The sequence below is a fragment of the Vigna unguiculata genome, chromosome 2, assembly GCF_004118075.2.
Source record: "Vigna unguiculata cultivar IT97K-499-35 chromosome 2, ASM411807v1, whole genome shotgun sequence".
NCBI classification, from domain to species: domain Eukaryota; kingdom Viridiplantae; phylum Streptophyta; class Magnoliopsida; order Fabales; family Fabaceae; genus Vigna; species Vigna unguiculata.
Window position 1 is genome coordinate 14710185 of NC_040280.1, and position 72089 is coordinate 14782273.

Consider the following 72089-nt stretch of genomic DNA (forward strand, 5'->3'; position numbering starts at 1 on the left):
TTTTAAGATTAGCTTTGTGTGTATATATAACATACTTCTTGTAACATTTTATACACAATCAATACTACACAATCTCCTTCCTAAGCCCTAAGTCTCTTTCCAAATTTTATGTTTGAGAAGAGATTCTTGCAATAGTTTCTCTTTCCAAAACCCTAAGTCATAAACCCTAAACCATAAGTCTTTTTCGCAATTTTTCAAGTTTCACCATATCACAATTTTGTTTTTTGCTTTAAGGAGTTTTTGGAGGTTTTGCACCATGTTTGTTATGCCATTTTAAGGTATTTGCAATAATCTAATATTGAGTTTGTATTATGTTTTGTTCATTGCTTTCACTGTGTGGTTGGCATTTTTGTTTTGTATTTGATTTGCTATGACGACTTGTAAGGATGTTTTTGTTCAATCTATTAGTGTGCAATTGGATGGTAAAAATTATTCCTATTAGAGTTATGTTATGAAAAAGTTTCTTCGTGGAAAGTCCATGTGGGGTTATATTTCAGGTGTTAAGGCAAAACCGATTAACACCAAAGCTAATGATTATGCTACTGCTTTAGATGTATAGGAAATTGATAATTCTAAAATTATCACTTGGGTCAACAATTCTGTCACACACTCGATTGACACTCAATTGGAAAAATATGATACTACAAAGGAGGTATGCTATCACTTATCTCGATTGTATACACAGTCTAATTTTTTCAAACAATATCAACTTAAGACAGATATTTGTACACTAAAGCAAAATGACATGAACATTCAAGACTTTTATTCTATCATAACCACAGATAGAGGTGTCAATTTGGTTAATGGCCCATGGGCCAACCCTAACCCATTTTTCACTAAATCTCCTTTTAGGGGCTCCCAAATGAGGAGGCCCATAAAAAGGCACAACTCCAAAAGCCACATTTAGAGTGGGTTACGGTTAGGGCTCCTGAAATAATACTTTGAGTCTGAGTCAAAGATCAAGCCAAAGACTGAGGTGGACCGGATCGAACCGAAGGTTGAGACTAGCCATCCTAGGTCAAAAGCTAAGATGGGTCAGCCTGGGAATCAAAGGTCAAGACTGACCAACCCAAGTTAGAAGTCAAGGCATCCCGACCTAGGCCGAAAGTTGAGACAGGACGGTCTTGTCCAAACGTTGAGACGGGACGACATAGACTGAAGGTAAATACAAGCCAACCCAAGTTGGAGGTTGAGACGGCTAGGACTGTGCCTAAGGTTAAGACGACCCGAGCCGACCCATGCTGAAGTTCGAGAGGGGTTGACCTAGATCGAAGGTCGAGATGAGCTTGCCCAAGCTGAAGGTCAATTTTGGGCAATTTGGTTGAAAGTCGAGACAAGCAGGCCCCAACCGAAAGTTAAACAATATATTTAAAAAGTAATATATTTTCATGTTTAAAAAGAGAAACCATGGGTCGGTCTTGACCCACAGGACTTTTGTGGGTATTTTGGTCTTGTGGACTTTTTTAATGTGAGCCTTTTTTGGCCTTATGGGATTTTTTGGTCTAGCCCACGTGGGTCAGGGCCAAGTTCTGTGGGTTTGACCAAATTAACAACTCTAAGCACAAGTGAGCAACAAAAAACATATTTATGTTTAAGGACATTTTGATATTTTACATGCCCACTACAAAGGTGCAAGTGGAATATATTGGATGCAGAACAAAATGAAGCACCCTTAATCCAATTGTAAGTGAAACATATTTCAATTCATGTTAGGTTAGATTTGGATGAAAGCCATTTGTTTCTACTCCCCCATTTTTTCTTCCTACCCCCTAACTGTCTTAATCCCGCTTTTACCTCTCAAATTTTCATAATCCCAGGTTTACCCCTCTATGTGTACAAAATCCTAATTGGTTTTATCTCTCATCTTCACCTCTCTTCACCATGTTGTTGCCTGCACCTTATCTCCACTTTTCTTTTTAACAAAAAAAAAATCGTGGACCTCCATCAAATTCTCACACGATGGTGTTTGGGGGTTGTCCCCCTTCTCTACACCACTAGACCTCCAAGCTCCACTTCCACCACAAAGAGAAGAGTAGGTCACACCTTCATCGCGTATCTCCATCAATTTCTCTCCCTCTACAACTTGTTTTGGTTCATGCAAAAGACTAGGTATGTCATTTTATGTTTGTGATTGTTGGATTTCAAGAGAACAGGGTGCCAACAAGGAGAAAAATGGAGAGAGGAAAAAGGAAGAAAAGTTAAGTACATACGAGACTACCTAATTGAAAAGTCATTACCACATCCGGGTATCTTTTTCGAATAGCTCAATCTAGTACATTTTTCCCAGACTAGCCAATCTAGAATAGGTCCCTAGATCTAGTAATGACTTTCGAATTGGGCAGTCTGGTATGTATTGGAGTTTTTTATTTTGTGTTTACTATGTTTCTATTGGTTGGGTTTGGTGTAGTTCTTTAAAGATGTAGTTGTCTATTGTTGTTGTGATGATTTTTGATGTGATGATTTTGATATGATGATTTCCATAAAGAGAAATGGGTAGTGCAAGAGGTGTAGGTTCTACCCATATTGAAAACAATATAGATGGTACAAGACAAAGACCCGCAACATTGGTTCGTAGGAGGAACTGTGGTGAAGCTCTTGATTTGAACCCTATATGTGCAGCTAAAATGGTTGGCGACAATAAGGATCATGAAGAAGGGTTTCATGGTTGGTGACAGCTCGTGAGAAAAGGATGCATAATTTTAGATAGACGAACAAGTGTTGAAAATCACCAATGATGACAGATTAGGTAGAGCCAGTCAAGGTCGTAGTAGAGGAAGAGGAAGACAACTTGTAAATAAAGCGCTCACCAAGTGCTTTAAGTGCCATAAGCTAGGCAACTTTCAGTACTTGTGACCTAAATTGGAGAAGGCTCATTTTTCAACTCTTAAGGAAGCAAAAGAGCTTTTATTGGTGGCTTATGAAGAGTCACCACGAACTGTATAAAGGAAGAAGCTTGGTACTTGGACTCTGGTTGTAGTAATCATATGACTGGAAACAAACTATGGTTTGTAGACATAGAAGAAGAATTTTGAAAATTGTAAAGCTTGGAAATGACACTTCAATGGTTATTGTCGCAAAAGGAAGCATTCGGGTGCAAATCAATGGCATTTTCCTCATGATATCAGACATATACTTTGTCCCTAAGCTAAAGACCAATCTGTTAAGCCTAGGACAAGTCCAAGAGAAAGGTTTAGTTGTTCTAATTTAAAATAGCACGTGTAGCATCACAACACCTCACATGCCTCCAAGCTGGAGACGGTTCGGAAAAAGAAACTCAATTATGGCATAAGCACTATGGACGACACAACTACAAAGGGCTTAACACACTAGCAAGCAAACACATGGTCTTTGGGTTACCCTATCTGAAGTATCCCAAAACAATTTGCACTACGTGTCTCATTAGAAAACAACAAAAAGATTCAATACCAAAGCAAAGCTTATGGAATTTTTAGTTAATTCATGCCAACATCTATAATCCCATCACACCATCTTCACATAGCAACAAAAGGTACGTTTTAAGCTTTATTAATGATTATTCATGCAAAGCTTGGATTTAATTTTTGCACCAAAAAAATCTAAGGCCTTCACTATTTTCAAAAGCTTCAAAGCCTATGTTGAAAAGGAAGTTTGTACCTACATTACTTATTCAAGAGCATATAGAGGTTGTGAATTCACCTCCAGCGAGTTTGTAGAATTTTGTACCAATCAAGGAATCTCTAGGAAATTGACGGCTGCCTACACTCCTCAACAGAACGGAGTTAGCAAACGCACAAATTGAACCATCATAATGTACTACGGGTTTTGTTACATGAGAAGCAAATTCTAAAACCTTTCTGGCCTGAGGCGGTTCGAAGATGTGTACACATCCAAAATAAAAGTCCAACCTCTACAATAGATCAATGACCCCAGAAGAAAATATGGAGTAGGGTAAAGCTATGAGTTGACCACTTTTGAATACTTGAATGTGTAGCTCACACCGATGTCCCAAAGCCAAAAGTGATGAATCTAAGTCCTACAAACTATTTCATCATATCATAAAGAAAGTCATTGTGAGTAGAGATGTAGTATTCAAACAAGGTAAAAGTATGAAGTGGAAAAAAGCAATGAACATGGAGATGCAGACAATCAAAAAGAACGATACTTGGGAACTTGTTGATCCTCCAAAACGAGTTACACCCATCAGAGTTAAATGGATTTTCAATACCAAATTCAATGAAAGTGGCAATATAAAAAAAATTATAAGGCCAAATTAGGCGCCAAAGGATATGCACAAAGATATGGAGTAGACTATATAGAGATGTTTGCACTAGTTACTAGACTGACATTATGAAGGCACGGTTGGCCTCGTCAGCTTAAGGGGCATGGGAAGTATTTCAACTTGATGTAAAATGCGCCTTCTACTTTGTGAACTCCAATAAGAAGTATTCGTTCAACAACCTGCAAGATTCTTTAACAAAGGAAAAGAAGGTCAAGTATATAAGTTAAAGAATGCATTGTATGGGCTTAAACAAGAACCAAGAGCATGGTATAACAAAATTTAGGCCTACTTTGCTAAGGAATAATTCAAAAGATGCTTTAGTGAACACACCTACAAGGGATAATTGTAATATTCTAATAGTTAGCCTATATGTTGACGATTTAATTTTTACTGTAAATAGTAGAATCATATGTGAGGAATTCAAAAGTTCAATGAAGTTGGAGTTTGACATGACAATTTGGGTAAAATCAGGTACTTTCTTAGAGTAGAAGTCATACAAAATGATGTTAGAATTTGCATTTGTCAAAGAAGATATGCTCGTGAAGGTTTAGCCAGATTCAACATGATAGACAATAATCCTATGAGAAATCCTATCATCCCAAGAACCATGCTATCAAAGGATGACAATAGTGATGCAACAAATGTTACAAAATTTAAACAAGCAATTGGAAGTCTCATATACTTAATAATAACTCGACCAAATTTGATGTTCAAGGTAAGTTTGATTAGTAGTTTCATGACTAATCCAAAGGACTCACATTGGGTTGCAACAAAAAGACTCTTAAGATGTCTAAGATGAACCATTGAGCACAACCTAATATATAAAAGGGGAAGTAAAATTGATCTCATCGCTTATAGTGATAACAATTATGCAGGAGATTTAGATGATAGAAGAAGCACCTCTAGTTCAGTATTTATACTGGGACCTGGAGTTATCTCATGGGCTTCAAAAAAATGCCACGTTGTAAGTCTATCCACTACTAAGGCCAAATACATTACAACAACCTTTTGCGCCTATCAATTTATATGGCTTAGAAGAATCTTAAAGCACCTTGGATCGGAAGGGAACAAAGAAATTGAGATCTTATGAACAACAACTCTACTATCCAATTATCCAAAAACTTTCTTTCCACGGGAGAAGCAAGCATATTGCAATAAGATTTCACTTCTTGAAAGACTTGGTGAATGACCAAGTAATGCATCTAAGCTACTTCAGTTATGACGAACAAATACTTGAAATAATGATAAAATTGTTGAAGCTTGACCAATTTGAAAGATATTGATTAATGCCTGGAGTAGTAAAAGCCACTTAAGTAAGCTAAAATTCATCTGAGGCATGTAGCTTAAGGGAGGGAATGTTAGTCAAATTCATTGTTGTGTGTGTTAGTTAATAAAGTATATATTTCCAAGTAGGATAGTTTCATTATTTGTTCCTATTTTATTGCCATAAGAATGTGGGTTATATGTTTGTTATGTAAGGCTCATATAATCCTTCCATTGTTTCATGAACAAATCAATTGACTCCTAGAATCCATTTGAGTCATAGTATACTTTGAGTTCTAACAATCTGCACCTTCATTGAAGAAGAAGAGCGAACTAAATCGCATCTCTATCCACACATATCGCGAATCCAAATTGCAAGCCATGAACAACCACACTAACGTCACTAGAGAACAACTCAGAAGTAGATAGGACATCTAAGATGCAACACCACAAACGCGTCAGAGCACCATTGTGTGCGTCACTCAAAAAGAAAATAAAAGTTAGACCAGTAAGACAGTGCCTCCATTACAAATCTATATAGTTCCAACAACAATGACTGGGAATGACGAATCTTTGCACACCCCACAAGAAAGGCTTGGGCTACTGTGATTCAATTGAAAGAAGAAGCCTTGCAAGGTCTGAAATGGAAATTTGGACGAAATTAAGTTGTTGATAATTTATTTTTTTATTAATTTAATTATATTTGAAAATATCAATCGAGAATATCTTCTAAATATTTTAAAGCTGATCAAATATGTTAGATTATTTTAAAAATATTTGGGAGATATTACATCAATTGACAAAAGATTTCAGCAATAGAAAAACTTAGTCCAAGTTATATATAAAGAGGCCTAGGGGTAGCACAATAGGGAAGCCTTAGCAACCCTGATTTTGTGTATTTGTCATCCACCACTTCTATCACTATCTTTCCACTTTCTTTTTCAAATTTTCTTTCATTCATTATGTATACTACCCCATCCATGGACTACTAAGCTCCTAGAGTTGATTCCATTGTAATTTCATAATGGATTTTGTGGATAAAATACAATAATTGATTTGTTCTTTTGATTATTGTTGTGGTTTATTTTTTGCTATTTCTTTTATCTCTAAATCAAGAAAAAGCAATGATGGTGTTCATTCTATATCCATAACAATCATATGAGTCCAAAGGCTTTTAATTTTAATTAAAAAGTTACTTTAATTTAAGTTGAGAAACTTTCATATAATTGAATGATTTTTTGTCAATAATTCAGAAGCTACTTTGATTTTTTGGGAAAACCTTAACTAGAATTGATAAAGAAGTTATTTTGATTTATTAGCTTTTACTTGACAAAAAAGGGAACAAAATATATATGATTAGGCATAGTAATATTTAATTCAGAAGTTACTTTAGTTAAATTTGCTATGAATAATCTAAAATGTTGTTGCTTTCAATTGAGAAGTTATTTTGGTTGAAAGTAAATGTATCAATGAATCAATTGAGAAGCTACATTGATTGATTTATAAATCTAAAAGAATAATCAATTGAACAATAATATTTATATAGCCAATGATGAATATATTTTGAAAAAGTAGTGCAAATAACATGTTTTACTATCATTATTTTTACAATCTTTTATTTAATTGCTATTTAATTTAATTTTTACCAAAACCCCGTAATAGTATTGGGCACATTTATGCTAACATATCACAAGCATTTACATTTTAATTATATTATGTGCATTTTTCTTGGTTGATTGTTAGGCATAATATCTTAAGGAAATTTTTTCATATCATTCAGAGCAACTAATTTTAATTGCATTAGGTTAGATTTGTTATTTTTATCTTATTATTTGCATTATGTTTTATTAACATTTCATATAGGATTTTGTAAGAATCAATTGCTGAAAATCAATTCCGTATTTGTTGGGATACGACTGAGGGTTAATGTAACCCTATATAGTTTGTTAACTACTAACTTTACAATATTAAAATTGCTTTGGTCAAGTAGTGTTAATTTGATAATGTCAACGACAACTTATCACATTGCATGTGGGGTAACACTTTGTTCAAGCCTTTGAGCCAATGTTTGAGCAATAACGGTGACACCCAAATACTTTTTAGTTTGTTATGAATTTTTAGTTAGTGTACAATAGTTGTTTTTTTTTCTTATTGTGCTAAAAATAAAACATCTAAATACTTTTTTGTATTGAACTAGCCATTTACCCTTGATTTATAACTGGTGTTTATGGTGTTACCATGTATATTGAAGATATATTATTGTGGGAAAGTTTAAATGAGCTTCACAATAGATTCCAAGGCTTTTGGGAGGTTTTGGGATATTTTAAAGCAATTCTTAATAGAGAACAGAAGAAGGTAGGTAATGTTACTAAACATCAGGCTTTGAAGATCGAGCTACTACTGTTGAGTTGTTTTGGCCAATCTCCACAAGACATCAAAGAAGTGATCAACCTGTAGAAAACTCTTTGATGCATTAGTTAATAAGAGATTTTGGATCATATAATGTATGGAGTGTTTAGTATTGAATGATGTGCGTTCACTCCTTATATCATAGAGTGCATATATTGGATTAATTACCTCATTAATTTTGTGAGCAATTGATATAAGATAATGATAATAACGTAGAGATAATATAATAATAGGAAAATAGTAATAATGATAACTGATAATTATTGAACTTGGGTTGGATTGTCCAAACTCCATATTTAGAAGTCGAATCTTTAATGTGAGATGAATGTGGGATCGCATTAGTTTTGGCCTAGTATGTACATCTAATGATATTGATTTTTCATTACCCATATTTTTCAGGAAGAAAAAAATAGTTGTGTTGATAGATTGACAAATTTGGGAGTTGATAATAAGAATGATTTAATGTGGTTTCATAATTTGTTTGTGAAAACTTATTTAGAAATAAGTATATTTTGCAAGAATTTATATTTTTCTTAATGCACATGAATTTCGGTCTATACCTCACTAACCCACCTGTAGATAAAGGGTTACACAAGTTTTTTGTAATTAGGTTGGATTAAACTTGTTTTTAGCCAACATATTGGGTTGACAAATGCAAACTTAATATTTTTGTGATTTTGGTTTATATTTGAAATTGAACATTATTTTGAATTGTATATAAATTATATTGAAGTTTATTTAAATTTTAATCACAATTATAATTTAGTGTTTTGGGATTGAAGAAAAAAATATTGTTTTTAATTAAGTGAGCTAATTAGTCAACCCATTTAACCTACCCACCCATGGTGAACAAATCCAAGTTCAATTTTGTTGCTCGCTAATAAGTGAGTCAGGTTGAATTGACTCACTAAATGATCAACCCATAATGAATCAGGTCAGACCGAATCGAATTACCTGTTTTGACAACTCTATTGACAACAAATAATTGTTAAGTTTTGAAGTATCAACCTGATAAAAACCTCATGACTCATAATTCATAATTCATAATTTATAGTGACACTTTCATATAAATAACCTTTATGTATAAGAAAAAAGGTATTACTCAATAAACACAATTTGAATTCCTCCTTTCCTCAATAATAATTTTGTACAGTACAATAATTCCCACTATATTCTATTCCAACTAAAGATGTAGCTTCGCTTCACCTTGTTTTTAGTTATACACCACATTTTACTTTTTCCAATTATTTATTATGTATTGTACAACAACTATACTTCACTCACTGCGATTGACAAAGACAAATTTCTGTTGGGGTTCTTGCTTAATTTGTTCTTTAGTTTTATGGCTATGTTGAGCCAAACAAACGCTTCCTCCCTTTGGGGGCGGTTTGCATAAAGTATCCACAGAACAAGACAAAGCAAGACACCAATTGAAATCAGGCCCAATCCTACATTGATAAGCTTAAGATAATAGTTCAATGGAGGACAGTAACGTGAAGTAATTTCTTTGAATGTGTCCCTCACAAAATTGCAATTCTGAAGGCTAAGTAAAATTGGAGTATAATGTTCCAGTGCATAACTTTCGTTAACTACTGCCACTAACTCCGAGTATATCTCTGGTGTCACCCTGCCAATACTTGAGCAAACACCAGATTCAGATATCTTACACTCATACCTCTTCCAAACCTATTAAAAAGTTCAAACAGAGAATTAGATAAATTACCTAAACATCATTAGAAGAAATAAATACAAAAAAAATTACATAATTCAATTCAATTACATGAATAAGGGAGAATTATACAGGGTTTATATATACAAACTCTTGTCACCAGAAGAGTTTGGCATAGGTAATTAATATGCAGAACGGACAATCTTCAATTTTCACTCTGAACCACCTACGAATATCTAGTCTCACGAATGAGATATACATGTTTCGGATGTGAGGGGATGTGTATTATGCTTAAACTCCCCTTTTAATACAATCAAACTACCTACAAATATCTAGTCCAATGTCTAATACACAATATATATATATATATATATATATATATATATATATATATATATATATATTCTTACTTATCCTCCTATTCATTAAATAAAAATGTATTGAGTGGATTACATGTTGTATAAAATTTTGTCATATAAAAGTTCCTTTTCAAACTTTGATGGACCAATTTTCTAAATAGTTTTAGGTGCATGGATCAACCTTCATTAAACAAGTGATTGGCCTAAAAGCAAGTTGATTTCCCTCTCAAATTTCAAAGTGAAGTGAGAAAAAGTATACCAATGAAGCTTTGGCGGAGGGAACTTCTTGAGCCGTACACTGGCGTTTTCGAAACAAAGAGTCAAAGGGGTAGCACAAAGGTGGCATTGCAGGTCCAGATTGGTTGTAATAGTTCATACTACCTTGTGATGGACTTGCATCTGCAGTGTCATAGATGAACCGATTCACAATACTAACAATATTGGTAACCACTTGTTTACTCTGGAAAAGGGTCTTGTTTGTGGTTCTCTGATCTACACATGGAAGGATGTTGCTAAGAGCAGATTCTGCATGTGGATTCTCCACCCATTCTTCCATGGCCATGCAGGTGTCACAGATTGCACTATAATGCAAATAAATTAATCATGCCTGGTCCACTGATTGTTAGTGAGTAATAAATGACAAAGTAAGTGTTGTGAATAATCCAAATACGAGTCTAAGTTTCACATTGGGTAAAAATAACAAAGTTAAACACCATATAAAAAAAAACTCATAAACTTAATGTCTTGAGATTAAAAATGGTGTCAATTCATTGTCTGGGTTAAAATGAAACAGACCTATCATAAAGAAATTCTAGATAATTGAATTTTAGGAGGTTAAGAAAGGAAATACAATGCTATTTGGGTAAACTTCTTTACAAATGTTTTTAGAATACACATATCCACCCATTCTTCCATGGCCATGCAGGTGTCACAGATTGCACTATAATACAAATAAATTAATCATGCCTGGTCCACTGATTGTTAGTGAGTAATAAGTGACAAAGTAAGTGTTGTGAATAATCCAAATACGAGTCTAAGTTTCACATTGGGTAAAAATAACAAAGTTAAACACCATATAAAAAAAACTCATAAACTTAATGTCTTGAGATTAAAAATGGTGTCAATTCATTGTCTGGGTTAAAATGAAATAGACCTATCATAAAGAAATTCTAGATAATTGAATTTTAGGAGGTTAAGAAAGGAAATACAATGCTATTTGGGTAAACTTCTTTACAAATGTTTTTAGAATACACATATAAGAATGGAAATTGAAACAAATTTCTCCATAATCAACTCATTTTTAGCTAGTTCATTCTGAATGAGCAAGGTACATTGGCCTTACTTGTTAAGGATTGAGAACACTCCACAAAGAATGAATGTGGTTGCAACCAATAACCATCCACTGATAACAAATCTGCAATGAAATATTAAAAATATAAAAACGATCGTTGAGACAGAAACATGAATATGAAAAGGTAGTAATCATAACTTACACCAGGATAGCATGTTGATATCCAAGGATAGAAAGGACTGAAGAAAACATATAAGCAAATTATGAGCAAGAATATAGTTACAAAATTAGCTCAAAGTTCGAAGAAGTTATCATCAACAATACATACATAACCCAATTAGAGCCAGTAGTAGCATCATTGCTGCCATTATAATCAAAGCAAGACGCCTGCAAAATGGATCAGTTTACCATATGTATGCCTATATCAAACTGCATATACTGATAACTGAAGAGTGTGAAGTCTATGAAAACATACACAGCATTAAATACTTTTCGTATTTTAACAGAATTTTCATTTGTGTGGTTGGAAAGTGTATCTGCTGCTGTATTTAGATCCACATTCAAATTGTCAATATCATCCATGATATCAGATGGAAGAAACATCTCTGCCACTTTGATAGATTTGGCAAGAGACAGATACTCTGTAACATTTCTCAGAGTGTGCACTGTGTAGTTTGACTGATTCACAACGTAATGGAGAGTACCAATTGCCTCACCATTGAATTTTTCCTGCCCAAAAGAGAGAACAATACATCCACTCCTGTTGGATCAACAGAGGACACATAACGTTAACCAGGTAAATTTTACCAGCAAAGCTTGAATGGAATAACAAGTTGAACCAATTTTTAATTGACCAATTGAATACTTCTAACATTCTTTCAGTATTTTTAGTAACCAACATGTAATAAATATGTAAATTTAGGTCCTAATAGTAACTTTATCATTCATCACTGTTGACACAAAAAGTGTCAGAGTAACTATCACGACTAAATAATGAACATATTTATTAAAAACACAAGATATTTTGGAGGTGTTAATCTTAATAGAGTCAATTTTTACGATATCAACAACTTATTTAACCCATAAGTTCTGATTCCAAGGATTTGAATTTGATGATTTTTGTCAGTGGACTTCTTTCAAGTGTCAAACAGAATGTTTAGGCCAAATAAGGATTTGGTACACAATAGACAATAAAACAAGATACTTGTGGTCCCTAGATTTTAACAAAGAGACATTAAATCATATCAAAGTTCAGAGAATTACGCTACAACACAGGTGAATAACAACAGCAACACAAGCCAGATTCTTTGCAAATGATTTGAACCTTCATCCTTGATTGTAATTCCCCATCCACAGCATAGATGAATCACTAGAGCCAAGCCAAATGAAATAAACCATAGTACAGCGAGTGTGAAACCAGCCACACCAGTGAATGCAACTGACTGAACATACAAGAGTTTGAAACTGATTAATTCAGTCGAAGAGGACACCAGAATTTTGAGTCTATTGGGAACATGAGGAATGTAAAGAGTCTGCTGAAAGAACTACATAACTGAAAAATACAAGCTCAACTTAAGATATATCATTTCAAAAGTAGAAAAAGAAAGCGATGCTAAGAAACTTCAAGTGGTTCCATTCCAACCCTTTTATTTTGCTCAATTATTACATCTGGATTTTGGATTACCCTTCTGTGTAAAAGCATAAAAAAAGTGAAAAAGAGATCTAATAAAACAAGTTCAACCAGAACATCGTCAAGTCCAATTCAAACCAACTGATCAAATATCCTGAGTGGGGTCAGTGGGATACTTCGGGAAGAACAACATACTAGAGTGTCAAATATAACATGAATGAGATGAGAGATACATAATAAACTAGCATCAGTCATTTGAAAACACGATGAAAATGAATCATTGTAGTTCTTACGGCCCAATAATGTCGATTTGCAATGTCCCAGCCACCTTGGTAACATCGAAATCTGCGTAGAATGTCAGGCCTGTTGGTTCTGTTTGCTGCTAGGACAAGAGTACCCTTAGTCTCGGGACATGGTTCTGGAGCTACTTGTTCAACTTCATTCTTCCACGGACCCAAATTCTCTTCCCCTTAGAACAAAAAAGGCAAGGTAAGAACAAAACAAAATATGTTAGTATGGACAAAACCTGGGTGCAGTTCACACGTGTTGTTGGAGTTGCTTTCCAATAAAACAGGCATAATAAAATACTCTTTCCTTAAATAGAAACATTATTTGCTATGGAATGAAGAATATGCCTTGTTTCATCACCGTACAAGATGTCAAAATTCGCGTAAGCATTTAGCAATACCATTGTCAATCTGATCAGCTTATGTGATCCAATTTTCTTGATATTAAATATGAAACAAAAAACTAGTTGTTACGTACTATTTTATTTCACATTCCCATCTTTCAGAGAAACCAAACAATTGTGAGAAAATAAGATTTACAACTAGCCCACCAAAGTTACCAAGGTAAAACACGTTCCCTGTAATCAAAGTTCCAGAGACACCAACCTAGGATAAACTTTATGGGATGTTTGATGGACCCACTTGGAGATAAAGCTGAAATAAAGTGAACAGAGAATGCTAGGGGGAAGATGAAGAAGAGCAAATGAAACACAGTCAAGGGAGCACACTTCATTGCTACAAGAAAGTTCACTGTTCAGAGCTTAAAAGATGGCATCCCACCATTTTGGATCCTCAGCAACTCTTAGAGGTTAAACATGGTGATGGTGTTTATTTAGGATTGTGTTGCATTCTAACTAAAGTTTGGAACTTTGGATGATTTATGGAACTGGGGATGAGGGGGCAAGTGGGGTTGCGATGAAGACTTAAAAGCGATGGAAAACGAAAAAGGTGGGTGTGATTTAATTAAAAGTAGTTTAATTGATTTTTTTCCTGCTGTGATTAAAACCCACTGAGTTAAGTAAAGCAATGCCGCAACTTTTGAAAATTGATGTGATATTTGCAATTGGATTGCATTTTGTTTATTATTTTTTATGTGATCTTGTTATACTTTTAGTGGTAATAATTTCGTTATTTATCGTTAAAATAAGAATTTTGATCATCATAATGAGTATATTTGTATATGTATTTATACATAATTTTTTTTATTTTAATTTCAATTAATTATTTTTATAAAAAATAATAATTATTTTAAAAAGATATAATATTATTAAATATTTAATATCTAAAAGATATATTCTCATTTTTTGAGTGTGAAATATATTTATTAAAAAATTATAATGATATAAATTTCAATACCAAATAATAATTAAATAGAATGTGAAATAATCATATAAAATATTTTATAATTAACGGAAAAAGGATTTCACAATCAAAATATTTATAAATTTTTCAAACATTAATGAGATCAATTTAAAAAATAGAGTTGAATATATTTTCAATCTTTTTAATTTTTAGTAAAAACTGAAATTAATCTTTATTTGAAATTTTGACCTAATTTAGTCTACCAAATTTAGAAATATGTGAATTTAGTCATTTTAATCAAATTTTTTTAAGCTTATTTATTGTTTCAAACATGTTTGATGATAATATTTGAGTTGTTTACATCATTTGACACATCTTCACTTCAATGTTAGCTGAAAAACACGTTTGAAATGTCAAATCAACTTAATAAAATTTGGTTAAAATGACTAAATTCACATCTTTCAAATACCGGACTTAAATTGATTTAAAGTTTCGAAGAGGAACTAATTCTAATTTTCACAAAAATTCTAAGGGACCAAAAATATATTTAACTATAAAAAATATTTTTAAGAAAAGAAAACAAATATTAAATATTATCTTTACTAATCTCTTTTATTTTACATGGATAAATATTATATTGAACGAAATTGCTGAGGAAAAATATTAAACTAAAAATAATTCAAATTTAAAGATAAATCTTTATTTTTTTGCACTTCAATCTATCTTGGATGATGTAAACAAGATTGATGACAATAATAGTAAATTGTTATATTATAGTAGTAAAATTACACTTGTAAAAGAATTATAAAATAAAAATAATTATATAAAAACCATCAAAATATTTTACATAATAAAAAGAAACAACAAATAAAAATATTAAAAGAAAATAAAAATGATAAAATGATTTGATACACCATTGAATAAAATTTCACAAACAAAATATTGTAATTGTATAATTAAGAGTATGATAAAATGAAAAATACCTTTAAAATCTGATAAAGATATCCAAATATCAGGGTAGTTGAACCGTTAAGAGATAATGAAAGTTATTTTAGTAAAGAGAAAATATTTCAAATAAAAAAAAATTAAGAATCAAAGAGAATAAATGAAGATAAGTTTTATATTACCTAGTATATGAACGACTTACACATATTTGAGGACCTTTTTATTCATAAATTTATTGTTGGGTCTTTCGGGGAAAGATACAATACCAATGAGACATGTGCTTAACTTTCTCAATTTTGGGACTTAGACTCACACTTACCTGAGCTCAACCACACAAGACATTGACACGACTCTCAACCCAAAATCTTAAGATAATGGTTATGGGTCTTCATCCTTATATGATGCTCAACTCTCTCAATTTTACTCAATGTGGGACTTAGACTCACTTGGATTCCCAATGTTTATAAATTATGCTTTACTTAGGAAATTCCAATGGATCAATTGGTATTTGTTGTGTTATTTTTTTATTTCTTTTTGGTTTTTATACTTTTTTTTCTTATTATGGTGGATTGGTCTTTATGAAGTATTAGTTAGTTTTGTAGGTGATTATTACTCATACAAACATCTGGTTTATGTTTTTTAGTAGAACCTCTTCTCAAACCATGTTTTTCATCTAAAACGCTTGATATATTATTTAGGAAGAATGAGTCAAGTATCATTCGGACGAACGACATGTTTTAAAGATAAATTTCGAGAGAAGAGATATGAGAAAATATTTGGTACCAAAAGAAGAAATATGGAATTGACAAAAAAAAAACTTTGTTTTTCAATTGTTAAAACTAAGAAAGGAATAGTCTTTTAAATATATTATAAATGTCTTCAATGATTTCTTTGTGAGAGTACAACTTAAACAAGTTATCAAGAATGTAGAACATTATAGTATAAACATGAGAACAACTAATCTTGGTGGACTTTTCTATACTCGAATGAACACGTCCTCAAACTTTGTAAAAGTTAAAGATGCTATCATCTTGACTAGTAGTTAAAGATGCAATCATTTTGACTAGTTGTGACAATCCCGCTTATTCTCATTGTATCATTATATTCAATTTAATATAACAAGATGTAGGAAAGACCAAATATTATTTGTAGGTTCGTTTCTCATAATGTTTATGTAATAAAAATGAAATTTTAAGGAAGTTTTTTATTACAATTCCACAGATAGGATATGTTTTAATGATTTAGAGAGAAGATATATTATTTGTCATTTTCAATCTCACAAAAGATTGCTCACATATTGCTTATTATTTAGAGATCTCACCTGAATTCACAATTCTTTTGAATAATGAGGGTAGTCTTTTAACTCATGAAAAATGATACCAACTTTGATTAGATCGTCTCATACACAATCAATGAGGTGCAAGATGAAAAATATTCTTTTAATTGTTCATGGATAATGTCGAGTGGAAGACTTGCCGCATAAAATATCAAGTTTTTAGGAGCCTTGAATTTCCATATCTTGTTCCAAATAGGGTTAACATTATAAGTGTTGATGTGATCTTGGAGAAGGCGCACAAATGATGCCAAGGACCATTCAAACCAAACAACAAGTGCGAGAGAACATACAAAAAGCTATTCAAAAAGCTCTCTGTTATATATTCATCCAAATGTTAAGTTTAAACGCTCATATGAGATCCTATTTATAATGTCTTAGCTATTAACATCCAAGTCTTATTTACAAATGTAAGACTTGAATTATCACCCAAGGTTAGTACACTTTCTTATTTCTATTTCGACTAAGAATATTTTAACATTTGAATGAAGCATTTAACAATTCTAAGAAATTAACATTTGAAATTCTTGCAATTGAATTCCCTGTATTTTCGAAATAATATGTTTGGATAAAGTAATTAAAATACCTTACATTTCAATTTTTTATTTGGATAAAATAATTAAATTTTTTTTATGAGATAAAATTTCATTTTAGAAATATTTATTTTAATATATAAATTTTAAAATTAAATTTAACAAATATGATTGTCAACTTAAAATATTAAAATTTGGTCAAATATCAATCGAGCTCACTCAACTAAATTGAGCCAACTTTTTGGCTAGCGTAAACTCAACCCAATTTAGCCAAATTTAGGTCGAACCCAACTCGGTCAAATTCGGTCAAATTTTGACTAGTGTTGACTAGACCAAATTTTTCCAAATTTCGGTTGAGGTCAACTCAGCCAAAACTCGACGAATTTAAGAATGTGTCGTCTCCGCCCAACCTATTTGGGTCATCTGGCCGGTCAAGCCCGTTTAGGTCAGCGGACCCATCTAGGTCATCAGGCCCGTCTGCATCATCAAGCCGGTCGGGCCTATCAAAGTTGTCGGCTTTGCTTGACTCGTCTAAGTTGTCGAGCTCTTTTAGTTCATCAGGTTGGCCCGACCCGTTAAGGTCGTCAAGTCGGTCAGGCCCATCTGAATCGTTAGATCGATGAGGCCTGTTTGAATTGTCGGGTCGATCAGGCCCGTTTGGGTCGTCGGGTCGGTCGGGCTAGTTAAGGTCATCGACTTGACCCAACTTGTGTGGTGTCGGGCCCGCCTAACTCGTTTGGGTTGTCAGAGCTGTCTGGCTTGTATGGGACTTTAAACTCACCCGACCTGTTTGGGTGGTTGGGTTTGTTTGGGTCGCCAGACCCATTTTGGTAGTCGGGCCCGCTCGGCCAGCCTTGATCATCGGCCCGCCCCACTTGTCTGTGTAGTTGGGCTTGCCCAATCTGTCTGGATCGTCAGGCTGGCTCGTCCCATGTATGTCGTCGGGCCAACCCGTCCCATCTAGGTCATCTGGGCCAAATTGACACCTCTAATCTTGAACAATGGATAATTTCACAAATTGTGGAATTTCAATTTCTTTCCTTTTTAAGTGAATTTCAAATTTTACTATTTTAATAATTTGAAATACCTTCTTAAAATTTCTCAATTTCAATTTCCTTTTAATTTCCTCATCAAAATAAGTCATTATACTTAAATGAAATTAAAATTTTCCAAATAAATGAATTACTCAATTGAATTGTCTCGTTCAAACATATTATAAGAGTTAATAATTTTTTTAAGCTATTTTTATTACATGAGAGATTTTGTTTTAAACTTATTACACATTGACTATTTTTATCTTTCTTTCTTGATAATTTTTATTCGATCTATTTTTCACGATTAAATAATATCAAGTTGATTGAAAATTACACTTCAACTTGCATTTCTCTAGTATATATCAAAGCCCGTTTTAACTATTTCAAGGAGAAAATATAGAGAATTGCTATTCTTAAGACAAAAATACTAGAATGAGTGTTAGTCAACCTTTGTGTCCCATCTTGTAAATTTAGTTGTACAATGTGTACGTTGTTAAGGATGCTCTCAAAAGGAAAAGAGAAGCAAGAGGATTTAAGAGTAAGGGAGGAAGAATTAAATAATCATATAAATCAGCACGAATTAAGAATTCCAGAATTAGAGTCCAAGTTAAATAAATGGAAACTGTCGAAATTAGAAATATCTTCAATGTATAAAACAAAAAAATATTGATATATTTAAAGGAGAATATGTAATCAAAATTGTTGAAAAAGAAGTAGATATAAAACAATGTCAAGAATCAATACCTTTAATTTTAAGACAATTAATTTTAGAACACATAAAAGAGAGATATAAATACATTTACATAGAGTCGATTCAAATAGCAATAAAACCCTATTTAGACATGAAATTGATGCCCCTTTGTTTTTTCCATACAAACAATTAAGTGATCAAATCTTAGTAATATTTGAAACTAATTTGCATGAAGCTTCGATATATAAATAATTATTCAACTTATTAAATAGTGTTAAAATGTTTTCATGATTCCAATATAATATTTTTCTAGATGTAAAAATAATCCTCAAGTAATACCAATTATCGTAATATATACCATATAAAAACCCAATTGGCACCATAAACATTATTAACGTCTCCAAAAGAAGAAATTTTGTTACTAGTAAACCTAAAAAAGTAAACGCTTCTATTCTAAACACTTTGAAACATAATGAAATAATGAGAAAATTAAAATGAAGATTGGAAGATATTGTAAGTCTGGGAAATTCAAATCAACCTAAAATAGATACAATAATTGAATTTCCCTCTCGAGCAATAGAAGTCACATTTACACCATTAAGAAGTAATACATTTAAAATTTCAAAATTTAGTCTTGCTAGACCCTCACTGGATACATATGGTTATCCTTCATAATGAGGGTTATTCTTTAGAGGAATTACATAGAACTATATCATGCTTACACCATTTATATTGCAAAAGCCATTGCACAATTCGAGTGATATTTCTCCTCATTTTCGGATGCAGTTGTTTAACATTGAGTTATTTTAGATTTTTCTTTTACAGACCACGAATTTTGGCCCATTTATGCCCCCATCTATCATCTATAAATAGAGCACTATACTCATCCCTCAAACACACATTTTCATACTCTCATTCATTCTCTCTCGTTCTCTCCTCCTTTCTCTTTTATATTTCTTCTCTCATTCTGAGTTTATTTATTTACTCTTTTTTAAGAATTATTTTTCTAGTTCTGAGATCCTCGGAAATTCCAAGAAATTCTTGTTGTATCTTGCGGGCTTGCGCAATACACCGCAGATAAGTCTTTAAGGATAGTGAATCTACACGTGTCGAGAAGTCTTTTTGGTTCGTGATTTTGTCAGCTACTACAACAATTTTGACATATTTAAGCTTAGAGTTTAAAACACCATTTAATAAGTTCAAAAAAATTAATGACATTAGGTTAGAAAGATTATATTTATTTATTTTTAAATTTGAGGATCAAAATATATCAAAGTTGGAAAGAAACAAATTCTAATTTCAGGAACTAAACACATGCTTTAACCCTAACTTTTATTTTTATTAGTATTTTATTTAAATATTTGTATTATTTTCTCTATTACTATTATTTTTAAATGCTTTATAATTCATATTATTATTAAATTTATTATTATTATATTTGTTATTATCATTATTAGTTATTATAGATAAAGAGTTGTAAATTTCATAAAAAATCAATGACCATTTTATAATTTATAATTGTATTTTTCATCCCCTCAAATCATCTCACCTTAGAAAAGATAAAATCTCACCTCCCTCCCACGTATACTCACTTTTATTTATTCACAAATTCCTCCATGAAGGAAACAAACATGTCATTTTCATTCACTCTCTGACAAATAGTAAATCTCGTGAGAAAAACAAAGAATGATAATTTATTATAATATTGGAATAATATTTATTTTTTTCCTTGTAATAATAATAATAAATAATAAATATAATAAATGAAAATAAAAAAAGTGTTTGATTTTTTTTTTCTACGTATCGATGAAAATTCATATGTAGACTAACCGATGAAAATCAAAAGTGATTTTCATTATTTTACACCAAAATCTCGGCACTGAATTGCATGGTGAGTGATAGATTACGACAAAAACTCACTACTTTCCTTAATGCCACGAAAATGATATATAAATGTACTATATGAGTCTATATCAAACAAATAATTAATCACCAACTTTAACCCTACGTTAGTGTGCAAGTTGGTTTCTAACTTGGCTTACCCGTTGTTGTGAGTTAGTTGGAAAGATGGCAATGGGAAATCAGTAACATTAGATAATATAACTCTAACTCTCCGTATCATTCTTATCTACTTTCAGAAAGTACTTATTAATTCAAATTTATATTAAAATTATTAAACTACTTATCAGGTAACCAACGCAAAAATATTTGTTTCCTTCTATCATGTGACCAAGGTTTTAAATTATTCTTCACAACACCCCATGCAATATCAATATCTTAATTAAGTTTGATATACATCATTTCAATTAGTTTATGTCAGAATTTCAAGTGTAAGTTTGGGTAAATAATAAGTTCGAAAAATTAATATATAAGAAAAAATGACTTAGATACTTATTTTTTTAAGATTTTGAACTAGAAATGTTTATAGCTTTTAATTACAGCTGAAAAGTTTATGTAATCCTATTCTAGTATTAGGTAAACAAACACTTTTGATAGTTATACGTACTATTTTCTACAATATTAGTTTATAGCTTTGTATGGTTATTATTATTTTATACTCGAAATATTTATTAAGCTTTTTTTTTTGTAATTATAAGATTTGATTTTTATTTCTTATTTGTTTCACCTACTACAAACATAATTTTTTATTTTTTCTATACATAAGGTAAATTTCTACTTTTTATTTTCTAAATAAGATATTGGAAGTTACAATGTCTCTTGTTTCTGGATGTAGTGTGTTTAAATATGTGTGTAGAAACTTTTGTTTGAATTCTTATGTCGTCTTAAAATTCAAAAGTTTTCTTTTAGTATTGCTTAAGACTAATGCAAAATTTACAAAGATATTACTTGTAAATATGAAAAATGTAATCTAATAATTGTTATGTCATAATTAAATACAATTAAATTAAGAAATGAAAAATAAAATATGTCTCAAAGTTTTTATTAAATAATTTTCAAATTATATTAAAGGAATAAATATGATACATTCATGTTCCATTTTATTAGTCTGGCATGGGTACGTATCTGTGGATAAAACCCGTCATGAGTAGGAAATGGATATTGTAAATAAATACTCGTGGGGAACGAGTACGAGTATTCTTTTTATACTCGCATGTTAATGAGATGTGTATAGGTATCATAATATCCATATCCGCGGATACTCATACTTGATATACTATAATTTAAATTAAAAAACATGATTAAAATATTAACACATTAATTTAGAATGAGTTCATTTTTATCAATTGGTTTTAAAGTTTTAAAAACATTTTCATTTCTTTGTAAACTGTCATTCAACACTATTTAAATGGATTATTTGAACTTTGTTTGAAATTTATGAATGATATGTCTTGTATTTTATTTGAATTTATGCTAAAAATATGTTGTCAAATATTTTATTTCATTTTTTTGTAAATATCCGCGAATGTTGGGAGGTATCCGTGCATATTAAAAAATATGCGGGTACCTGCATAACGAATACTTGTACGGATATGAAGACGGGTATAAAACGGATATTTGTCGAGCGAGTAGAGTACGGGAGAGCTACTACTCATACCATTTTCGTCCTGTTAACATCCCTAAACATGTGTTAATGTGAATGTTAAATCATTATTCTATTAACAATATTAACATCAATCTTCCATAAGAAATAAAATTAAATCATTTTAACTAATTTAAAAATTAAATTAAGAAAAAAATAAAAAAATTCAGACAATATTAAAACAAAAGAAATCTATTGAACTAAATAAAATTAACGTTATTTTTTTTTATCAACAAAGAATAAATAGAATTGAAAAGAATAATTTTGGGTGTTCTAACCCTTTTACAAAAAACAAAACATGTACCTATAGATGCAAAAGTTTGGCATCAAAGCCCCTAAAAAACAAAAAAATCAACATATTCAAGTGAACACAATCATACACATCCTAGATGCAAAACATTACAAAACTCTAGATGCAACTTTGTGATCCAAAGTTCACAAGAAATTTAGTTGTATATGCAAACCCATTTGCCAAACAACTCTTATGTTTCCAAACAACAAATAAGAATTTTACAATATGTTCAGCATAAAGACATATTGTTTCCATAACCTTGGTCCCATCCTCTAAAGAAACATGCCCTTGCTTTACCTGACACACTTAAAATACAAAACAATTACTATATCAAGTAGATTTTAAACACACAAAAGGAGAAAGATATCGGTCACTATACGAGAACTTTACATAAGAAAATTAATAAATAATATTATCAAGTGTATTAAAACATCATTTATAATATACTAAATATATATTGAAATATTATCATTATGATTATTTATTTTATATATTTCAATATTTTAAAAAAAATGAAAACTAGTGAAATCATCAAATAAATATGAGTCATTATTTTTAAATAAATAGAAATAAGTTTGGAAAATAATAAATAAGAAAAAAATTTGCATGTTTTTTTCTTAAAATTTTGAATTAAAAAAAAATATTATGACTTATTGATATCTTATTAGTATCGAATCTCTTCGACATTAACTAAAAGTTTAACCGTTTGTAATTGATATCTCTTCGACGTTAACTAAAAGTTTAACCGTTTGTAATTGTTTTCATATCGCAATTGAAAAGTTTATGTAATCCTATAAAACATTAGGTAAACAAACACTTGTGATAGTTATTTGTACTATTTTCTACAATATTAGTTTGTAGTTTTGTATGATTATTATTATTTTATTTTTGAAATACTAATTAAGCTTCTTTTCTTCTTTAATTATATAAGGTTTGATTTTTATTTCTTATTTCTTTTACCTACTACAAACATAACTTCTTTTTTCTATACATAAGGTAAATTTTAAATTTTAAATTTTTTAATTAGATTCTAGGTAAGAAATGTCTACAAATACTAATACAAGATTTGTCCTAAAAATATTTGTAGTAAGTAAAATCATGAACATATTTATTAACTTATGATGTGAGGAATACATTACCATTTTAACACAATACTCTCATAAGTGATAATACACATGAACACAACAAATGAAATAAACTCTACTAACAAAAAAAATAATTCACCACGTCATTAAGTCTATCTTGACATCGAAACAACAGAAGTGAAAAATGCACAATGATATTTTTAATTAAATTATCAATATTTATGTTTGACATGTAATTAAAACTTATGTTTTTGGTCATTTTTGTGTGTGGTGCATTGAAAAACATCTTTCTTTATGAATATTTTGTTTGCATTGAGGTTACTTTAACATCCTCCCCGCAATGTGTGGTTGTGCGTGACTGTTTTTAAGGAAACTTAGTGATGTCCGCCTTGGTTGTGTTGAATGTGAGTGAGTTTTATGATTTTTAGTTGATATTAGATGTTTGATTAATTTTAAATTTATTAGATATTTTATGTTTACATAATTTCAAATTTATTAGATGTTTGATTAAATTAATGTATTGTTAGTTTATATTAAGGTGCATTGTTAAATTTATACTAAGATTTAGTATAATTTTAGATGTAGACATTAAGTGAACCTTAGTTCCCATTTGAGATTTAGTGCAAATGATTAAACTTTAATCGTTTACATTAAATTTTGATTTTTTTGATGGAACAGTTTAAAAAATTATTTTTCATAATTTGTTAATACATGTATATTGTAAGTTTAGGCATAAATTTGATAAAATTTTGGTTCCAACCATTTTATGTCGTTCTCCGATGCATACTTGACTATGGTCATAAGTGATCACTTTAATTTTGTGCACTTCGAAGGTTAATGTGAAATGTTGTCGACATTTTATCAAATTTATGATGATAAACTTCTTCGTGTACGTGTTAGCGAATATGAAAAGGATGGAGTTTGTGAGAATTAAAATTTGAGAATGATGGAGTTTGTTACCAACGTAGTATGGATAAAAGTTGGATTAATGCACATCATGTTAGTGAAGAGTATGGAAGTGAAGTTTCTGAGTTCTTGCAATATGTTCAAGAATATGCTATCTTTTGAATGAGACATTATTGTCCTTGTGTTTGTTGTTTGAATCAAATACATCAGGATTTGGGAAAAATATGTGATCACTTGTTCATTTTCAGTATAGTTAGGAGTTATAGAATTTGGACTTGGCATGGAGAAGTATTAGATAACATTTTGACATCATGAACAACAAAATATGTGAAAGAAATGATGAATGATCATTTAGAGGACATGGTACGTGATGTTGGTGAAGAAAATTTTAGAAGCTCATTTATATGATACTTTGAAGTCCGATTCAGAAGAACAAATGTACCCATGATGCACTAACTTTTCGCGATTGTCAGTAACTTCGAAATTGTTCAGTTTAAAAATAAGAAATGGATGGACTGATAAAAGCTCACAAAATTATTGATTTGTTGAAGGAGATGATTCTAGAAAATAACATGTTACCTAATAATAACTATGAGGTGAAGAAACTTCTATGTCCAATGAGTTTGGAGTACAAGAAGATACATGCATACCCTAATGATTGTGTATTGTATGGAGATGAGTTTGTTGCATTAAAGGTGTATCCAACATGTGGGTTATCATTGTTTAAAAAGAAAGTTGATGGAAATAATGTTGGTGAAGAAATGAATGGTCCCCCCGCTAAGGTGTTGTGGTACCTTCCTATAATACCTAAGTTCAAACAATTGCTTACCATTAAAGAAGATGCAAAGAACTTGACATGACATGCAAATGGAAGAAAGTGTAACAATCTTCTTCGACACCCAATTGATTCTACACAATGGAAGAAGATTGATATGACATTTCCAGAATTTGGTCCAGAGTCAAGAAACTTAAGACTTGGACTCGCATTTATTGATGATCAACAATCTTCCTCCTTTATTATGCATTAAGAGAAAATATATGATGTTGTCTACGACGATTTTTAGACCTAGACAATTAGGAAATGACATTGATGTGTACCTAAAACATTTGATTGATGATTTAAAATTTTTGTGGGAAGAAGGTGTCAATGTGTTTAGTTCATATTCTGAAGAAAATTTTCATTTACGCTGGTAACTTGAGTGGTTATAGTGTTAAAGGTCATTTTGCATGTCTCATATCTTAAGAAAATAGGAGTTATACTCAATTGAAGAATGGGCAAAAAATCGTTTATACTAGACATTGAAAAATCCTTCCTCGTAGTCATCCTTATGGTAGAATAAAGAAAGCATTTAATGGAAGATAGGAGGATGAAGTTGCATATAAAACATTAACATTGTGTTGGGAAAACATCAAAAGAAGATCATTGAGAAGAACATTTGGAAGAAATAATCAATATTCTATAATCATCTATATTGGTGCAAACTTGATGTAATGCAGTGCATAGATGTGATGCATGTTGAAAAAATGTTTGTGATAGTGTAATTGGGACTTTGCTTAAGATAACATGAAAGATAAATTACAGAGTTAAAATCACTACAAGATTGGGTTGACATGGAAATTCATTCTGAGTTACATCCACAATCAATTGGGAGACGCACATACTTACCACCAACTTGTCATACTCTGTAAAAAAGAAAAACAAAGTTTTGCCGGTGTTTAAGTAGTGTGAAAGTGACACAGTTAGTTTTCAAATATTAAGAGTTTTGTGTCTACGCGAGATTTAAAGTTAGTTGGTTAAAAGTCCCATGATTGTCATGTGCTTAAGGAACAACTTTTTCCAATAGTTATATCTTACCTCCTTTAGTTAGGGGTCATATAGCACGTTTAAATTCAACGTCATATGCAAAATTGGAGAAAGTAAATTTTATATTATGCCAGTGTTTATTCAAGAAAATTTTCAACTATCAAGTCAAGGAAAGAATTTTAGCACAAAATGGAAATCAAACACGAGCACACACTGATATCTCCCCTTATTCTAACCTCTGGACTCAAGTTTTCTTGAAAAACTTATGGTATTCGACCCCAAGAACCTGTTCTTGAAGCTCCCATAGTCGAAAGCGTTGTTTTTGAAGTAAATTGCAGATCCTACTCATGTACTAGAGGAGGACGATGTCAGATACGCGAGGATCTAACCATTGGAGTTGGACTAGTGATAATCCTGGATTCTCAAGTCAAAAAACTCAGAGGGAAGGAGATCCGAATGGTGAAAGTCCTTTGGGATGAGGCAACTCAAGAGATGACGTGGGAGATAGAGGATCTCATGAGGAAGTCATATCCTCACCTATTTCCTGGTAAGTCCAATTTTCGAGGACGAAAATTTATATGGTGGGGGAAATGTAAGACCCATGAAATTGAATTAATTAAATAAATAAATAATTAATAAATGCGGGTAGTGGGAGCCTTCATGACATTAATGTTGATTATTGTGGTGTGGAAAAGTACTAGCTCAAATGGTTGAGAGTACTTGATTATGTGGGGGGACTTGGATTCAAGTCCTATGTATGCCATTATGTGTTATTTAATTGATTATTGTTTTAATAATATGTTTGATCATGATGAGTGATAATCTAATCCTATAATTTTAGGAATTATTAGAAACATGAATTGGTTGAATGATTGTGCATTGATTTGATATTGGCATGGTTATGGGTTCGAACCTTATTAGAGACAAATGAAGCTTTCTTTTTGCCAAAATTTCTTTTGGCATGAATGTGAAAGGATCAAGAAACCCTAGCTGCAAGAGGAGCAAATGGAAAGGCTGGAAAACCATTTCATAATGGTTTATGAAGGGCAATTAAAGTCATTTCAATGCAAATATCGTTTTTCTGCCATAAACCACAATTAAGCCTTAATAAAGTGCCAATTATGAGTGAGAAAGACTAGTTTTGAGTCTACCATTGTTGAGCACTGTGAGGAGTGAGATTTTAGAGAAAAATAGTGAGTATTGAGTGAAGTAGAGGAACTGAATTAGGAGAAAGCTAGAGGGAGGCCATTGGTGATCAAGAAGGAACTCTCATCTTCCCAAATTTTAAGCAAGGAATCTAGGTTAGGGGAGCTGGAACCATTCTTTTAATTCGTATTGTTTAATTGTATGAAATGTATGATTTATTGAGTGCATATACTCTGTCCAAATTGTGTAAATTTCGTGTTTCTGGAATTTTTCCAGAAACCGTCTAACGGGTGATGAACTGTCGCCAAGCGACTCATCCCCATTGTGTTATTTCTGGGTTCTTGAAGAGGAACTGCCTGGTGGCATGACCTTGGCCGCCAAGCGACGCATGCCTGCCACCCAATTTTCTGGGTTTTTGTTTGAATGGCCTGGCGGTGATGAACACCTGCTAGGCGACGCGAGCAAATGTGGCTCGATTTTGGGGCTTTCTGGATTCTGGGTTATTTTTTTATCGGTGGAAAGGGTGTCTTAATCATAAATATATTAAAAGGAGAGGATAAAATGTGAAATTACAGTGTAGCGCGAGAGAATTAATTGAAAATGGTTATATATGAATATTAGAATTGGTATATTGGGGGTTTGATGATTTGAGTATAATTATTGTGAATTTGCACTAGAATGGTTGCTAGATATAGTTAGAGTTGAATAATTGTACCAATAATATCGTGTTCACGTGCGAAACAGAGGAGACTGGCAAAGAAATGCGAATAGGGGGTGTTAGGAGACTTTAGCAGGTGTAATAGAACTTGGGATTTTTCCTAAGACTGATGCACCACCTGGCAGAATATAGTGTATCGCCAGGCGACAACACGACACCTAGAGGAATTTATGGAAATCTTAGGTGTGATGGGCTCAGGTTGGATGCTATGGTAACTTTTGGCATGAAGTGGTATTGAAAAATTAGTGAAAATGACCGATTTTGAATATTTGGAGGGTTGGATAGGAAACATGATTAATGAAATGAGATGAGAACTAAAGAATGAATTGGAAATCGGTATTGTAATGTTATTGTGGCTGAAGTATAAAATATTGCAATGGTTGGTATAGGTTCATCATAAGCATCGCTAGTCGGTTTTGAGGGTCGACTTAAAGTAATTTGACCAATTGGTGCATAGATGAACATATGTCATGTTAAATGATAAGGTAGGGGAATATGGTTGTGCTGGTTTCATGGAGGGACTATTTAGGACCCTGTGAGGAAATGGTAGGTCTTAGTTATGGTTAATATGAGTTGCATGGGGTGAAATGTGGGTGATTCAGATTGATCTTAAGTAAGTCACCTTATTGGGATACATGGATTAGGAAACCTATATGGGAGTAGGAACATTGGTAATAAGATAACCACTAAGATAACTGATACTCTGGAGGTGTGAAATTGCGTGACTGAGGGTTATCAATTGGGTGAAGTGCCGCAAAACCAGTATAGTTCATTGTATTGGTGTGGCGCCTAGCGGTGGGGTGCAACCCACTAGGCGATAACCATTGTTCAAGAGAGTCTTTATGACGTGAGGCGCCTGGAAATGAGGGACGTTTTGCTAGGCGATAGTTGTAGAGGCAGTGGGTGCAGAGGCGCTTGGTGATTGGCAGTACGTGTCCCCTACTAGGCGGTCTAGAAGCGTGTTGCGCCTAGCGACTCAGGAGCAGCGATATTGCTAAGACAGAAAGTGTGTTTGCTTGCTTTGGATGTGCATGGTCTACAAGGCTTTGGTGATATCTCGAAGGTTGGCTTGCTGGTGTTCCTTTAGTTGTGACTCAGAACGTATCCCTTGAGTTGTGGCTCGGGATAGGGGTTAAGCATGTGGTATTCCTTGAGTTGTGGCTCGGAATGCCATCTGTTGAGTATTGGCTCGAGATGGCGGATGAACATGAGGAACTCTTGAGTTGTGGCTCGGGATGGTGAGTATTGCCAGTGTGAGTGTGCGAGTTGTGGCTCGTACAGATAGGTCCAAATATATTGCCCTCCTTAGTATGTAGTTGATGAGTTTGGTAGTCTTGGGACATTACAAACTATGTTCGTATTGGTAACTCCACCTGGCGTTACGAAGTATGGTCCGCAGCTGGTTTCCCGCACGGGCTCTACAAGTTGTGGCTTGTAGGTGTGGCAGCAAGACATCTTAAGATATTTGTCCAAACACGTAGATCATGGATGACATGGTGGTGGCCATGTGCTATGGAATCAAAGGATGAAATTCCTTTGGTGTGTTTGTGTATGCGTGTGTGTGTGTGTATATATATATATATATATATATATATATATGTGTGTGTGTGTGTGTGTGTGTGTGTGTGTGTTTTGTATACATGTTTGTTTAATTGTTAGCTCACCCTATCTGTTTGTATTTGGTGATGATCGTGTATGCGGTACACGAGAGCAGATGATGTTGCAGGTGGATCTGGTGAGGCATAGGGTCGGAGCGGGGGCTAGTCTGAGAGAAGATTTTTACCAAAGTTTTATTATGTTTTTGAATAAATTCTAAACCTTATCAGACCTGGATATTTTATGTGAATTTTTGTAAGCATGGATTTACGATTATTTACGGTGAAATAAAGTTTGAAATTTTCCCGCATTTTTGGAAAATGAAATTATAATAAATGATGTTTATCCATATTTCTTTATTTTATTATTTAAATTCGTAATATCCGGTCGAGATGCTACAATTATCTTATTATTATCTTTTTAGATATTTTGGGTTTTATTTAATAAAATTGGAAAAGATAAGTATTTGGCTTACATATTTAACATTTTGCAGATAAATGGAAATATCAAAGAAATTAAGAAGAATATGAACAAAATTTGATTATCATAGTTATCAACAAGAGGAGATATTTATAAAGTTATTCACTCTAGTGCAAGATCAAATACAAAATTGCAAGCCTAATCCAATTCAAAAAATCTAAAAATAAGGGGCTTGACAAAGGTCAAAAGGAACAACACTTCTACGAAAACAACACCCCTTTTGGGGAAACCCCTTTTTAGGGAGAAAGGAAAAAATAATTCTTTTGGGAGAAGGAAATTTGACCTAAAAGGAGAGAAGATAGAGGCACATTCTGAAGGTTGCGGTCATTCACCTTTATTCTTATTATAGTATTCAAAATGTTAAGGAGTAGCAAACTCCCTTATTCATAGGGGTTTCAGTGTAATGGATTCTTAACTCTTTGTGAAATCCACTATTAAATATAATTATTTTTCATCACTCTTGTGTTCTATTTTTGCTTTAACTGCATATTCTAGATTGATTGCATATATGGGAGTACCTGCCAATTGAAAGATAGTTTAGGAAACCTGATTAGGATAGAATAACTAATAGAATTCACATACTAGACATAGAAGTGGAACATTTAGTCATTCATAACATTAGAATCATTAATGTGAACTTATAATAAAAATTGCTAGACATAGGGTTTTTTATTCAAGTTTAGACTTCTTAGTAAGACATTACCACTTGTTACAAAAGGTGTGAATGTTAGTCAAGGACTTAAAAGTATATTGTTTGGTGTTTTTTCTTTGAATTGAACACGGAATCCAATCCCAGTAAAGCCTTTATCATATATTGTTGCACATCATATATTTGATAAAAATACAAAAATAGTTTTATTTTTATTTTTGTGAAATTTGTTGTCTAATTGAGTTATGAATTACAAGAGTTGTGAAGTATTGCACAAGTTCTTGGGAAATGATACTTGGACTTTCCACTTTACTACTTGTGTGATTTTGTACACTTGCCAATTTTGTAACAATAAAGTATATTAATACAATCTTACAAAAGATATGATTATAAAAATATAACATTTATACACTCAAACTAAACCAACAAGATCTATAGAAAAACTAACCAAAACTAAAGCTCCACGAGACCTTCCACTACTCTAACTAATGGCTCCTCATCCTACAAAGATGTCTCTAAACTTGCAACTTCATCTACTCTCACTAAATAGGCGATCATCACAAAAGAAAGAGATGAAAAAACACAAGAAAACACCAAGCACACCAAAGGGTAAGCTAATGTACAAAATAGTTAACCTAAAACCAAAAAAGCAAGTGTAGCAAATCGTACAAGTAATAAAGTAGAAAGTCCAAGTATCGTTTCCCAAGAGACTTGTGAAACATGTGACAATTCTTGCAATTCATAACTCAGTTAAACAACAAATTTCACAAAACAAAAATCAAACTTTTTTTGTATTTTTATATTTTTATCAAAGATATGGTGTGAAACAATATATGATAAAGGTTTCACTAAGATTAGGTTTCATGATCCAATTCAAAGCAAAAAAAATTCTTCTAATTCCTACTTTAACATTCACACCTTATCCAACAAAATCTAATGTCTTAGCGACAAGTTTAAACTTGAATAATAAAACCCTAATGTCTTAGAAATTTTTATTATAAGTTTGCATTAATGATCAAAATTCAATTGTTATGAATTATCAATGATGTACTTTATGTCTAGATATACAATCAATTAGTTGTCTACTCTAGTTTAGGTTCTAATATCGTGTCCAATAACTAGAGACCCACAAGTATGTAATCAATAATTATCATGCAGTTAAAATAAAAATAGAACACAAGAATGATGGAAAAGTAATATATTGATTAGTGGAATTGACAAAGAGTTAAGAATACATTACACCCAACCCCCATGAATAAGGGAATCAATTACTCCTTAACATTCTAAATACTAGAATAGTGATATAAGTGAATGTCTCCAGCCTTCAGAATGTGTCTCTACCTTATTTCCCTTTATCCCCAAAGGGGGATTTTCCCCAAAAGGGGTTTCTTTTCTACTTGAAGGGTTGTTGCTTTTGACCTCTATCAAGCCCTTTATTTATAGATTTTTGGAATTAGACTGGGCCTATAACTTTGTACTTGATTTTGTAAGTGAATATCCTAAATATATATCTTTTAATCTTTATAGATTTGATATTTTTGATATATTCTTCAAATATTCTCATTTTTAATTGAAGTAACCAACTCGGTGGATAACTAATTTTGTTGATATGTTATTTTAATATTCAGTAATTTCCACTGATTTTGTTGATAATCTTCTTAAATATCTGATATTTTCACTTATCTGCAAAATATCAACCAAATAGTTATCTTTTCCAAATTTCTTAAATAAAACCTAAAATATCTGAAAAGATAATAAAATAATAAAAATAAAAGATAAAAATAAATAAATAATAAAACATGATAATCACCATAAAGAATTTGACCTTGAAATTCCTCAAACACCATCATCATACATGTCGACTATTAGCATAAATGATTTGGTGCTTTAATATTTGATGAAGATATATAAAGATATTCCATTGGGACGTGAAGAAGTTATGATAAATTGATGAATATGTGAAGACTTGATATTTACGTGTTTGATCAAGCTTGCAGTGCGTGCTAAATTTAGGTTTCATATGAAGATCACAAGTTTGAAGATTGATGCTCTTAGTGTAGACAATTTGGCATTGTGTAGATGTCTAGGGTCCGATTGGTGTCTTTTAACCTGTTGTTTGCTACTATAGTTCTATAAATTACATATTCAATCAGCTGAATTAACTTTTAACTTTCAATCAGTTGATATCACTTAAGTTAAGTGAAATCAACATACTAAATGGAAAAATCAACCTATTAAATATGCAAATAGATAGGCTATAAGTTCTTATTTTTTAGAGAGTTGTGAAACTTGAGATTTTTTAGCGCGAAATCATTCTAGACTTTTGAAAAATTCTCTCTCTAAATCATACAGAAGTGCAGTTGTTCGTGAAGGATCTTTGATCTTCTTAGAGCATTTTTGCTTGGTTTGGGAACTTGGAGTAGGTTTGGTTGGCTAGCAAGAGCCTTCATTTAGGTTTGATCTTTCCCAGGTTTCTAGGTGTTGCCTGGTGGTTTTTCAGGTCTACAAGTGGGATCATATTGTACTTGTTGAGACTTTTATGGGATTTAAGAGTCTTAGTGTTTGTTTTTGCATATTGTGAAAGTGTAATCTTATGGATTGTGTAAACCTTTTGAAATGGTGCAAGTCACGCTCGGGTTGCCTTGACAATCTGGATGTAGCTCAACTTTAAGTGAACTAGTATAAAAATTTGTGTGCTTGTGTTTGTATCTCTCTCTCTCCTTCCTTGGTTCTTAATATAAAGTTTCAAGAAATATGCTTTTAATAGTCTTTTAATGGTTCTTAAGTGATTTCACATAATTTGAGCACGTATTTCTATTTGTATTGTTGATTGGAATCAGTCTTGATAAGTTTCAAATAATGTTTCTGAGTTAATCTTCAAATTCGTATTTCTGCAGAATTTTCTAGTATTTCAATCGACTACTTTTATATTTTGAATTGTTGAAATATATTGTTGTGTTATATGTTTAATGAGATCAATCTGTTAACTTTGTTTTCAATCGATTGGAAGTGCATGGTTCAACATAATTATATATTGACTTCTTGTTTATTTTGAATCATTCATAGGTGTTTTTACAAGTTAAAAAGGGACCAAAGTTTTCAAAAAAACCAATTCAATTCCCCCTTCTTGGCTAATTACTTCTTTCATTACTTACATCCACAACCATATTATCACTTCCCTTAATAATAAACAACATTATAAAATACATCAGCTCCATAGCATATATATATATATATATATATATATATATGTATATATATATATATATACATATATATATATATATATAACAGCCAAAGAAGAAAACATGGCCAACATACAAACTGGTTCTCAAAGGTGGTACTCAGCAGCAGTTCTGACACTTAGTGTCATTCTTCTCGTAAAAGGTAGTCGCTCAACGGAACTTTAGGACATAGAAGACCTACAAGAAAACGAGCAAAAATTCAACTTACATTGTTGAAGAAATTGATCGGACAAAAAGGAAGAGTTCACCAAAGGAATCACCCTAGCGGTCTATGATCTTCAAACAAACAAACAGAGGATGAGAAATCATAGAGAGAAGTCAAAGAACTCTAGAAAAGAGGTTTCTAGAGAGATGGTGTGTTTTAAAATAATAAAACTCGTTTATAAGAATCTTATTTATACTAAAACCTTTTAATAATAAAATAATTAAGTTTCACTATTTTTAAACCATTATCACTTCTAAAATGTCATTTTCTATGTCTTTACAAAACAAAGTTTTTCAACTATTTTCTTTTTCTTATAAATGGGTCTCATACATTGTTAGCCTAATCATAAGAAGGCTTTTGCTTTTAGCACTTTATCATATTTATTCTTACACCCCATCAAAATTATGAAATGTCAAAAGTGACTTTTATCCAATTTAACTTAGCCCTAAAGTGTGGTTCTTCCTTCATTGTGCATCTCATCCATCATTTCTTATTCATCCTTTAGTGTGCCCCTATCGAGTGTTTCTTCCTCCCGCAACACAACAATGCTTTTTTACCAGAGAAGACCATTGCGAAGGTGTGGGGCCTGGGGTGTCTAATTTTGACACTGTAGAAGGTGGTGAGTATTTTTTTTTCGAATTATGTAATCGAGGATAGGGGAGGTGCAATGAAGTAAGACATTCTAGAAAATGGATTCTGAAAGAAAATGGCAAAAAAAGATCCAACAACATATTGTAGAATTTTTTTAAGAAGGGAAATGAACCACACCTGACCAAACAGAAGAAAAAAGATAAGTTGGCGGTCGGTTTGATGCGAACTCAGATATAAATGGATAAATTAAAGCGGGTAAAACAGGTATAAAGGATTAGATACGGGTCAGGAAAAAAATATTTGAAAATACTCAAGACGGCCCATTTCTTTAAGAGTTCAAAACCCTAGTCGCCTTTCTAACTTTCATTTCTTCAATACTCTTCTCCTAGTAACTATAACATCCTGGTTGGATATTACTAATTTTAATAAAAGAAAACAATATTGAAATATAAACCACATTTATCTTAACGTCTTTCCCTAATACGTGGGACAACTAAAATCATACATTAATCATCAATTACAATAATCATAAATTAAACTCTAAGCCTTAAAATTTCAAAACTGTTTTTAAAACCAAATTACAAAATAACTAAAATAAGCGGAATTCATAAAATCCTATGATGCCTCGCTCCGATCTATGCCTCACTAGCACCACCTACAACATCATTTACTCCCTATAATGCATTACACAATCATCGCCAAACACAAGCAGATAAGGTGAGCTAACAATATAAAGTTATATATACAATTCAAATAGATATGCATACACTCATCAAAGGAACTCTATCATTTGATTTTATACCACATGGCCATCACCACGTTATCCATATTCTACGTCTTTAGATGATAATCTCAAGATACCATTTGCTACCACCACCTGCAAGCCACAACTTATAGAACACGTGCGGGAAACCATGCTACGAACCACACTCTGTAAAGCCAGGTGGAGTTTCAAATACGAACCATAAAATGTACTCTCGACACAAGATTAACACATCACTAGCCACAACTGGTGATTGCTCAATCGAGTGGAGACCCTCCGTACAAGCCACAACTCGCACACTCACACCAGTAACACTCGCGAATCTGAACACAGCTCAAGGAATGCTTATGTTAATTCGTCATCCCAAGCCACAACTCAAGGGATGTCATTCCAAGCCACAACTTAAGGAATGCCACGTGTTTACCCTCTATCTCGAGCCACAACTCAAGAGATACCATTATGATCCACAACTCAAGGAATACTCAAGCAAGTTCATCTTTAAGGTACCATCCAAAGCCTTATAGACCACGCATATCCAAATCACATAAGTCTCTGCTCCTGCATTATCGCCTGGCGCTGCTCTAGAGCCACTAGGCGAAAGCCAGTTGCAGACTACTTGCGGAAGCATCTTGCTGTTAGGCGCCAAGCGCCTTAGAACACCTTGCCTTTGTAGGTATCACCTGGTGGGACGAATCTCACCGCCAGTCTCCACACGCTCCAGTGCCACTGTTCACACAGTTATCGCCTGGTAGAACGTCCACATCTCTAAGAGCTAAGTGCTCCAGGTCCCTTCTGGTTTGTAACTATCACTTGGCGGTTAAAACTCCATCGTCAGGAGCTACACTAGTAAACGAGTCTTTTATTGGTTTATCATTCTTGCAGAACCTAGTTTGACTCTCTCTAAATCATGATAGCATTACTTCCAGACCCAACTCTATGTCATCTTACCAATTACCATTATCCCTATTGCATTTCCACATTACTTATTACAAATTATGAACGTTTCACTCTTACCATTAGCATTAGGTCCATACCCAACCTTGAACTCTATCATTAACTTTGACTATCCCACAATCCCAATTCAGCAACCATTACATCTTTATATCAAGTTCCTAAGTCCCGAACTGTAGTAGATATTTATACATATCACTGGTATTTGGAATCATGTCACGCACTAGGCCTCGCATCTTAGATTTCCCAATCTAAATCTCCACCCAATTTATTTCCCATTCTTAATCCAAGTTTTTTTTTATTCCACTTAGCCTCTGTCTTATGACCCCAAAATCCACTTTCATAAAACACATGACCCCAAAAACCCAGATCCAAAACTATACCTCACAACCACGCAAAGTCACTTACTATGCGCTGGTGTCTAGCGGTACATAGCCTACCGCCAGGCAAGACCCTGATTTCCCCATTCCATACTAGTTTCTCGATTTTCCACTCAATAGACTTCAATCATGGCATGTGTTTACCATTAGTACATTAGGATTCCAACACACTGGATTCTATTGCCTTTAACCACGCAATTTGATTCAAGACCTAAAATCCCCAATATTAAAACCCTAATTTTCATATATACTACTTTTCCATCCAATTAGATCAATTCACAGTGCAATGCTACAATTACTCATTTTCCTTAATTCAATTTCATGCAAGTATCATTTTTTTTTCACCAAAACAACCTAGAACGCGTAAAAAACCCAAGTCGAGCCAATATCGCTAGCATCGCCTAGCAAGTGTTCATCACCGCCTGGCGGTTCATACAAAAATCTAGAAACTAGGTTGGAACACATGTGTCTCTTGGCGACCGGTTCATGCCGCCAAGCGGTTCCTCCTTGGAACCCAGTATTACACAGAAAATGCTATGAGTCACTTAGCGGCTTTGAAGGTCAACCAGGCGATTTCTGGAAAATTTCAAGAAACCCAGAAATACGAGCTTATTCAAAGGGAAACATATAATATTATATCATACACCATGCAATATATCAACTAACATGCAATTTACAGGTTTAACTCCTCTTACCTGGATAATCCTTGCTAAAATTTGAAATTGATAAAGTCCTTCTTGTACCACAATTATTCCAGCCCTGGTCTCCTCTCCAAGTTTGCTCTAAATCCTTGATACTCTCTTGGCTACAGATAGGGTTTCTAGCCCTTCTCATCCATGCCAAAAAATAATTTTAGCAAAAAGGAACTTATTTTGCACCAAGGTTTGAACACACAACCATTCAATTACAATTCAAGTGCACAACCAATTCATGTTTCATGATAATTTCTATAATATAGGATTATATTATCACTCATCATGTTCAAGCATATTAAACAAAACACAAATGACATACACAAGACTCAAACCCAAGCCCCCTCAATATAACCAAGTACTATCAACCATTTGAGCTAGTATTATTCCACATCATAAATTCCAGCATTAATTACCATAAAGGTTCCCACTATCCGCATTTATTAAATAATTATTTATTTAATTATTTAAATTTCTCGGTCTTTTAGTAACACTCCTCTTCTTTATTCTTCTTCCCCTTTTCTCTATCTCTTTCATTTCTTCCAAATTATTCTCTTTATTCTTCTTCCCCCTCCCCCCCCCCCCCATTTTCTAGTAGCCCTCTCTTTTCTTTCTTCTTCCCCACTTTAAATCTTTCACTGAACCCCTAAAAACCTCCTTCCCAATGCTCTCATCCAGTGCCTTTCCTTCTTCTTAAAAACCGTCAACACAAATAAATCGGTGTAGCTTTCCAAAATCGTGTGACCCTCTTTCATTAGAGGTCTGAACTTCATAACAAAGACTCACACATCCTCCTCTTCACGGCGAGGCCTTTAACGGTGTTCACAACTCTTATCACCGCCATGCTTGCACCCACCGAAGCCATGCTCGAAACTATCATGGTGCCTCCGTGCTCTGCCATTATGGATTGAGAGAGAAAAAGTTTGGTAGAAAAAATGTGTTTGTGTGTGGTTAAGCTAATGAGGTTTGTGTGTGATTTTAGGGTTTATGTAGTTGGCTATTTCTAGGGTTTTGTTGTTAGTGCTATTTTTTCAAATTTTTGTGTGCTTATGATGTTTGTTGGTCTATTCTTTCGAAATGATTGTTTTGGTTAAGATGGCTCACAAGATTCATGTCATGCTTGTTGTTGTGAATGAAGTTATGGATTTGGTATTAAAAAGACCAACGCATACCTCTATTTCTTTCTTGTTATTTTCTAGGTTTTTCAAGTTTTGTTCTCATTGTTTTTCTGGAAGTTTTGTTCTATTTTTCACAATTTTCATTTTTTTATTTTAAATTCACTCATTACTTTTTTTATTATTTAATTTAATAAAAGTTAAATTTGATTAATACACTCGAATAAAATTATATTCATAATTAAATGTATCTGGATAACCCGACAAAATAAATAGTCAAAATAGATTTTTAAATGTTAAATATGGATTATGTTGGATTGGACATATTGTATCCGAACCCAATCCAACTTGAGTGAACTTCAGCCCTACATAATGACCCTTACCAAACAATGCACCTCAAAATACACACCCTATACCTCAATATTACCTTCTTCCACCCGTTGCCACCCTCTTCCAACCTCCAATATCAATCCTCTTTCTCAACAACGTTAAAAGCACACCAAAAAATGAAACTCCCCCACAAGAACAAAACACCTCCACTTCATTGTGTCTCTTTCGTATGTAAATTTCAAATAAAACTTTCAATGGCAAAAGTGAAATTAAATAAAATGATAGGAAGTGGTGCAAGAAGTAAAACCTCATAAGAAATAAATTTCTTTTTTCTAAAGCATAAACCAACAATATCTTTAGGTTGTTGGGAGGATAGAAAAGTTGTCTCTATTGTTTCCTATTTTTTTTAGACTTGTAACTAGGTTGTGGTCTTCCCTAAGGAGCATTGTTTTTATTAAGCATGTATATTACTATTTTCCATTGAATACCATTTGTTATTGTTGCTCTGAAATATAACACATTTCCCTAAAAAATAGGTGGTATATGGATGGGAATCACTTCCATTAAATATCTTGATTATGCCCATTATAAATAATTAAGGAATAGGCACTTCTTCCTCTATCCACAAGGATTTCTTTTAACACTCCCAAATTTTTCAAAAAATCCCAAAATAATCTTTTTTACTTTTACTCAACACACCCACTTGTACACCTAAAACGGATTTCAAACATGTTTAGGAAGTTATCGGATTTCAAAGTCCGATAAAAAAAATTATCGGATTTCTAAATCTGGTATACATAGGACCAAATTTCAAAATTATATATATATATACCGAATTTTAAAATTCAATACATATAATTATTTTTCATTTTTATATATATATTAAAAATAATTAGAAAATAAATAAAATTAAAAATAAATATATAGTAAAATTAATTAAAATTAAAAAATAAATAATCTTTAAACAAAATAAATAAAAGGAGATCTGTAACACCCCATTTAAATATTAACATAATCAAATGGAATATTACACAGGATAACATAAAGGGTCAATTTGTGGAGTATCAAGTCACTCCTTACAAATATCCAAGGTACTTAATAATGAAATACTAGGACACACCACCATGCCAATAACTAGACAGAGAAAATAGTTCGACAGTGTTTAAAATAAATACTTAGAGAGTAGATAATACATGGGACATAGCTCTAAAGTAAACTCTCAAAAGCGGGATCTGTCCCAACACGAACTAAGCAGTGGAACCTCCATCACCCTGATGACCACGGGGAGTTCTCGCATCTGCTCATATCAATAAATTGATGATCATCGCAAAAAGAGAAAACCACACACATAACAATCAAACAAACAAAGGGTAAGCTAGAGTAGGAAACAGTTTATCATGCAATCACATGCTATTACACAATCCAAGTAGTATATGTCATCCAAACATGTTATGACTCCTCAAGCAATACACTAGACTCGACACGACTCATCCGGATACATATAATCTGGTCGGATTCAGCGAATGATTGCACTTGTGATGGATACCTCTGCTCACCCCCGAGCTAAGTATTACAAGTGTTACAATGTCTCAATTCCCCACACACAAGGTTAGCCCTTGATGAGTTTCAGGCCTCCTGCTACTCTCACCACAAGAGTCAGTCCGTTTTAAGTGAGACTAACTGACTCCTTAGAGTGTCAAGATGCAACCTTACCTTGAATCCTTACCAAATTATATAGATGGGACACCACCATGAACTCCCACTAACAGGGGTCATGAAATTACGTCCCGACCACTGAAGCACTACCATGAGGTCTCACCTAGAGGCTCATGGAATTACGCACTGACACAGACCAAACATACTCAATCAATAAAGTAATTTTTATCATGCACATAACTCTCATGCCAACCTTTATAACCAAATCCTCATTCATATTCCATGTTGAATCCATTCCAACTCATTCTTCCCAATCCATGAATATAGAATTTCACCTCATACCAATACCATGCCATTTTGATACCAACCATTTCATTGAAATCACATGCCAAGATTTATCCAAGCTCATCATTCACAACTCATACACCCTCTTACTCATGCATATTCACTCATCTCATGCTTTAACATAGCAATCCAACTTAACATCACATTATGCAAACGATTTAGGGATTTTAGAAATAAAACTGCAGTTTTTGTAAAGTTCAGAAAACTTTTGTATTTATATTCAAATTAAATATGATTGAATCAAGAACCAAATGAAACAAGAACCAACTTAATTGAATAACTATAAAAAAAGTTGTAAACCAAACAAGCAACAAAGGTCAATGTTATCAACAACTAAACTACAGTGATCTTGCGATAAAAACTGCTCTCACTACAGAGCTCCGATTCAAGATCGAACCGGTTAAAGTCAAAAACTATGTGTTAAGGATCAGCTGTTAAAATATCAGCTCGATCCAACGGTTAACGAAGTAGTAACTTTCATTTTACGAAACGTGTGCAGTGTTGTCAACAACGAAACTACAGTGACATTGCGATAAAAATTGCTCTCACTACAGAGCTCCGATTAAAGATCCGACCGATCAAAGTCAATAATTTTGTGTTAAGGATCAGCTGTTAAAATATCAGCTCGATCCAACGGTTAACACAGTAGGAATCTTCATTTTACGAAAAGTGTGCAATGTAGAAAAAGAGTAGCGCCAGATCAATCAAACATATTCGCACACCATACATTTTTATTCGACCAACCGCCTCATTCAAGCATCACAGCCATACAAGCAGACCAAAAATTGCCAAAATAATTTTAAATACATAAACCCTAGCTTCCCTTACTTGGAAAAAGCTAGCAGAATATCCTACTTCCAAGCAAGTGAGTACTACCGACCATGGAGCAGATTTACGATCTGTAAAATAATGGAATATATTCAAAATGGGTTACCATGCCCTAGTTAGAATCATGATGACAGAGTTGGGAATGAAAAAGGTACGGTGGAGAATCAACTTACATGGATTGAAGAATGAGATTGAGAATCAACTTACATGGATTGAAGAATGAATGAGATTGAGAATCAACTTACATGGATTGAAGAATGAGATTGAAGAATGGGGTTGAGTTAACGCAAAGAAGGGTAAGACCCAAACCCTAGTAGAGCTCCTGTGGAGAGAAAAGAGAAGAGCGAGAGCATTGATTTTGGCAAGCGAGTGTAGAATGAGAGGCCTTGGCTGCTTGAGGGACTTTGTCACCATATGGGCCAACCTTTAAGTCCAAACCCAACTGATTAGGAGTCGCCCTTAAAAATAAGAGCAGAAAATAATTGAGACTTGCAAAATCAAAATTGAAAAAGAAAAGAAAAAATATATATATACCTACTTTCAATATATATATATATATATATATATATATATATATATATATATATATTAATAAAATTTTGAAATTCGATAATTTGTTTAATCGAATTTCGAAATCCAATAATTTTCTTAATTAGAGTTCGAAATCCAATACTTTTGTGTGAGGGGCTGCAGATCAAAATGTTAAAAGTCATTGGATATTTTGGAAAAGTTTGAGTGCTGAATAAAAGTTAGAGAGGTGCAGGGAGAAACCCTTTACGAAACGTTGAAATATACAATATTTGATCCAGAGAAATGAAGTTTCAAAATGGAAAACGTTATAATTTCACCAACAAGTAATACGAAAAGTTAAGTTTTCATAACATCTCCCTTTGCAAAACTATCTTAATCATTATCAAGGCAAAGCAATCATCCAAATATGCAAATAATAATGTCACAAAAACCCACATCTCTTTCTTTTTTATGCCTGAATCTTTCATAAAATATCTTTACAGTAAGGATGTCAACGGAAAAATACTAATAACATTGAGAATAGACTAAAAGAAACCCCAATGATCTCCGTTATCAGAGATTTGGAAAGTGAACTTAATAGTTCAAATTAAATTACCTTAAGGGAAACTTCAAATTACCATCTTAGCACGAAGTTACTGATATGAATGAGTAACATGTGCTAGTTAGGCTCCAAAAGTATAGAAATTACATCTAATTTAACAGTTCCATCAGACAAATTTTCTAAAGATAAATAAAGTTGGCCGTACACCGCTCCAAATTGTAGGAAAAAAATATTTCCACCTTAATCAATGCCAAAACAGTACAACTCCAAATGAATTTGTCACAATGGCATCAAATCACAATAATGCAACTCAGAATGATACATATGTCAAAAACATAGTTCAAGAAGTTCATACATCATTGATTTGTATCTAAAAGAGATCATATATGCATTAAGCCCTACAATATACAACATGTTTATTGCAAGGAAAGAACCATGCATCAACAATTTCATCGTGAATACAAAACAAGCCCGAAAACCACAATTTCAATCATGAACGTCAAGGCAGTAAATATACTGCAACTTCACACATACATAATAATTCTGAAATAGATAACGATGTACAATGAAAAGGAGAAAAGGGCGAATATATGCTGCCAGAAGAGAAGGGCTGAGGCTTCACTAACTGCATAACCCCTTAAGCTGGCAATTGCTCCCAGTAAAATAGCACTTGGTGTAGTGTACTGCAACAAAAGCACAAATTTGAACATAGCATCATTATCAACTAAGAAATTTAGCTTATCTGACAAAGCCACAATCCCAATTCCCAAGACAGGAAGCACCAGAAGTCTTGCCACAGTAATACCAATAGTAGTTTTAAGCCCCAGTTTAGACTCATTTGGTCCTTCCGCAAGCATACCCCCCAGTACAAGCATCACAGAAGGTACCATTGCCGCTGCTACAATCTCCAAAGTGTCTGTAATGAAAGATAACGGAGCATCATACCCAAAGAACACAGCCTTAAGCTGAGGCACTGTGCCAACAATAATAGCCAACAGAGAGGCAAGTGTTGGGGGTTGAAGTATATGCTGAATGGGAGTTTGTTCAGCAACAATTCTGATCCTCCTGACAACTCTAGGTTCAGCCAAACACCTAATGGATTTTGGACTATTCCCACCACTTTCTGCTGTCACTTCAAGCTCAGGAATATTGGACGGAGATATACCTGAAATGCTTTTAAATATCCTAGCAATAAACGGTGTCTTAGAATGCTCAGTCTCTTTATCCTCAATGCCAGGCCACTCAGCTTCTACAAGGAGTGGTCTACTGATATCATTCAATGCTCGTTCTTCCTCGATTTCAGCCCCTTCCTCAACAATCTCGTAATACTCCATAGGAGGTTCCATCATGTGATAAACAAGAGTGTATACGAGAATAACAGAAACCCATTGAGATAATGAAACATATGTCACCCCTCTAGTGTTGCAATTCTTCCCAAATGGATTATCATCACTATGGCAAACAGATCCAACCACAGCAAGGAGGAGGTTTCCAGTGTTACCAAATCCCGTCATTATAATAGTAAATCGGTTTAACTCTGGAGGTGGTTTACATATGATCACCACTAAGAACCCCAGTAAGCATCCAATTGCTGTACTCACTAGCACATTGACCGGGATAAACCACCAATCCACAAAATTTTCAAGAGTAATGCTTTCACCTAGATCAGTAAATATAAGGCACGGCAAGAACAGCGCAAAGACAAGTTTACTAAGAAGTTTAAACGTAGCTCTAGGAATGAACTGCATTCTTGGGTTTGCAAGAACTAGCCCTATCACTGTTAGGCAAAGCAGCTTCAACAATGGCACTATAGCAGCTGCCAGATCCGCATGCGAAGCCGTCATAGTATTTTCAGCAAACATGTTTCAGCTCAAAGAACAGAACTACCTCCTGCAACACATTCATTGAACATTCGATTCATATCTTGTGTTGGCGTGATGAATCTAGTGCTCAATTTAATAACTTTATTAGTTATTTTTCTTGTGAAAAAATTGTAGAAAGTACGAATATTCAAATCATTATGGAGAGAGAACAGATTCACTTAGTTTCAAGTTTATCACCAAAGATTCCAAACACATAAAACAATAATCTAGAAGAAAGTATGAATTACCAAAACAGAGTCTGAAATAAATGACAAATGGGGTCCCAAGGATACATATGAGAAGTAACAAGACTAGAGCAGAATCAAAAGAGACTTACAGGCAAATTTTGGAGACAAAATTTTCAGGGTCATTTGCTTACCGTGGAAGATTCAAAATTTCTGAATCCTCAAGACAAAAAGAGACTAACAAATATCGGAACCTCTGCCAGAAGATAAGATACACGGAGTTTTCAACTCTTACTGGTGTGAGACAATGAACCCTTTCAGGTTTCACGTGCCCTCTTCATTCAATCATTCAACCCTGATAATTACTACTAAATCTTATAATAATTATTTTAAAATTATATTTTGAATTTCTTTAACTAATTTAATTACAGAAGTTAGAATATTGTACAATAATGCTACCTAAAAAGATTCTTTGGTGTCTCAAAATATTTAAAAAGTATATTAATAATCGTATCTAAACAAATGCAAAGTAGCGTTCACTTTCTTTTTATAGAAATAATAAAATTGTTATGATTATAAATGTAAAATTATATATATATATATATATATATATATATATATAATTCTTAAAATTTTATATAGATAACTTCTATTTATTTTATAAATATTTATTTTAATTTTAAAAGCAGTTAAGTTTAAAAAATATCAAATAGAAAAAATTAGTTAAACTTTTAAAAAAATCATAAAAAGGATAACATTGATAAAATAGTTATTTTAATTTAAAAATTATTATTTAAAGAATAAAATGGAAAAAAAGATGGACGTTAAAATAAAATTTTCTCTTTACCTTATACTAGAATCACTCTTAGCATATCAATTTTTTTTTTTTAAAACACAAGTGAAAATAAAATAAATATATTAAATATATATTTTTTATGTATTATTTAAAAATATAATTAAAAATGGAATATGAATTTTATATATATATATATATATATATATATATATATATATTATGTGTGTGTGAGAGAAAGATAAAAGAGAATTTATATATTTTTAAAAATTTTAGGAAGTAAGTAAGATTAAAACATACATAAAATATAAAATGTGTATATGAAAATATATAATCATTTACATTATATTAGTAACGTGTCTATCAACTTTTCTTGTACGTGAGTAATGTTAGTAAAAATGATGTCACCACTACTTCTTTAAAAGCAAAAGATTTTGATGGATACTCAAACAAAAATACTACAAGATTAAAGAAAGCTCAACATAAAGATATATATTATTTAGGATGTCAAGTCACTCTAGATAAAGAGGAATCATCAATCAAATCATCTCTCATAATCTCTCTTCACAAGTGAAATCACTTTTTCATGCACATAATCAATTAAGGTTAAAACATAATTAAATTATGTTTCCACAATTTTTCAAAAATAACAATATCTTTTGAATTGAAACTGTTTTTTAAATCAAGTATTCTTTGATTATATCTTCTCCCAAAAATCATCTTTTTTACAGAGAATACAAATTGATTTTCGAATTTATTTGATTTTATTTAAACTAATTAAATTATTTTTCAACAGATTATCAAAAATAAAATTATCTTTTGAATTGAAACTATTTTTTAAATCAAGTATTCTTTGACTATATCTTCTCCTAAAAATCATCTTTTCCACAGAGAATACAAATTGATTTTTGAATTTATTTGGTTTTATTTTTGAATTAATTGAATTATTTTTTTAAAGAAAACTCAAGTAAAACTCTTTAAATAACCCAATTTGAGAACGAGAAAAAACACAACACACTACTATTGAGAAGCACGATAATATTGATTCAGTTTTTACCTCTATTATTCAAGTTGGTAACAAGAATTCACTTGTGAAAGGAGCTGATTGCTAAGCATTCTATACTCTTACTTTTCAGGTGACAGTGTTCCATTTTTTAATTGTAATTTTCATCCTTTGTTTTGTATAGGGGAGGTATTTCATCCCTTGTGTGATTCAAAGGAGGTGTTGTCATATCTTGAAAGGACCCAAGATAGGTGTTTATCAATCTTTAGAATTTTTCTTTTGCATGTTTCACTACGTCATTGTGGTTGTAATTGAAATACTCTAAAGATAGTGAATTGGGATTGTCATTCTCACATTGAGGTGACTGGGAACTGGATGTAGGGTTGGCTATACCCGAACAAGTATAAATTATTGTGTGAATTTCTTCTTTTCTTTACCTTTTTTTACGCTTCTAGTAACACACTTAATTAATATTTAAAAAAATGATATTTTCTTAAGTATAGGAATCCAGACAAATTTTTTAAAGCATCAATTCAACCCCCCTTCTTGATTTCATTTGTCTAACAAGTGGTATCAGAGCTTGGTGTGATAAGTTGTTTCACTATTTCTTTTAAGATGTCTTTTCAGATGTACAAGGAAGGAGCTTCAATCAACCGACCACCTCTCTTTGAAGGTGATAACTACCCTTCTGGAAGGCGAGAATGGATTTTTTTTTTCTGCAAACCTTAGACTTTGGAGTTTGAGATGCAATATTAAATGGCCCATATATCCCAATGGTGATGCTTGATGGAGGACCCACACCAAAAACATTTCATCAATGGACGCCAAGTGAAAACTGTAACATCCCATTTAATAAATAAACTTACTTAAATGAAACATCACATAGAATATTATATAAAGACCACATAGTGAAGTATATCTATATCGACTATTACAGTCATCCAAAAGTATACTTAGAAAAGATAACTAAGGCACACCAAGATGCCATGAACAGAATTAACAGGTTCCAAAGGCTTGCTCATAGAGCAAGAGATTACAAAATGATGAAAACTCTTCCAACGTGGGCTCAACAGTGAGCCCAACACCAAACCATGCCAACTAAGCTGCAGCATTTTCGTCGTCACTGCGATCACCAGGAGTTCCCATGTCTGCTCATACCAAAGGATTGGTGATCATTGCAAAAAGGAAAACCACATAAGAAGACAAACACAAGCAAGAAGGGTAAGCTAAAGTAAAAAGGTTTTATCATACGATTAAGCATGCAATTTAAAATCAAAAGCATACGCTCTACAGAGCCATTGCCAATAGGTTTCACCCTACCACGCACAAGGTTAACCTTCAAACATCTAAGGTCATTATCCTGCCAAAGACTAGGGCTTCCTACTCCTTTCACCACTTGAGTCAGTCCGCTCTACATGAGACTAACTAACTCTTTAGAGTTTCAGGATGCAATCCTTACTTGAATCCTTACTTAATTATATAAACTGAGGCACCACCATGAAACCTTACCAAGAGGTTCATGGATTTACGTCCATCACATAAGGCACCACCATGAGACCTCACTAAGAGATCATGGAATTACGTCCATCACATACGACACCACCATGAGATCTCACCAAGAGATTCATGGAATTACGTCCAACCCATATCATAGCCATGTCACACCAACCAACCATAGATTTATCATGCATACCAATCTCATGCCAATATACAACCAACCACCCAAACATGTTTCATACGCATATTCATACCAAGCTTATCAATTTCAGCCCAAAAATCACTTAATACATGCATATTCACACACTTCATGCTTTAAATAAGGTAATTCAATCAATCATGTGACCATCAACCAAAGACAGAGAAGAAAACAACACTTGAGCACGTCCCTGCACAGTTCTCGCTCAGGCTGGAAGCACTCGCTCAGGCGAGAGAGGTTCTCTTGCTCAGGCGAGAGAGGTGAGAGCAGTGGAACAGTGAGGTTTTCGCGACTCATCGCTTGAGCGACAATGTGAGTTAAAACCAGGGAGGTTTTGTGGTACTCTCTCTTAAGCGAGACTTGCTCGCTTGGGCGAGAATATCAGGTTTCTCCATTGTTCGTGCAAACAAGCCAAGAAAACAATACAAGGCCACATCCAGTACAATCTCATGCAAGCATAAACGTCAATCAAGCATTTTTAATCATGAAACAAAAGCCAAACATCAACATGTTCCAAAAATGCGAAAAACCCTAGCTTCCCTTACTTGGATAGATGCTAGCGGAAGACACAGGCACTCAATAGATGAGCACTGCAGCTCCAAGAGTATATTCGTGAGCTGGAAATAGTGGAGTAGAAATTGGGCTTTTGCTAGCTTGACAACGAATGGGGTCAAACCCTAGCACAACTCTGTTGGAGAAAAGAGAAGTGAGCAAAGGGTTGTTGTTTGCAAAATGAATAGAATGGAAAACGAAGAGGCTGAGAGGGAGTCTTTGGGACACCTAGACATGTCAAAGTGAGTCAACTCGGCTCACACGGGTTGGCTCACCATGAGCCGGGTTGAAAATGAGTGAACCCAACCCGGCTCACTTTATGGTGAGCTAGAAATTTTGTAACCCGGCTCAACCCACCACGGGTTGGTGGGTTAAGTGGGTTGGCTCACCAACCCACCTGAAAAAATTATTTATTTATTTATTTTGTAGTATTCAAATATTTAAATAAATTTTTAAGTAACTCATGAGATGACAATCATATTAAAATCAAGAACCAATGTTTTGATCATGTTCACCACCAATATATGAAGAATTATTTCCAAGAAAGTATCCATATAGTCTAAGAAAGCATGGCTAATATTACAAATTTTCTGTCATGCTATTCAACAAAATATAAATAAAAAAACTATACATTTTTTTCATGCTAATTTAGAAAAAATTGTTTATAAGATAGTTACTTTAGTAATTTACTATAAAGATTATAGTTAAAGATTAAAGTATTAACATATATAACTTGACAATCAAATTAATTAAACATTCAAACTATTCAAATATAATTAAGCAACATTCTAGCATTTAAAAATATGAAATTGTGAACAAATATAATAGGAGTAGTAAATAATTATTAAAAAAATTAAAAGAATATTTTAAAAAAATTAAAAAAAATTATAAAAAAATGTTGGTGGGTTAAGTGGGCCAACCCACCTTCAACCCGACTCGAACCCGTTTAACCCGTGGGTTAAGTGAGCCGGGTTGAGTTCACCCCACTTTTAAAAAAGTTGAATTTTTCTCAACTCAACCCGGCTCGAACTCGTGGTGAGCCGGGTTGGCTCACGGGTTGAAACCCATTTTGACATCTCTAGGGACACCCTATGGGCTAGCTCTTAGGCCCAACAGATAAGGCCAAGCCCTTAAACTTTTAGGACAGAAAAATAAGTGGGCCTTACAAAAACAAACGAGCACAATATGATGTAAGAGCTCGAAATGCTATAGTATATGTTGTTACTCTTAACAAATTTTATAGGATATTAATATGTAAGTCGGTGAAGGAGATATGGGATACGCTTGAAGTAACGCACAAATGAACGAACAAAGTAAAGACAACTTAAAAGAACACACTCATCCAAGAATATGAATTACTTCAAATGAAACAGCATGAAAGCATCAGTGATTTTTAGACTTGGTTCACACACATAGTCAATCATCTGGAGGCACTTAGAAAAAGCTTCATAAACAAAGAGTTAAACACAAAGATTCTTAAGTCATTAGATAGAAATTGGCAACCAAAGGTCACGACAATTTAATAATCAAAGGACCTCACAAAGATGAATGTAGCAACATTGTTCGGGAAGTTAAGAGAACATGAGATGGAGCTACAAAGACTGAAAAATGGTGAACAAGCAACTGTTAAGACCATTGCATTAAAAGCAGAAAAATCACGTGAAGAAAAGGACAATAATGAAGGTGAGTCTTCTAACACTGACATTTCCTTACTTGTAAAACACTTTTCTCGTTTTATGAAAAATAGGAAAAAGGGACAAGAAAAGAAAGAGAACGACAAAAATCCTACATCAAGATACAAATGCTATGGATGTGGAAAGATAGGACATGTAAAGACTGATTGTCCATTAGCAAAGAAAGAAGATAAAAGAAAGGAGAAAAGAAAGACAAGAAGTTTCAAAAGAATGTACGCAAAGCCTACATTGCATGGGAGGATAATGATTCATCTACAACAAGGGAAAGTACTTTGGAGGATAGTGAAGAAGAAGAAGCAAATTTATGCTTAATGGAAAACAGTAATGATGAAGCTACTTCGAAGGTAAGTTCTACGAATTCACTTGATGAATACGATGAATTACATAGTGTATATCAAGATCTTTATGTGAATTTTAATCACTTAGTGAAAAGGCATGGTTCCTTAAAACAGAAGTTCCAAGAATTAGAAAATATATTAAGTCATTTGGAGAAGGAAAATGATGATTTAAGAAAGGATGTAAACAAGTACAATTTAATTTCTAAAAATAAGGAAGTATTTAAACCTTGTGAAAATTGCTCTCACCTTGAAAACGAAATTTTCAAATTAAGGAAAATAATAAATAAATTTTCAAATTCTTCTAAAAATATTGATTCAATATTAAGTTCTCAAAGAGTGAATTCTAGCAAAGCTGGACTTGGTTACACTTCCAAAGAAGATCTAGAAAATCACAAAAATGTTTTTGTAAAAGAATCAAGAAAAATGAATCATCAAGTTTCTTCTAAAAAAAAAATTCAAAGAAAAATATACCAAGCTTCTCCATATAAGCTTAGTTGTTTCTATTACATGAAAATTGTCCACACTTCAAACAAATGTTTTATAAAGCATCAAGGAATATCTAGTGGCATGTATATGTGGATTTCTAAGGGGGTAAACACAAAAAGATTTAGATTATGTGTTGTAACCCTTTGCACATAATCAATTATAAAATCATGTAATCAATTAAGTTTTTTTTTTAATTGTGCACATAATAAATTATGGTATTTACATAATTAATTATGTTACGGTAAATACATTTTAAGTATTTTTTAATTACGTGTTTAAAATAATCGATTATGCAACAATGCAATTTATATTATTTTTTTCAGTCTTAAAGTTGAGAATGTTGTTTCTAATAACATTTAAGGACCCAAAAGGAAAAAATAAAGGGGACCTAAATTATTATTTTTATGATGTAGTTGATCACCAAAGAGAAATGAATTTGGTTTCTTGATAGTGGATGTTCAAGACACATGACCGGAGATAAATAAAAATTTCAAAGTCTAATTAGGAAAAGTCAAGGTCATGTTACATATGGTGACAACAATAAAGGCAAGATACTTGGATCAGGAACAATACAAATTGGTGATGGCTTCAAGATTCAAGATGTACTGCTTGTAGAGGGATTAAAGGATAATATATTAAGCATAAGTTAACTATGTGACAAAGGACTAAAAGTAACATTTGAATCAAAAGCTTGCAATAATGTCAAAGAACAATCAAATGACACAGTGTTAAAAGGTACGCAACTAAATAATATCTACGTTATTAATCTTGACATTGCATCTTCTAAAACTATCTCCTGTCTTGTTTCTAAGGATGAAGATCCATGGTTATGGCATAGGAGAGTTGCACACATTCATATGCATCCTTTGAATAAACTTATTTCAAAAGAATTAGTGCTCGGTCTCCCAAAATTAAATTTTGAAAAAGATAAAATTTGTGTTGCATGCCAAAAAGGAAAGCAAATTAAAACTTCTTTCAAAAGTAAGAAAATAATTTCTACCACAAGGCCTCTAGAGCTTTTACATATGGACTTATTTGGACCCTTTAGAACAAAAGGTTTAGATGGTAATTATGATGCATTAGTTATTGTAGATGACTATTCTAGGTTTACTTGACTTCTTTTTGACCACTAAAAGTAATGCCTTTAACTCTTTTAAGAAATTTGCTAAGGCTATCCAAAATGAGAAAAATTTGAAAATAATTTTTTTAAGAAATGATCATGGTGGTGAATTTCAAAATGAGCAATTTGAAAATTTTTGTGAAGAATTAGGTATTACACATAACGTTTCTTCTCCAAGAACATCACAACAAAATAGAGTTGTTAAGAGGAAAAATAGGTCACTGGAAGAACTAGCTAGAACAATGTTAAATGAACCTTCCAAAATATTTTTGGGCCGATGCAGTTTCAACTGTTTGTTATGTGTTTGATAGGATTTTAATTAGACCCATTCTAAAACTCACTCTCGATGAAATTTTCAAAGGTGGAAAACCAAATATTTCTCATTTTAAAGTTTTTGGTTGCAATGTTATGTTTTAAACAATGGAAAGGATAACCTTGGTAAATTTGATATATGAAGCGGTATTTTTAGGCTATTCTTTAAATAGTAAATCTTATAGAGTATTTAATAGGAGAACATTGCATGCAGAAGAATTTGTTCATGTAACGTTTGATGAGTTTTTAGACCTTGAGGAAAATCCTCTTGAGTCGAATACAAAAATCCATAGATATAGAAGAAGAACAGGTTGCAATGGAAAAAAAATCAACCACAGGAGGAAAGTGTGGAGGACCTACGAAGAATTCTACAAGATCTTACCATCAATGAACAAAAAATTATTAAAGATCTACCTAGAGAATGGCGAACACCGAGAGGAATCTCACTAGACAATGCTATCAGAAATGTAGATCAAAGAGTCACAACAAGAAGTAGAATGAATAAATTTTGTATGAATGTAGCCTTTATTTCCCAAGGAGAACAAAAGAGCATTGATGAAGCTTTATAGGACGAATATTGGATTCAAGCAAAGGCAAGAAGAACTGAATCAATTTAAACAAAATGAAGTATAGGATATAGTACCAAGAAATAATTCAATGCAAGTAATTAGAGCAAAATGAGTGTATAGAAATAAGCTAGATGAACATGAAAACATAACAAAGAATAAGGCGCGATTGGTAACAAAAGGATATAGTCAAGAAGAAGGAATTGATTATGAAGAAACATATTCCCCCAATTGCAAGATTGGAAGCCATAAGGATACTACTAGCTTACACATCTATTATGAAATTCAAACTATATCAAATGGATGTAAAGAATGCTTTTTGAAATGGATACATCAAAGAAGAGGTCTATGTGTGTTAAACTCCTAGTTTTGAGGACTATAAATATCCAAATCATGTCTACAAACTAAAGAAAGCATTGTATGGACTGAAACAAGCACCCAAATCATTGTATGAAAGACTAAGCAACTTCCTAGTAAGCCATGACTACAGACGAGGTAAAGTAAATCCAACTTTATTTATTAAAGAATGTAAGAAAAATATTTTTGTAGTCCAAATCTATGTTGATGATATTATATTTGGTTCAACTAACAATGATCTTTGTCAAGAGTTTGCTAAGATTATGCAAGGTGAGTTCGAGATGTCCATGATGGGTGAACTAACATTCTTCCTAGGATTACAAATAAATCAAAGCACCAAAGGCATCTTCATCTCACAAACCAAATATTGCACGGAACTGCTAAAGAAATTTTAATTAGAAAATGCAAAGGAAGCAGTTACCCCTATGGCAACATCTTGCTACTTAGATAAAGATGAACAAGGTAAAATGATTGACCAAACCAAATACATAGGTATGATCGGTTCCCTACTTTATCTTACAACAAGTAGACCAAACATTATGAATTGTGTGTGTGTGTGTTTATGGTAGATTTCAAGCAAAACCTAAGGAATCACACGTAGTTGCTAAAATGAGGATAATTAAGTATTTGAAAGGAACTAAAACCTTTGGCGTATGGTACCCTTCAGGAGCTTCACCTAGCCTTATAGGATATTCAAATTCAGATTATGGAGGATGTAAACTGGACAGGAAAAGTACAAATGGAACGTGTCATCATTATTCACTTATTTCTTGGCATTCTAAGAAACAAGCTTGTGTTGCTCTATCTACAACTGAAGATGAATATATAACAGCTGGTAGTTGTTATGTCTAAATTTTGTGGATGAAGCATCAATTAGAAGATTATAATATTTGTCTAGATCTTATCCCCTTAAAATGTTATAGTACTAGTGCAATCAATCTCACTAGGAACCCAATCATGCATTCTAGGACTAAACATATAGAGGTTATACATCACTTTATTAGAGATCATATTATAAAAGGACACTACATAATTGAATTCATAGATACCAATCATCAATTAGCATATATTTTCACCAAACCTTTACCAAGGGATAGGAATTATGAGTTGAGAAGGCCATTGGGTATCTTAGATGGTAACTCCTTAAATTAATATGTTTTTGTGTGTTGTGATAGTCACTTCATCTCTCTATGGTATGTAACTAAATGGCAAGATTTAAATGTGATTTGTGATGGTTGAGGAATTAATTCTTAAGCATGATTTGATAAATGTTTAAATGTGTCTCTTATGAATTGTACTCCTTTTTGAATGTTAATTAATAAAAAGGGGGAGTCACTCTATATGTTTGTTTTGAATATGTGTTGAATGATTATATGTGTTGAATGTTTACATTATTCTCACAAATAGGGGGAGCAATATATGTTATTGTAATAAGGGGAGCTTAATGTGTTTGAATTATCCATGTGATTAAAATTCTTGAAATGATGATATGATTATTCAACATTAACCACTTGTGTTAATCTTGAGTTGACTATAAAGTCAAGCAATTACTTTCATTATAGGTGTTTTCTTCATCATCATCAAAAAAGGGGAGAATGTTAGCAAAAAGGATGTCACCACTACCTCTTTGAAAGCAAAAGATTTTGATGGATACTCACGCAAAAATACTACAAGATTAAGAAAAACTCAAGATAAAGATATAGAGTATTTAGGATGTCAAGTCACTCTAGATAAAGAGGAAGCATAAGAGGAATTATCAGTCAAATCATCTCTCTTCACAAGTGAAATCATTTTTTCACGCACATAATCAATGAAGGTTAAAACATAATTAAATTATGTTTCTACAATTTTTCAAAAATAACAATATTTTTTGAATTGAAACTATTTTTTGCATCAAGTATTCTCTAACTATATGTTCTCCCAAAAATCATCTTTTTTAGAGAGAATGCAAATTGATTTTCAAATTGATTTTATTTAAATTAATTAAATTAGGTTTCAACAGATTTTCAAAAATAAAAATATCTTTTGAATTGAAACTGTTTTTTAAATCAAATATTCTCTAATTATATCTTCTCCTAAAAGTCATCTTTTTTGCAGAGAATAAAAATTGATTTTTGAATTTATTTGGTTTTATTTTTGAATTAATTGAATTATTTTTTTTAAAGAAAACTCAAGTAAAACACTTTAAATAACCCAATTTAAGAATAAGAAAAAACACAACACACTACTATTCACAAGCACGAAAATATTGATTTAGTTTTTGTCTTTATTATTCAAGTTGGTAACAAGAATTCACTTGTGAAAGGAGTTGATTGTTAAGCATTCTATACTTTTACTTTTTAAGTGACAGTGTTCCATATTTTAATTGTAATTTCCATCCTTTGTTTTGTACAAAGGAGGTCTTTCATCCTTTGTGTGATTCAAAGGAGGTGTTGTCATCATATCTTGAAAGGGCTCAAGATAGGTGTTTATCAATCTTTAGAATTTTTCTTGTGCATGTTTCACAAGGTCATTGTGGTTGTAATTGAAATACTCTAAAAATAGTGAATTGGGATTGTCATTCTCACATTGAGGTGACTGGGAACTAGATGTAAGTTGGCTATATCCGAACCAGTATAAATTACTATGTGAATTTCTTCTTTCCATTACCTTTTTTACACTTTTGCACTACAAAAAAAAAATGAAATTACTGACAAAATTTTATCAACAGAAATGTTTTAGTCAGTAAATTTGAATTACCGACGAATTTTCATATTTTAATTAACGATCAAAAAATTCGTTGGTAAAATCTGTCGATGATTCAATTTTTTTTACCGACGCATAAATTTGTCAGTAAAAGAAGCGGAAAATTTTCCACTCAAATTTGTATTTCCAACGGATTTTTTCGTCTGCACTTACATAGCTTACAATTTGTCGGTAAAATCTGTCGATAATTTAATATTTTTTATCGATGAATTTATCCGTCGGTAAAAGAAGTGAGAAATTTCCCACCTAAAGCTTACCTTAAAAGAAGACTAGAAGAAGAAGAGAAGAAGAAGAGAAGAAGAAGAAGAAGGAGAAGAAGAAGGAGAATGAGAAAAAGTAGAAGAAAGAGAAAGAGAAGAAGAAGAAGGAGGAGAAGGAGAAGAAGAAGGAGAAGAAGAAGAAGAAGGAGGAGGAGGAGGAGGAGGAGGAGAAGAAGAAGAAGAAGAGGAAGAAGGAGAAGAAGGAGAAGAAGAAGAAGAAGAAGGCGACGACGACGACGTTGGCGACTGGGACGACGACGAAGAAGAAGAAGAAGACAAAAAAAATGATGAGGGAGGAAGAAGAAGATGAACAGTGCACGTTATTTACCGACGGAGACGAATTTTTTGGTCGGTAATTATCGACAAATTTTTTGGTCGGTAATTACAGATGAATTTTTTCGTGGGTAATTACGGATGAATTTTTCCGTCGATAATTACCGAAAGAACATGATTTCTGTTGATAAAATTTTACCGACAAGAGTTTTAGTGGCAGATTTTTTACCGTCGATAATTCGTCGGTAATTTTGATTTAGCGACGGATTTTAACTATTATAGACGAATTTTGATCGTTGGTAACATTAGTTTTTCTTGTAGTGTTGGTAACGCACTTAATTAATAATTTAAAAAGGGATATTTTCTTAAGTATAAACATCAAGACAAAATTTTTAAGCATCAATTCAACCCCTTCTTGATGTCATTTATCTAACAAGTAAAAGCTTTGTTAGACTATAAAATGATTTTTAATTATTAAAATAAAAAATATTAATAGACTATAAAATAATTTTGATAAACATAAATATTTTTTATTGTAACATCTCGAATGCTACTAAAATATTTAATAAAATTTTAAAATTTTAAAAAATATTTTATTTCGCAATTGTGATACTCTATCGTTTAAGATTAATAAAAAATGAAACTTAAATTGTTTTTTCAAATAATTCAAGGGTTAGACTCAAAAATTCATAACTAAATTAAAGTGTAAGTTTTTTTTTTTTTTTACTTTAATCTTTTTCTAAAACAAGTTCATTTACAAATTCAAGATTCCTCATTGTTATGCATCCGGATCAACATATGCAACATCTATTTCTGTATATCGACATACATATACAATCATAGCAATCAAAACACATACATGCAAGAGTGAGCTAACAGGAATATCAAACATCATATCCAATAATATATAACAATAACAATATAACAATTCACCCAAACCTATCAAAACTCTGGTGTCTCATAACACTATTCAATTTCATTAATCTGTCTCACACAACCATTCATAAAACTTATTCTCTTGAACAACAGTTTAAACATATCATCATATGAGAACATATCATCACAATAATTAATAGGTTAAAATACTTTTTTGGTCCCAATTTCCATTCAGGTTTTTCATTTTTGTTCGAATATTGATTTTTTGTTCAAATAGGTTCCAATTTTCGTCAATTTTGTTCAATTTGGTTCTTTTTTATTAAATCTATTTAAATAATTAATGGTAATGAACAGTGGTTGACACATGGCAATTGGGTCTTTTTAGAATTTTTTAAATTTTTTAAAAAATGTCCATGTGTCAATCCAGCATTGTGCCACGTGTCAGAATCAATGTTTTATATCCAATTTAGTCTTTATATTCGTTATTTTTGTTCAATTTAGTCTCATTTTTTTAAAATGAAACAATTTTGTCTCTCTTTAAATTGAGACCAAATTTAATTTTTATATAAATGTTATAATGATGTTTTAAATAAAATTCACATTTTTATTAAATATTTTGGCTTAGGGTTACAATTAGTTTAAAACTAGAACGAAAATCGTAAAGATGGGGACTAATTTTACAATTTTAAATATATGGTGTTAGTTGTCATCCTTAAATTTTCGTTCTAATTTTAAAATAATAGTAACCTTCAACAAAAATATTTAATAAAGATGTGAATTTTAATAAAAATATCATTATAAGTTTATATAAAAATTAAATTTGGTCTCAATTTGAAGAGGGACAAAATTGTTCTATTTTAAAATATTTGGGACTAAATTGCACAAAAATAACGAATACAAGGACCAAATTAAATATAAAAAATTAACTCTAACACGTGACACAATGTTGGATTGACATGTGCACATTGTTTAAAAATTTTTAAAAAATTCAAAAATTCAAAAACAAATTAAAAAAATCAAAAAAACCACGAAATGACACGTGACAATCACTGTCATTAATTATTTAAATGATATTAGGAAAAAATGACCAAATTGAACAAAATTGACAATTGAAACATATTTGAACAAAAAAAATATATTAGGACTAAAATGACAAAACTGAACCAAAATTGGAACCAAAAAGGTATTGTAACCTAATTAATACAACCATCAGTGATCTCGACATTAGTAATTGATTTGCAACACTGGCACACAACTTACCAACAACCACTCACCACTAAAGCAACTACCCTTATTGCTTTACTGACGAAATATATAGGTGTCATTTTCCGTCACTCTCCTTGAGAGCTTCCTTAACGAAATACACAAGTGCAACTTCCTACCACTCTTCTTGAGAGTTTCTCTGGCAAAGTACACATATGTCACTTCCCATCAGTCTCCTTGAGAGTTTTTTCTACTAACTTCACTTCCAATACAATTACATAGAGGTATGAGTTATCTTTCTCACTGCTCTCCCCCAAATATAATTATGGGTGAAGACCACTCCCACTACTCTTCGAGAGACATACTGATGAAGTCAACACCCAAGCTCATCATTAGTGATGATAAAAGCATGCACATTAGTACACGTGCATTTTGTAGAGTTAAATTTTAATTCTTATAATAAATTTTATTAGTTTATATTATTATATATATATTTATTTATTTATTTAAAATTTAAGATATTTTTAATAATTATTTAATTATGTTAATATTATTTTGTTGAAATTTAAGATATCCAAAGTTAAAAAATAAAAAATAAGAAAGTGAAGCGATAAAAAGTCAATTTTGATGGTTAGCCGAAATGATGATAAGACACTAGAAAGTACTCAATTTTATGAAGTTTGACAACTACAGGGTTATGGATTATGGATATTGTTTCCATTAAGAATGACATTCAATGTAAAATACTTCAACATCATCATCTCATTTGTCTTAACATTAGTCCTAAAACAGATAAAGAAAAATATTCAATTGTTATTTTATTCAATTGGGAAAGTTGTCCAAAGAAATTTATACATATTTTTTTCGTTTCCATTGATCATCTTGTAAATACATTAACAAAAACCTTGAGAGAACCTCAAATTAAATGATCAACGTGTAAATACATTAACAAAAACCAACCTCAAATTAAATTTATTTGATACAAGTTTAGTACATATAATTTGTATACTCTAATATGAAGACAAGTGCTAGAATACGTTTTTAAGACTATATTGAAAAACTATGTATTGTACCTAGATTCTAGATATCTCTTTCTTATTATTTTCCCTTCCCTTCATTTATAATATCTATTATAAAAACCATCATAAAAGTTATTTTCAATACCATCATAGTTATTAAGAAGAAATATTTTTAGATCTTTCTATTTATTTTAACATAATTTTATTTTCTTTTTAAAGGTTGTGAATAGTACAAATAGAGATAATGATAATATATATTATGATTAATATCAAGAATATAATTTTTTTTATTTTTCTTAAATAGTTCAAATTTGTGCAAATTTATTAAAAGTCTATTATAGTCAAGTTTGTTAGGACTATTATAGGTTTATTACTCAACAAGTATACTCAAAATCTCACCTTAACTAAAAATAGTCACATTATAATATATAAATTATTATTATATATATATATATATATATATATATATATAAAAGTGAAATACAACACTCATTTTATTATAAGCTAGATTATATGAAATTGAATTAAACATAAATCTACCACCTACTAAGACCAAGAGCAGTGGAGCTACCAAACATGAGAACCTAAGAAAGGGGAATGTAACTCATACATTTTCTTGCGTAACTGCCTACATCCACAAATGTAAGGCCCTATCATTAAATTCACATTACATTATGAAATTTACTTACACTAACATGTCTTACCGTTTTTTTTATTTCTAAGAAAGAATTCCAAATTTGACAACCTTTGTTATAACAACTGAAAGAACGTGAGAAACATAAATCAGTCATCATATGAGTAAAATCACACCTTCCAAAACTGAAACCTTCGCACTTCAATCATTAGGTTATAAACCTAGAAGCATATCCCCACACTGCAACCCTAAGTACCTTATAGGTGTCCTAGATTGTCCTTTATCTTCTCCCGCCCTCTCTAAACCAAAGTTTCAGATTGATATTATAAGCACGCACAAATTCATACATACATACACATATACACATATATGCATATTAAGTTTTGCTGAGCGAGTTCAACACCGAAGTGTAGTCTGCCTCCACAAGGATGCAAAACCCAGCAAGTATGAGAGAGTAAAACCTCTTCTTCCTTAGAAGAATGTAGTCTGCCTCCACAAGTGATGCACAACCCAGCAACTATGAGAGTAAAACCTCCTCCTTAGACACTCTCATCTGCCACTTTTTCCAGCCGTTACACTAGGTGCATGTAATACATGTGCTATGCTCCAATCTTTCGGAGCAGGGAAACACGGACTCCAGTAGCTTTGACATCAGCCACTCCTCAACCTTGTCCAAGTCTCTGGTTTTTTACCCTTGTTTAGGTAATGGGTCTGCTCATATATCTCTTCTCATGGCACTTTTACTTTGCCTACTACAACAGCATAATATCAACTCTTTTTTTTATGTTACTAGAGGAGTACAAATTATGTCACCAATTGCAGTAGGCTACAAACAGAACAATTGCTGGAAATAGCTTTTATACATGCAGAAAGACCAAATTATACAATATCAGATTGCTTACACGTACCATGACAATGAAGATGGTTCAAGCATGGGTGAAGGATTGTGGATGCATGAATAGAGCCTGCTAGTACTTCTCCCTCTTCCCCTTAGCACCACAAGTCTGACCTCGATCTTTCTACTTCATCATCCACCAATCTGTTCTATCTAGATTAAAACTGAGGGGAACAAGACTACATTCTCTAGTCACATATTTTTCAGTTGGATCAGGGCCCTTCCTTTTCCAAGGGTTATAATTTTATCCTGTCACCTAATATGCTCCCTACACACTCACATATAAACACAAACACACATATACACACACAAACATCTATAACATTCAACACTAAGACATTTTTATCAGATTTGGATTTCCTTTTATCCAATTACATACACCCTCTTATTTCTTATCATTTCAGCATGTAAATAAAATGCATGAAGATCTTAGAGAGCATCAAAAACTCAGAATGTAAAGTAAGGTTTGCAATCAATTTTTGTCATATATCTAGTCGATTTGGGATCTTCAATATACTCTCTTGCCAAGGACTAAACATCTGAAGTGTAGGTCTAGATATTGTGGGTGATCTCAGATAGCTAGTAACATAATAGACCCAACAAACCTTGCCAAGATAAGCTTTGATACTATATTAGAAAATAGACTTTAAGCTAGTTCAATCTCATAAAGTTGACTTATAAGATGACTTATATATTGTAATTTGATCATACATCAACATGATGTGAGATCTCCAACGGAAGGTGAGCATAAAAGCCAAATTTTAATCTCCTGTAAATGGAATTGGAATTTATAAACTATCTCACTTCATTCTAACTTCTATGTAAATACTAATTATAGTTTGATATAGAATATGTTTACCAAGTTACAATATATTCAGTCAAATCCTGTAATCATTTTACTAAAATATCAAATATTTAAGTCTGAAATCACTCTGTAATATAACCATAAAAGTTACCCTAAGCAAAAGATATGTTAATCAAATGCAATGTTTGTGTGCTAGAAAAAAAATAAAAAAAAGGATGACTAAATGACATCACCACTGCATAACCTTTTAATACTTTCATTCAATCATATGCTACCACTTGCTCAAAAGCTTTACAACAAGTGTTCAAGAGGCTAAACTCTTCTAACTATGATAAAATATGATTTCAGTGATAGCTTAAAAGATCAAATTAAAGAAGAAAGTCACTCCCTTGAGAGATGCTTAAAGTGCATTATATCTTACAGAATTTTAAAAATTACATTTGACCACTCTACAAAATGAATATATACTACACTCCAATGGAAAACAATTATAACGAGCCTCCCAAGGACATTTTTCCTTGTTGGACAACTTTCAGTATTACCAATGGCAAGTTTTGGACAATCAATTGAGTTTAAGACACTTAAGATTAATAAGAGAGAATATAATTGTAGGGCTTGCCAGATCCCTCTGACGATCTTCTATTTATAATAATAGAAATTTGATACAATGAGAAGATGAAAGATCCGACTTCCCTAAACTCCTAGGTACAACTTATAGAGTACACTAGACTCCTAGATTTAGGACGAGATACTAATTATAAGTACAGTAGAAAAAAGGTTCCCAATGCACTACTTATTAGTTATTTCAACAAAGACTTTAAAGATGAATGAATTTTAAACACGCCTACTATTAGTTTTGAATTATCATTATCTTTATTTCATCTTATACAGTGACTAAGTTGCTAGTAGAGGTTCAAATTTCTCAACCACACCAAGAATTATTGCAAATGGAAAAGAAAATCCCTACAAAAAGTCACTTGTATTAAATTGGACTAAAGTGTAACTAATTCACCTCTCCATGAAGGGAGTTATAATTTTCTCAAATTGAAGTCTTCAAATAAAAAGAAAAAACCATCATGAAACCAACCTATACTTGTGGATGTGTTAAACTATAGGAAAGCTCTATATTGCACAATTGAATCAATACAATAAGTTGAAGAAATTTGAAATCCTCTGATAATAAAGATCTGATATGAGAAAAAAATAAAAGTGTCCCCATTAATAGATATATGACCTATACATTCTTGATTATAAAGGATTTACACCTTATTTCCATAATTACAACAGAACGGATATAGTAGAAAGCAAAATAAGTTGGGTTCAGGAAGGAGATAAATTATATAGAAGAGTCCAGGAGCTTGTCAGTTTGGGTACAAACAAACCAGAGTTCAAAAAATATGAACCTACCAGATCTCAAAAAGTATGAAATTCCTAAGCAACTAAAACAAAGTAAAATTAAGAAATTGTTCGCTCACTATATTTAATCAAGAATATCTAGATTTTTATATACACTGAAACATATATATATATATATATATATATATATATATATATAATATTAGGAATTTTTTATTTATTTCTGAATCACATTTTTGCTATTAAAGGATATCAAATTTCCTATATTACTGATTATTTTTCCTCAATATAAATAAAGCACCCAAGTTGTTTCAAAGACACACAGTTTCAGCTTAATATTTCTCTCTACCATAGAGTTTAACAACACTATAAAATTGTATTAAATTACTCAATCATAAATTCAAACTAGTGTTATATGGATGTTAGAAAAAGTTTATTTTGTCTTCTGCAAAATCTTTTAAAGTTGTCCTTTTGTTGTCCCAGTCAATAATCATACAGGATCCTAGGGTGTCGGTTCTCATATCAACCTTCTGTATTTCATATTGCAGATTTTCTATATTAATAGATCAGTTTAGTATCTATCAAATTCATTTTTCTACAAAACTCCTTGTTCTCAACAAGGTATCAGAGCAGGTCCCATCTTGCTCAGTCTGTCACTTCCAATCCATCAGAATCTTGGACAACCACCGATCTGGTGTGCCTTGTCAAGTGATGCACAACCCTAGTGGTCATTGAAACAAAAGCCTTAGCACACGCCACATTTGCCACCTCTCTATACTCTACCCTCCAATGGTCTTCTCTATCTGTCTCATCGGCTCTTCTGCTTTTTGTTTCCACCCTCATTTCAGATTTCCAACCTTGTCTCGGTGGTGTGTTGGTGTTCAGCCCCCTTTTATTCTCCTTTTAGACAGGTGGGTGTTCTCCTTCTTTGGAACTCCCACAGTAACATCAGAAAAACTAAACGGAAAGAATTACATATCTTGGACAACATCTGTCGAACTTTGGCCCCTTGGCCAAAGATTTATTATCCCCATGAAAATGGCAGCAGAGAAATTTCATCAGAGAATACTAAGCAGTGGAAGAAACAGGAATTTCAACTTCGTACTCTGCTTTAGCAATCCATGGAACCCAATATACTAGGGACTCTTGTGACTTTAAATTTGTGCAATTCCTTTTGAAAAACGGTTAAAAGTATCTATGCAAAGGTATTTGTTATATAAAAAATCCTCATCCCATTTACAATTATGAGTTGTCATCAGTTGTCACCTTGTTATGTCTCTTCTGTTTCCTCTTTGACTTCTGAGTATTGTAATACTAATTGGGAAAGATCTCTTATACACAAACGTTCCACTAATGGGTATCACATACCTATTGGAGGCAATATTATTTTGTATAAGAGCAAGAAATAGAATGTAGTTGTTTGATTTCCAGTTGAAGCTGAATATAGGACAATCACTTTAATCGCATGCAAACTTTGTGTGGATCAAACAACTTCTCCGGGAATAGATATTTTGTGAAGATTCAACAAATAAAGTTGTATTGTGGCAATCAAAGTGCACTTCACATAGTCTCTAATGTGTGTTCCATGAAACAACCAAACACATACAAATAGATTGTCATTTCGTTAAAGAAAAGTTACTGACCAAAGAAATTAGTACTGAATTTACCAGCTCCAATGATCAAGTCGTAGATGTTCTGACCAAGTCTATAAGGGGCCCTCGAATTGAGTGAATATGTTCTATGCTTGGTACATACAATTTATATACTCCAACCAGAAAAGTGTTAGAAAAAGTTAATTATTGTCTTCTAGAACATCTTTTAAAACTTTCTTTTACTGCACCAGTCAATCATATAGGGTCCAAGGGGTTCGGTTTTCTTATCAACCTTCTGTATTTCAGATAGCATATTTTTTATATTAATAATTGATCAGTTGAGAATAATCTCCTCAACCTTCATTTTTCTCCAAAACTTCTTACTCTTTATTATGAACATAATAAATTAGCAAGCAATTTAAATCAAAACTCCAGTTTCCCTTTTAAATGAAATAATAACGAGCGTTAAAATTCCATAGTGTACGGTTAATGAACTCTCCAGACTATAATTCCGAATACAACTTCATCTCAACATCCCATACTAATTCAGTATTTTGTCGACTGTATCACTTATTTTAATTTATGTATTTCTATTCTCAATAATGTAAAACTAGAAGCACTGGGAAGGACATTAATAACAGGAAAAGAGATAAAGAGAATTTAACCGAAGAATGTATCTGATAAAAATGAATTTATTGACATAGGTAAGTGAATTCTGAATAGCAAGATACAATACAGTGATGAGAAAATTGTTGAGCATTCAAATGCTACCTAGTATAGAACTACAAAAGGTCTGTCTTTTATTTTCCTTTCATTGTACAAATTGTGATGGAAAACAAAAGGTGTATCACTAGGCTTAAAAAATAATTAAAACTTAATGCAAAGAATATGCACTATCATGTCAAAATGTTCCCTTTACCCACAATAGACTAAGAAAAATGAATTAAAATTTGTGTAAGATATCAAATAAAATTGTTTGAAATATCTTGAGAAGGATTGAGCTTCACAGGTATACCTCTAGCCTTGCAAGCACAACATTACAGATCTTTGAACCTTAACTGATAATTCCCCACTCTTCCAAGTATTACCTAGTCTGAGGATATACTATGTCAAAACATGTAAATAGTTGAAGTCTGCCCATCTTAATCATCAGGAACACCATAAGCATCTTCAACCTGTAACAAATTAGATGATGAATCAGGGTCACAGGAATATAATAGTCATATATAACGAATTGTGTATCTAAAAAAATTTAGGGATTCTTACCTTGACAGTCGAAAAATATATATTATTCAGTCCAAAGAATTTAAACCTCAAAGGCTAAAACCCACTCAAATGTAGGGATGTCTTTTACTCATTAGCCATGTGAGAATGCCAAACCAAGCATAATAAATAACCAATACTTCATCCTTACATAATAAGTTCATTCACAACCTCCAATAACATTCTCAAGATGCCAAACGGCACGCAATTTATAGTCTTTGCTTAGATGCTTCAACAGGGCACTATGTGTGCATGAATCAGGCTGAATATCTCTATCTAGCATATCCTTATACAATCTCAAAGCTTCCTGCCAATGGCCTAAGTTACAGTTCTCGTTTATTAAAATAGTGTAAGTATACTTATTTGGATAAATGCCCTTTGCTTGCATTTCTACAAAAAAATGGTATGCCTGGTCCATCTTTCTCACCTTGCAAAGTCCATTGATTAAAGCATTGTAGGTGATCACATTTGGACATACACCCTTCTCTAGCATCTCAATAAAGTGCAAAATAGCTAGTTCCAGCCTTCCCCTAACTGCATATGAATGAATTAGAACTGTGTAAGTGACAACTGATGGAACTATCCCTTTGCTCAACATCTCATTGAACACCACTCTAGCCTTCCTAAGATGCCCAGCCATCAAGTGAGCGTGGATGATGCTAGTATAAGTTACATGATCTGGAACGATTCCATCGTAGAGCATTTTCTGCACAAGTTTACTTGCTTCTTTCAAATTTCCCAACTTGTGGAGCCCATCAATAAAGACATTATAAGTAATCAAATCAGGAGGAAAGCCTTTGGAAAGCATTTCTTCCTGCATACCAAAAGCCTTATATGGGTCACCAAGCTTCAGCTCACCCACTATTCGAGTTATGTATGCAAAACGATCTGGCTGCAATCCTCTATGCAGCATCTCATCAAATAATTCCTTAGCCATTGGCAAGTTCCCCATCATGCAAAATCCTCTAACAAGAATTGTATACGTAAATACATCAGGATGAGGCCCATGTTGGATCATTTCATCTTTTATCCGCCTGGCCACATCCAAGTCCCCAAATCTGCAAAGACCATCAATAAGCGTATTATAGGTCACGACACTGGGAACTAGACTTCTGTATCTTAACTCAACAAATAAGAGAAAAGCCTCCCCTAAATTTCCCAACCTGCTGTAACCGTAAATTAGAGTGTTGAATGAAATCAAGTCCGGCATCAGATTCTTATTTACCATTACATCTAACAACTGCCTAGCATCACTCACTCTTCCCCACTTACAAAGGCCATACATGATTGTATTGTAGGTCGCCACCGTAGGCAAAACCCCTCTCCTCAACATCTCCTCCACAAGCCTCAAGGCATTATCAAGCATACCTTTCTCACAGTAGCCACGAATCAAAGGATCGTAAGTGTAAGCCGAAACCTTGAGTCCCAATCTCAACATCTCCTCAATCAGTTCCTCGGCCTTCTCCAACTCCCCCTCGTGTGATAAACCATTGACCAAAATATTATAAGTCAATTCGTTGGCCGAACACCCCACCCTCTGCATCTGAATCAAAAGCTGCTGAGCTTGCTGAACCTGCCTTTGCTTGCAAAAGGAATCCAACATTGTATTATATGTAACAGTTGTAGGCCTAATCCCACACTCCATCATCACATTATAAACCTCCCTCGCCACGTTGGTATCCTTAAGCAATCTCAGAACCCTATTACAATTCTTCACATCGGGCAACAACCCCTTAGCAATCATCTTATAAAACACCAACCAGCACATCCCAAGCATAGACTTCTTCGCGTAAATCCAAAGCAACAAATCCAGAAGCTTAACAGATACGTCGGAAGAAAAAACCCCGCCGTCGGTCAAAACATCCACCACGCCGCCCATTATTACTGCCTCCTTCTCCATGATGCAATACGCAGACCGCATCAAGCCGTTCCGCGCGAGAATGTCGAGAATAACGGCATATGCCAATTCAGATCGCTTGAACCCGGTTTGGCCCTCGGCCCATCGAAAGAACCGGAGAGCAGACACGGGCCGGTCTCTAACCGTGTTAAGAACCCGGACCAGCAACTCCGGCTCAGCAACCGCGGCACGGAAAAGCACCACCGAGCGGTTGTTGTTCACAACGGCGTCGTTTGTGCAGAAGGAAAAGGAAGAAGGCAAGGGCACAAGGAAGCGCACTTTGAGGGTTAAGAAGGGTTTTGAGGCTCTACAATAGAGGCTCATTGAGTAGAGTTGTGGCGGCTATGGCGGCGATGCCATCAACAGTTTCAATCGCGCCTCCGCGTGGAACGACCCGCGCCACCTTATTTTCAGCCCCAGCAACGTGCATTAACCCCAGCAGCGTGCACTAACCCTTTTGTCGAACCTCGACTCCTTGTCAACCCTTGTCATTACATTTCCTGTGGTTGCTGGGCAACATAATCAGAACTGCCACGTCAAGACTCTTCACGAGACACTTTTCTTAGTAGCACAAAAAAAAAAATTCATTACACAACCCTAATTTGATTATATACAATTTCAGTTTCATATTATGATCTATCTTTTTAAACCTTGCTTACGCACATGTGTGTATTTATATTTGTGTTTATTAAAAGAGGTTTAAAGATTGAGCAAATAAATTATAAGTATTTTTAAGAGTATAGTTAAGTTTTGAATCTAATTAACTAAAAAATGATTTATAGGTTTAAATAGTCACTATGTCTTAAAAAATATAAATACTAAAGTTTTGTAAAAATATAAAGGATAAAACATGTTCAAGAATATAAAATAGAGTTTTTAAATATGCAAAAATGTGTAGAGTAGACTCGTCTTGTCACTGTATTGACAAATCTGATTAATATATATTGTTAGACTCATTTAATATATGGACACACTCATTTAATATATATTGTTAAACTCGTATAATCAATATATAGCGAATTTGTCTAATATATATTGCAAAACTCGTCTAATTAGAGGATGGATAAAGTCGTCTAATGTGTATAAATAAGCACATCTAATATATGTCTGAACAAATTCGTCTAAAGTATATTGTTATACTTGTCTAATCAATGTATGGACAAATTCGTCAAAAATGTTGCAAGACTCGTCTGATTAATGTATGAACATACTCATTTAATAAGTATTCTTAGACTCATCTAATTGATGTAAGGAATGACTCATCTAATGTTTTTAGTTATATTTTTCTAATTAGTATATGGACATACTTGTTTAATGTGTATTGTTAGACATGTCTAATGTTTTTTGCTATATTTATCTAAAAAATGTATGAACATACTCATCTAATGTGTATTGCAAAGCTTCATCTAATCAATGAATGAACAGACTTGTCTAATGTATGTTAATAGGCTCATTTAATTTATGTGTTGAAAGACTTGTCTAATGCATACTGTTAGTATCGTCTAATCAATATATGAATGACTCGTCTAATGTGTATTGTTAGACATATCAACACATCGACAAACTCATGTAATTTTTTTGCTTTACTCATCTAATTAATGTATTCATAGACTTGTCTAATAATTTTTGTTATACTCGTCTAATCAACTTATGAAATTTCTTGTCTAGTATTTTTTTTTTTATACTTGTCTAATTAGTATATGGACAGTCTCGTCTAATGTATAGTGTTAGACTCATATAATTTTTTCGCTATATTCATCTAATTAGTGTATGGAAAGACTCACCAAGTCGATACATCAACAGACTCATCTAATGGAGTTATACACAGACTGTAACCGGGTACATGCCGACGTATCGAGTCAATAAACATGAATCAGCTGAAGTATATAATGGAACGGTTAATCAACTAGGCGAATTCACCAATCATAAAGATGACACTTGCACCAACCAATCGTAGCAAGGAGATGCCACCTACTTTAACTTAGGGAAAAGACAATTAAAGCCACTATGAAATAGTGATGGGCCTAAAGTTTGGGCTCCACTAAATCCACACCAAGCCCAATAAAGATTAGGCCACTATAAATGTAATTAAGGCCCGTGGTTTAAACCAAGGTAAAAACTAGATTAATCCCGTATAAAAAAGAGTGAACCCTAGTAATTAAAGGTACACATTTCATTAGTGCATATAATTTGAAATTTGACTTTAAGAGCTTTGCTGACTTGATCGTTGGAGCCTTTTCTGCAAGTAACCCCCCATATTTTATGAAATATCGAGTGACGAAGATATGACAAATAAAACCAAGGTGTATCCATCCGAAAAGCTTGAAGATTGTGGTAAGATAAGGTTTAGGTCTCATAATGATCTAACATTGTCCATGCAGGAACAGTTATACTCGTCTAATCAATGTATTCTTAGACTCGTTTAATCAATATATGAAATGACTGATCTAATTTTCTTATTATACTTATCTAATTAATGTATGAACAAACTCATTTATTGTGTATTGTTAGACTCATCTAATAGTTTTTTATACTCGTCTAATCGGTGTATGGACAGACTCATATAATGTTTATATTGCTAAACTAATATAATATTTATTATATTTTTCTAATATGTGTCGTTGTACTCGTCTAATCAATTTACATATAATATATATATATATTCCTATACTTATATAATGAAAATATAAATACATTAATAGTATATTTTAAAATAATTAGTTTGTTAGTCTTTACCTTTTTTTCATTCTTAATAAAGTCTTATGTTCAGGGTCGGCTCAAGGGTAAAGTGAGTAAAACACTCGCTTTAGGCCTCAAGGATAAGAAGGTCTCCAAAAAAATTACTACTAATATTTCTCTATTAAATTAATTATAAAATTATGTTTAAGAAAAAAAGGCCACAAATTTGTTTTA

General features: G+C 32.6%; 4 protein-coding genes across 8 annotated transcripts; all 4 read right to left on the reverse strand.

Moving 5' to 3' along the window:
* Positions 1-9028: 9028 nt before the first annotated feature.
* LOC114169442 lies at positions 9029-14071 on the reverse strand. The gene is made up of 9 exons (XM_028054595.1): positions 13773-14071; positions 13173-13348; positions 12513-12691; positions 11725-12009; positions 11578-11636; positions 11452-11488; positions 11301-11372; positions 10218-10539; positions 9029-9616 (listed from the first exon to the last, which is right to left on the reverse strand). The coding sequence occupies exons 1-9, from the start codon at positions 13897-13899 to the stop codon at positions 9200-9202; spliced, it is 1674 nt and encodes a 557-aa protein (XP_027910396.1). The 5' UTR covers positions 13900-14071; the 3' UTR covers positions 9029-9199.
* Positions 14072-40511: 26440 nt separating this feature from the next.
* On the reverse strand, positions 40512-42840 carry LOC114174297. The gene is made up of 3 exons (XM_028059116.1): positions 42568-42840; positions 42323-42393; positions 40512-40790 (listed from the first exon to the last, which is right to left on the reverse strand). The coding sequence occupies exons 1-3, from the start codon at positions 42734-42736 to the stop codon at positions 40713-40715; spliced, it is 318 nt and encodes a 105-aa protein (XP_027914917.1). The 5' UTR covers positions 42737-42840; the 3' UTR covers positions 40512-40712.
* Positions 42841-43689: 849 nt separating this feature from the next.
* On the reverse strand, positions 43690-45779 carry LOC114173801 (protein PIN-LIKES 2). Of its 4 annotated transcripts, none has more exons than XM_028058412.1 (2): positions 45636-45779; positions 43690-45284 (listed from the first exon to the last, which is right to left on the reverse strand). In XM_028058412.1, exon 2 carries the CDS (start codon positions 45254-45256, stop codon positions 43919-43921), a length of 1338 nt encoding a protein of 445 aa, XP_027914213.1. In that variant the 5' UTR covers positions 45257-45284; positions 45636-45779; the 3' UTR covers positions 43690-43918. The 4 variants fall into 4 exon arrangements, with proteins under 4 accessions (XP_027914213.1, XP_027914215.1, XP_027914212.1 ...); XM_028058414.1 differs by having other exon boundaries at positions 43690-45337; XM_028058411.1 differs by having other exon boundaries at positions 45594-45779.
* A 20915-nt stretch (positions 45780-66694) lies between these two features.
* LOC114174180 (pentatricopeptide repeat-containing protein At1g22960, mitochondrial) lies at positions 66695-69728 on the reverse strand. 2 transcript variants are annotated; one of them, XM_028058968.1, is made up of 3 exons: positions 68443-69726; positions 67283-68337; positions 66695-67191 (listed from the first exon to the last, which is right to left on the reverse strand). In XM_028058968.1, the coding sequence occupies exons 1-2, from the start codon at positions 69498-69500 to the stop codon at positions 67440-67442; spliced, it is 1956 nt and encodes a 651-aa protein (XP_027914769.1). In that variant the 5' UTR covers positions 69501-69726; the 3' UTR covers positions 66695-67191; positions 67283-67439. The 2 variants fall into 2 exon arrangements, with proteins under 2 accessions (XP_027914769.1, XP_027914767.1); XM_028058966.1 differs by having other exon boundaries at positions 67283-69728.
* Positions 69729-72089: the final 2361 nt, after the last annotated feature.

Coding starts and splice junctions, on each gene's coding strand:
- LOC114169442 (XM_028054595.1), bottom strand. CDS start 13,899: ATGAAGTGTGCTCCCTTGACTGTGTTTCATTTGCTCTTCTTCATCTTC. Junction 11,637..11,724: donor CGAAAAGTATTTAATGCTGT/GTATGTTTTCAT, acceptor TCCATTTTGCAG/GCGTCTTGCTTTGATTATAA. Junction 11,489..11,577: donor ACTGGCTCTAATTGGGTTAT/GTATGTATTGTT, acceptor TGTTTTCTTCAG/TCCTTTCTATCCTTGGATAT.
- LOC114174297 (XM_028059116.1), bottom strand. CDS start 42,736: ATGGTGACAAAGTCCCTCAAGCAGCCAAGGCCTCTCATTCTACACTCG. Junction 42,394..42,567: donor AATCTCATTCTTCAATCCAT/GTAAGTTGATTC, acceptor ATTATTTTACAG/ATCGTAAATCTGCTCCATGG. Junction 40,791..42,322: donor ATTCTGCTAGCTTTTTCCAA/GTAAGGGAAGCT, acceptor TGATATGAGCAG/ATGCGAGAACTCCCCGTGGT.
- LOC114173801 (XM_028058412.1), bottom strand. CDS start 45,256: ATGTTTGCTGAAAATACTATGACGGCTTCGCATGCGGATCTGGCAGCT.
- LOC114174180 (XM_028058966.1), bottom strand. CDS start 69,500: ATGAGCCTCTATTGTAGAGCCTCAAAACCCTTCTTAACCCTCAAAGTG.